General features: G+C 46.2%; 1 protein-coding gene across 1 annotated transcript; it reads right to left on the reverse strand.

Moving 5' to 3' along the window:
- Positions 1-1,170: 1,170 nt before the first annotated feature.
- LOC119386015 (uncharacterized) lies at positions 1,171-49,117 on the reverse strand. Its single transcript, XM_049414198.1, has 15 exons — positions 48,914-49,117; positions 44,042-44,248; positions 43,699-43,814; positions 37,025-37,257; positions 35,011-35,127; positions 30,709-30,843; positions 27,908-27,981; positions 22,159-22,245; positions 21,692-21,826; positions 18,667-18,876; positions 15,773-15,888; positions 11,664-11,896; positions 4,295-4,411; positions 1,602-1,730; positions 1,171-1,268 (listed from the first exon to the last, which is right to left on the reverse strand). The coding sequence occupies exons 1-15, from the start codon at positions 49,037-49,039 to the stop codon at positions 1,174-1,176; spliced, it is 2,130 nt and encodes a 709-aa protein (XP_049270155.1). The 5' UTR covers positions 49,040-49,117; the 3' UTR covers positions 1,171-1,173.
- Positions 49,118-72,089: the final 22,972 nt, after the last annotated feature.

Genomic DNA, 72,089 nt, shown 5'->3' on the forward strand with positions numbered 1-72,089 from the left:
GAGCGCTACGAACACGGCGACCTCTTGCGAGTGTGGCTTAAATTTCCAACGTCCACGGTATAGGCATTGTCGTCCCAGACAGGACGAAGCACATCAATACCTCATACCCTCACTAGAATTGAAATGAGTGCCCGTGGGACTGCGAACCACCACAACCACGACATACGCCAGCAAGATATCTCGTGTCAGAGGACACAGTTTCCCCTTACGCAAGCAAACGCCATAACTATATATGTCACAAGGGGCCACATACGCCCAGGTAGTCTTCGGATACGATGAGCGCCATCCACTCAAGTTGTCCTACGTAGCACTTTCCAGGGCTACCAACCACGACGGTCTATACCTCACCAACGCGAAAGGTGACTTCAGGTTCCGATATGTCGCCGGCTCTATCGATACAGTCCGTCGAAGACATGACCGGGCTAGCAAACAGGCCTGTGGCTATTGTCTTGGACCGGGCTACCACCTTCATTCGGTGCCACAACCACAACAACCACTTCACGCTCGCCGCTCTCAACGTACAGCCTGTTCACGAGCACGTGCACGACTTCGAGAAAGACGCTCTGCTCACAGAAATTGGCGTGTTAGGACTTTCTGAAACCTGGTGGAATGAGCCCACAGCAATCACGGCATTCCGGTGTGTCGTCCAGAGCAAGCGGCTTCACTGCAGGTGCGGCGGCGTGGGCACACATAAGAACATGGCGATGCGAAACTTCAACGCAGGTCGCATCCCGCTTCGCCGGTTGCCAGACGGCGAACACACACAGACAAGCAGCGGAATCGGCAAGGTCTGCGTTGCCACATCAATCACAAAGACATTGCGCTTGCCGCCATCTATGTGAGAACTGTCCAGAACCCCTTCCACACATACACACGGGTTCGTGAAACGTACGTGCGTTCTCCACCATAACAAGTATAAGCACTACATATCGGCTTGCCGCGTCTGGTGTTGGTAATACCTATATTCCTGTTGGCATAGCTGCGTAACTGTAAACAACTGGTTATGTAACACATGTGCGACTTTTGTGCGTCTATTTGCGCCTATTTTTAGCGTCATTTTGTAACATCTTGCTCAATGTAAAAAATTACGCCCCAGTCACCTTTTCGCCGTATGCTTCGCATTACATCGATTCCCACGGTACGTGAAATCTGCCGATTCTTTTTGTTCAACATTTATTTGTCCTTCGATGAGCCTTGCTTGGGGATTCCAGCATTGATGTCGTTCTCTATTCCGCATTCATTGGTTCCACGAAGAATTTTGAAGTACCCTGTGCAAAAAATAAAATATTAGTAGCAAAAAACCATCGTAGATAAGTGACACTCACTCACTCACTCACTCACTCACTCACTCCCTCACTCACTCACTCACTCACTCACTCACTCACTCACTCACTCACTCACTCACTCACTCACTCACTCACTCACTCACTCACTCACTCACTCACTCACTCACTCACACTCACTCACTCACTCACTCACTCACTCACTCACTCACTCACTCACTCACTCACTCACTCACTCACTCACTCACTCACTCACTCACTCACTCACTCACTCACTCACTCATCAATATTCAATCAACTTATTTCTTTTGAGCTTACCTTTGTCGCCCCAGTTGGGATTCCATGAGTTCGCTGCAAGCCAGTAGGGCACGCCATTTTCTGTGCCCCATCCTAGGATCTTGACTGCGTGTCCACTCTGATAGTCACTGCTAAGCCTCTGGTAAACCCCTACACAACGGAGGAGTAATCCTTGTTTACTTTATGTTCAAACTGTTCGCGGACGATTGCATCCTTTATCAGGAAGTAAATACACCTGATGACCAGGCATTATTAAGTAGTGCCCTGGACAAACTACATATTTGGTGTGAAAGATGACAGATGAGCATCAATACTACAAAAACCGTTTCAATGACAATTTCAAGAAAGAAGGCACCCCTTTCTTTCCAGTATTCAATAAATGGTCGCTGTTTTAGTGCTGTAAATCGTTATAAATACTTAGGGTTAATAATCACTTCAGACCTCCGGTGGAATGAACATATCACCTTCATAGAAAAGAAAGCCATGAAAAAGCTTGGATATCTTAGGAGATCGTCACGACAGTCAACGCAAGAAATAAAACTATTAGCGTATAAAACCTACATTCGTCCCCTTTCGGAATATCCCTGCGTGGTCTGAGACCCATACACAAAGAAAAATATTGATAAACTAGAAAACCTACAAAGAAAATCTGCTCGATTTATCTTTCGCTCGTACAATCGCCTTACGTCAGTCAGTGCTTTGCTTCAGACAGCGAACTTGGAAGCCTTACATCTGCGGCGATATCGTGAAAGGTTAAAATATATGTATACCTGCTCTATCACGATAAGCTTGGCATTTATTCAAGTGCGTATATAGAAAAAGTCATACGACGACCAACGCGGGCGGATCATTAAAAAAAATTACAGGAATTTTCTTGTAGAACCAACTCGTACGTGGGCTCCTTTTTCCCACGAACTGTACGCGAGTGGAATCGCCTCCCCGGTGGGGTTGTGGATGCGGCGACAGTGGCGTCATTCTTAGCGGAGCTAAAGAACTTATAGCATGTCTTCCTGCCATATTTGTACTCTCTGTTTTGTGACGTTGGCACGATTTGTTTTTTCTCTTTACTTGCTTTCATGCGTTGTTAGTACAAATGTGATGTCAGTACGCATTTATATAGGTATTATGCTATATGTAATTGCATGCCATGCACTGTATATTTTTCTTCTTTTTCTTTTTTTTTTTACCGCGTTCGAAACTGTGTGTTCGCGGCATTTTCTGTGCGTAATATATTGTGAAAATGTTGAGTGTGCTATATTTATATTACCCACTCCTGCTTATGGCTTCATTTTGAAGCCAGCAGAAATCCTGTAAATAAATAAATAAATAAATAAATAAATAAATAAATAAATAAATAAATAAATAAATAAATAAATAAACATGCCATCACATTCACACGTTTCGGCGCCTTAGTCTCGCGTCGATTCTTACATTGAATTCTCTTAACCTTTTCGTGTTTTAGGATTGAGTTAGCCTCATTTGAATATTCATGACACATTAAGAAGGACAACTATTAGATAGCTCACGATTCGTTACATGGAAAGGGGTTTAGTTCCACTCGCTATTACATGTGAGACCTAGTGCTAGTTCCAAACTACCCCAGCAGTATCTTTTTACATCTGCATGGAATCTATCTTTTGTTTAGGTAGGTTTTGTTGCAGAGTGGCCGTTTCTAATTTATCGTCGTACTTGTATTGTCTTTCCTGTGGATTACGCGCCCCTCCCCTTAGTACCCGCTCTTTCTTTCTTCTTACCAACACCGTTCAATCTACAAGACCGGTTCATCGTAGGTCCATCGCATATTCATAATCGTGTTCCTCTTCTCCCACATCCTCGTTACTGCTTCAGAAGAACCTAGATTTCCTGACCGCCTTTTTGAAATCCTATCTTGGGCTTCCCTATTCTTGCACTGCTTTCCTCTGAAGCCTAGACCTTTGATCACAACCCCAGCAACGTATATTTCGCTCTTTCGTATTGCCGTAACCGTGACTTCGCATAATCATCGAAATACGCGCACCTCCACAGCGCTTTTATATGTACAGGAATAATTTATAGACGCAGATGACTCGATAACGCGCAAATAGACTTATCGCAAATAGACTTATCAGGACTATCCGAGTATGTATTATTTATGAGCGAATACGAACCCAGTGGCAGCCATTAGCGTGAACCCACAAGTCACTCAATATCCATTCTCGGTCTTTTAGGCCCCATCATTTTTCTGTTCCATTCAATTATCAACAATATTACGCAGAGAAACCGAAGCAAGAAACATGACTCCACTCTACGTAACAGGTCGTTTATCCATAGAGCCCCCTCATTCATTCGAACCCCCCCCCCCCTTTTTTTTCCCACAGCATCTCCATTGCATCGTACTAAAATGGCACATAGTCAACGGGATCACCGCCATTAAATTACAAATAGGGTTTACATATCTAACGCGCAAGATTCTACCTACCATAGCGTATAAGATGGAATAGCTTCACTGTAACAATATCAGGAAAGAAGAGGCGTAAGCAATGCACAACTATCACAGCTTGGATTTACAGGTTATGCGGATATGAAAGTTAGCATGTACGAACTTATTTGCAGTGCGTCGTGTACGTTCGTATCATCTGGTTAGATTAGCGCAACTAGAAATGACTTAAAAACCAACGAGTGGAAGAAACAATTCGTTATCTGTACTTTTAACGATCCCTGAAAATTGTGCTTACCGCTCCTGTAAGAGAAAAAGTCGGAGTAGACATCGAAGTCCGCTTCCACGGGACCGTTCTTGAATATCTCGGCCTTTATTTGCGTCTCGTCAGCCTCTATGGAATACACACTTTCCCCTGCGACGAGAGACGATATTTAAAGAATGTAAGTATAAAAGCTCCTGCGAAAAGCAGTCGCAGTTGCTGCAGCATGCTCTCAACCAGTTGACAAATAAAATTACAATAACTCGCCTGGCTCACGAAGTGCCCAGTGGTGACACATATTGCTCTTCGCTCCCAGGAAGAACGCAATGCAATCCTCTAGGCATGCGCTGTCTCCTTTCTATGGTGTCACAAGCGCGGGAATTGTGACCTCAACCAGTTGTGACCTCAACTTCGTAACACTCCGCTGCGGTGCCTGATATTTCACCTCTTAATTCCTTTAAAGAGCTAAATTCAATGAATGAATGAATGAATGAATGAATGAATGAATGAATGAATGAATGAATGAATGAATGAATGAATGAATGAATGAATCCTTATCCTCGACTTAAGTGTCATCTGCGGCCTCTGCTTTCTAGCTCATGCAACCGTTGTGCTTCGAGTGTTAACGTTATTTCTACCACTTTACTTTCTCGTCCTCGTTTCTCGATCACATATATAGATTCAGTCCAACCAGGGCTGGGCAAAGATACTTTGAAATTGTATCGCGATACGATACACGATACTCAGGCAAGAAGTATTGGAGATACAGATACAAGATACTACCGGAATAATTGTATCCGATACGATACTTGGTAATTGTATCTTAAGATACTTCGATACATTCTCAAATTTGCTCTTATAGATCCATATAATGTAGAAACAAACGCTTATACACGAAAATGTCTGCTTGAAAGCTGTGACCTATTTTGTTTCACTTGAATGAAATGTCTGTTAGTATCTCAAAGGTTCTGCCCTTCTTGCTCAAAGTACATTAGTTTCCTTCCAAAACAACTTATTGGGACTTGTTTTAGCTTCTTCACAGGACAACTCTTTATACACTTCGCTGACAGCGGTTCTTGCTTGTCATTTTTGCAACTGATGGGAGTCACTGCTCAGCTTGCCGACCAGCTAGCGGGTTGGCATATAATCACAATAACGTCAATAAGAAGCCATAGCACGACGGCGCAAATACCGGTGTGGACTTTTACCTTGTCCGTAAACGAGAGTTTGCACAATACCGTATATCCGGACAGGTGTACAGCAGCAACAACGCTGGAAGCGACTTTTTTATTATTTTTTTTTTGGGGGGGGGGGGGGCAGGGAACGCATTCTGTATACGGGGTTTGAGACCGTTCGCTAGCGGCCCGGCCGGCACACATGACCGTCTCTGTCCCACTTGTTTTTGTTTTCTAAATAAGTATGTTCGTGAGCTACACAGGCATGACTGGTCTGAAGCATTTCTTTCGTGAAGAACATATATGTGGTCACCATGTGCTGAAACATAACCGTGGAACAAAGCCTCTATATTTCAATCCGCGTCCAGATTTCACTCGTTGTGTACATCGGTATCGATGTTTCTCGAATCCTGACTCCAAATCCCCATCAGAAATGACCTATATATGAGATATGGGAAAGGCTTCCTTTCAAATGGCGACGTCATTTTGTTCAAACTCTCTCCGACCTCACCAACTTCACTGCCCCGGCCCTTGGAGCTAGATTTCGCGATTGCAGCCCGCCGGCTATAAGCTGAGTTTGCGACCCCTGGTGTATACGTAGATGGCGTAAAACTGCAATGAATTTCCATGTTCTACTTAGATGCTGGCGTAAGGAATTCTTTGTTCATATACTCACTAACGTGCAGTCTTTTAGCAATTTTTCTTCAACGAGAGAACATGTGCAACACAGAAACGTCTCAGACGTATTGTATAGTTGCACAAAGCGTCGCAGGACACCGCCGTTATTCGCGCTATTGCCGCTTATAGCTCCCACTACGCGGCGCTTAGTAATACGAAAAATATCTAAGAAGGCCTAGAACAGGAAAACAAATATAAGCAAAATGGAGAGGTGGTTGTGTATCAAACATTCACATTGAATGAGCACAGAAACACAATACAGACGGTGCCTTTAATAGATATGAGCCTGAAGTATCGTCAACATACCCGTTGAGACAATAGAAAATTCAGTGCCTATGGAAAATTGCCTCAAAACGGCTCGTTGGGACGCTCAGGGGTAAAACGGAGCATTCAGTAAAACAACGTTTCTCGAGTCCCCTTTTTAACGTCTTTAAGATGGCTCCTAATGATTTCCATTATTATAATTGAAACTCAATTTCGCTATTTTCCTAAGCGGTAAGCAGAATATTTTGTACTGTATACTCAAGTCACGCCCACATAATAATATATTTGTTTTCAAAATCGCCTAGGCAAATTGTAAATGTGCAAACAGTAGTGGAAATAAAGCAGACAGTTTGAAGAATAAAGCAGAAATCTTATTTTGGGAGCGCGTTACAAAAGACATACGCAGTGACCAGACCGGAAAAACAGCGCAGAGAGCTATAGGTAACGTATGTGACGCAAAATGACAGCTATGAAAGCACTTGTGCTAATAATCAAATTATGATTACATAAATTATTTGAATAAATGTAGAAAGGAAGGGAGAAATACGGTACGCCAGGATATGTTCTGTTAGGTAAACGCTTGCTCTATTAGATCTAGCATCAGTACCAGTGGTGCTAATGTTGTTAGAGTCTTATTTGCATATTAATTAATTCACTGCATGCAAGTGAAACATCCACGAGATCCTTCAAATCGCTGATATGTAAAATCCACGCGACGCAAAGCAACCCCCTTCTTGCACGCATCACAGCGCGTTACGGAGCAGGACGCAAGAAAATCTTCAATAACGTCACTGTAACAGCATCAGAATTTTCGCGATAGACGCCGCACGCAGTGGAGTACTCGGCGCAGGACAGTGGCTAAGAGCAAGTGTCGCGGCATTGGCGCAACTAAAAAGAAAAGAAATAGAGAAAACAAAAGGTACGTGGGCTGGGCGACGTCCGCGTGCTTGTCTTCCTGATCTTCTACCCTCACTGGATGACTCTGGCGTAAAAATGTAATAACGTCACTGCCCTTAGACTTATTCAGATGGCTTAGTGGCACCAGTACCAGCTTGAGAAGCGGAGCTTGGCCAGCAACTGTTGTTTCGCACGTTTGTGTTGCGATAGAAGTATCTTGTATCTTAAGATACACGATACATTATCGAATGTATCGGAAATACAGATACAGATACTCGTCTTTCGAGACGTATCGCGATACAGATACAAGATACCCATAGAGTATCTAAGATAGTATCTAAGATACATGTATCTTCGATACTGCCGAGCACTGAGTCCAACGATATTAGTTATCCTAAATGAGTTTGGGTTATAGCTATACAGGTACGATGTAATTCGTAATAAATGTTTGTTCTTGCCTCATACCAGGCACGTTGTCGTATACCGCAGGTTATTTCAAATCCCTCGTTTCGCTCCTCTTCAATAAACAAGATTATGTGTTCGATAGTGACGTATGAACCAAGATTCCACACATTAATCAATCCGTGACTTACTCATTAGGCCCCAGATATGTATCCACGCTTAACTTCTATCCTGCCAACTACTGCTTTGAAACGATTGGCGCATACGTCACGTCGCGTGGCAACGATTTAGCCCAGAAAAGCTGCGAGAACACGTGTACACTTTCGAGCCGGCCTCCATTAGGCCGCGAACGCACGAATAATCTCGGATTAATAATTGCTGACGGTGCTTCACGTGCGTCACGTCGCGTAGCAACAAGTGGCTTTCGAAAACGAAAATAGTCGACTTACGGGACCAGCTCGATCTGGTCGGGAAAGCGTGTTGTGCCGCTGGGGCTTAAGAGTCCATAAACTAGGCTGTTTATTTCAGGGCATGCTATTTGGATGCTGCCCGAGAGCTGACGTAACCGCAACCACTACTGCCAATCTCTATCCAGTCATCACGCTGATATAGTATATCTGTATGGTGGACTTTCGCATAATATCACCCTTGCCTCAGACTTACACCCAAGGACGTTTCACTAGACTGGGCGTCGCTCTAGCAATCCTACAAAGCTTTTATCTTTATTCTGTTGCGCATACTCACGCACTGACTTTTTTCTGATCAACGGGGCCCCGATATTTTCATTCCATTAAACTAATAAACGATGAACCCGAAAAATAATTCATAAATTCACGGTCCTAGTTTACGGTACGCATTGACATCGCGGCATTGAGTCTGATAAACATATCAGCGGACAGATGTCACGTGCAGTAGAATTTTTTACTCTTTTATATTATTATTTCAAAACGCTGACATTCTACAAAAAGTAATAATAATAAATGGCGAAGCTTGCACTAAGTCACGCAAGGCTTGAAACAGCGAAACTGGACGATTGTGAAGTCTAATCTGGTTGCTTCTAGGTTGTTATTCCTAGGCTTTAGCTCGGTTAATCACGACATGGAGGTCCAAACTCCAGAAACGAGCGTTCGCACTTCTCATAGATCTACGGGCACGTCGTCGTTTGCGTAGGGCTTCCATCGCTTCGGGCTCCTCTCGCAGCCGCCGTTACCTTTCCCGTTCCCTAGTATGGCAGCTTCGCGCGAGTCATGCCAAGCCAGAAGGAAGAGCGCAGTTGGGGTGGCCTTCTTTGTTTCTCATTATTATTTAACAGCGAAGTTGTTTAAGCTAGTCATAATACGTGCGGCCTATCAGTAAACGATCATGATCATGAACCGGTATGTGCCACAGAAATTGGGCAAATCCCACTACTCACCGCTGGTTCACCAAGAGAGAGAGAGAGGGAAAGCTACAGAAAGAAAAAGAGATAAAGAGGGAAATTAAGAAAAATAATGGGACTAAAGACATAAAAAGATAGAAAGACCGTGAAAGATATAGAAAGAGAAAGAAATAGATATACAGAAAGAGAGAAAGAGGCAGAGATAAAGAAAGGGAAGAAAGAGAAATAAAGATAAAAAGAGCGAGAAAGAGAAGGAAAGGAAGTAATAGACCGAAACTGATACAAAATAGAGATACAAGAGTCAACGAGAAACAGAAATAAAGAGAAGAAAGAGCGTGGCAGAGCGCAGCAGAGCGATATCTTATTTACCTAAAAAAGAAAATTCAATTCTTTCTTTTAGTCATTAAAGATATAATAAAAGTTCCTTTTTTTTCTTCTTTTTTTTCGTTGTCCTGTCTACGATAGCGTGATTCTCTATTCGCATGTCCAATCAAGCACGACACGTGCTATCACCGACAATTTGAAATCGAACGCATTTCGAAGTAGGCTTCCCCAAGGTAACAGAATTGTTGCGGAGAAGCCAACATCTGTTTTAATTTTTCTGTCGTTTTATTGATTGAAGCCATCTTACTGCATGCACTTGTGTGTACAAGAATAGAAGCTTCAGCTAGTTGTTAATTTTGGTTCATGAAGGCGTATATCACAGCGCGATCACGCAGGAAGGAAGGACAGAGCAGAAAAAGGGAGATGACTTCAAAGTGATTTATTATTATTATTATTTTTTTGCACAAGAGCAATATATATGTGCAGAAAACGACAAGTCCTACCTAGTCAACACAATGTGCGGTAGTGGCAAGGCACAGGTCGCAGTTAATCCGTGAGATAATAGCAGCGAGAAAGATACACAAGCTAGGCGACCGCTGCGTAAGTATCCCATCCTATGCACTGTCACGGCTAGAGCGTGATTACCTGGCCGGATTGTGGGGCAATCGTGGGCACATGCTCAAAGGGATTTGACTTGACGATGTTCTGATTAGGCTTGCACTTATCGTTTTCTGCTAGTATACATTTTGATCTTCTGCAAAATAAAGATCAGTTCCAAATCAGCGCTCTTTTTCTATTCTGCCATTCTCTTCTATGCTTGCGCGCTGTGTTATATGCCGTCACTTGTATACGGTACCGCGGCAACGACAATCGTTACTATGAAACAAAACCGTACAACGTATTGACAGAGCATTGCCGTTTCGGCGCTATGTCACGGTGACCGTCGCCAGACGCGATGCGCGTATTTGCTGGCATGTATTACCATCTAATGCCGCTTGCGCCTATAGCCGGTGCGATAACGGTAAGGAAAATATGCCATGCCAAAAATAATAAGGTAAATAAATGCACACAACCCGTAATCGAACATAGGACTATTCGATCTTGAAGCTCGCGCTCGACCGATATTTTGGTCCGTATACCTAATGGAGAGAGAGAAAGAGAATTTTATTTGAACTATAAAGACGCTGAATAGTGTTGCTTAACGGATTATGAGCACATTTCATGACACGTATTCAGAAGATTTCTTTATGACGGACGACGTTCACCTTATAGCGTTTTCACTCGCTGTTACAATTTCTTCGCAGCCCTGACTTTCTTCAAAAATGCCTCAATGGTTTCTATGACTCATAACATTTATCGACTTTTCTCCCGTATGAGGCCGAACTGATATAATTATGTAACGCAGTGTAAAACAGGTACTGATTAAAATGTAGGTGCAGTAAAGTAGAACGTCGCAATCATCAAAAACAAGCCAAAAGTTATGCATGGACTGTCAGCGGCAGTCAGAATTGAATAAATCTTATCGCTAAGGAGGGAAGAACAGGAGAGAGAGAAAACGCAAGGATGTTAACCAGTCTAGAGTAATTGATATGCTGCCCTACACTGGGCAGTATTCTATGGTAGCATACCAGTCACAGTCCCCCAGTCACGACGCCACTGTTGGTTGCTATCACTATTCACTGTTATCGTCACTATCATCATCCTATTCATCGCTACAAAAATTTGTTTATAGAGTGCTACAGGGTGGTTTGTGTAATTTCCAAAAGCGTTTGATCATCCGCAATTGATTCTATGGAGCAGTGACATAAGAAAAAAGTACACGAATATCTACCCCTTTTCCTTGTTCTATTTTGCCTTCGCAGTGCCTTTCTGCGCCAAGTTTGCTTGCCGATCGTGTATAGTACGATGCTGCAAAATCGTAGCGTTAATAAGCAATGATGCGCGAGAATTATATGTTTTTTTCATACAAAAATATATATCCAATTCTCTCTCTCTCTCTCTCTCTCTCTCGCTCTCTACTTATTGGACTTCTTCGGTCTTTTACTGGCCTACAACAGCTACGAAGCAGCAAAGCGACATTTTATAGCTGCGGTGTGAAACACTACAGAAACGCAAAGTCGAAAAAACAATACAGGATACAAACAGGCAATTGGCCACGCTCGTCCTATCTGTATCATCTTTCCATTTATCAGCTTCGTCTCTGTATTAATTTATCACACACTTTAAGCGCGTTGGGGTTTCCACACGCAGTCCTCGCGCAAAAGCTAGAGAGCAAAGGGCGCGTTACCCTTGTACTTGTCCTTGCTGTAGTCCGCCTCGTAACCCTTGCGGCAGGTGTGCACGCAGCGGGGTGTCGGCGAGATGTTCTCGCTGCAATTGGGCAGCGGCCCGACGGTGTGATGCTCGCAAGGAGGGAAGACGTATGGTAGGCAACCGTCACCGGTGTCGTGCAGGCCTCCTGTGACAATACCCCGGTCCCTGTAGAACTGCCAAGCAGACGAGGGAAAACCTCCCAGGCAGCTGCGATACAGCGTAAAGAGGCAGTCGATACGCAGATGATACAGCGCAAAGACGCCAACAACCGTTACAACGCGTTGGCGTTCAGAGTAGGTTCTGGCTCAGGGCCCTCGCCGATTCCTCTGTTTGAAACTAATAGTAACCGTAAGTAAACACTCCACTAATTTGAATAAGATTTGTGGAATGAAGAAGAGACGCCTGATATATATAACTGCATAATAATAATAATAATAATAATAATAATAATAATAATAATAATAATAATAATATTAATAATAATAATAATAATAATAATAATAATAATAATTATTATCTCGTGTTGTCTTATTTTACTCCTCCCCTTTTGTGTTCATTTCTCTTTGTCTACGTGTATTTGCTCTTTTTATTTCTGAAGACTGTCTGTATTGCATAGTTTATTTTTATTGTTTTTTTTGCGTGCGCCTGCACAAAGACCTTACGGTTGTTCCTGGGCACGTTAAATAAATGATTGATTGATTATTGATTATTATTATTAATATTATTATTATTTCTCGAGGTTTCATGTTCCAAAATCACGATATGACTATGAGAGATGCCGTTGTGAAGGGATCCGGAAATTTCGACTACCTGGCGTTCTTTAACGTCTAAGCAAACGGGCCTCTAGCATTTTGCTTCTCCCAAAGGCGGCCGCCGCGACCGGGATTCCATCCCGTTACCGTCGGGTGAGCACACTGTGGCATGACAGAATTTCTACTTAGGGCCGCATTGTTTCCGAGGAAATTACCCAAAAATCGGTAACATTGAAATTAAAAGCTGCAACATGGAATAACAGACCGTGTGACCGCCTCTGCCAAACAGGGTTGCCACTGACTTTAGAGTAAATGTCGCCAAACGACGAGCCAAAAGTCGCCAAAAGTCGCCATTTTTTTACATATTTCGCCAAGAAAGTCGCCATTCTAGATATGTGCGGCATAACTAGTAATAAAAATTTCCACTCACGTATAGCACCGTAGAATATAGAGTACCATCCAAGACCCTTAAGTTATATTGACGTTTCTCAATGCCACTCGTATCGCCCGCTTCGCCATCGCAGTCCACGGTGCTGCTTCCCCGACTAGCCGCAAGATGTGCGTGGTGGCGCAAGGGTGAATGAATGAAACGCTCATGATATCCCATTCCTGTCCGCTCGTTTCAAGGGTAAAAGTGTGCTAAACCTTAAGCGAAAACCGTGAAAGCGTTGTTTGTAGACAGCTTTACGTACCCTCATATAAATTAAAATGATTAAAAGGTTTATTGAAGGTAACTCGAGAGAATTCTTACAGGAACCGATCATTAGTGAGTCTTACACCTTTTCAGTGTGAACTAATATGATACCGGACGCCACCGACCTTTTCATATAGTCACTTATAATATCTACACGTGTCAATCCACTGCGTTAATAATGAACAGATAGACAATGTAAAATGTTATATACCAATTGTTCTCATTGCACACGCTCACCGAGAGCAGTGGAAAATGCCTCAATAAATATTTGTTTATTGCACAAATAGCCGCGTATCCGCCTCTCTTCGCTATTCCAAAACAGCCCTTACGAGCAGAATTGGGTGTACTGCAACAGTGAATAAGCCGCCAAGCTATTCAGAACAGTTGGAGCTTTGGCAGAACAAATGGTCGAAGCACGCGGCCAACCCGTCGTCTAGCTCCTTCAGAAGCGGAACTTTAGAGAAGCTTGAAGCACCTATAGCCATAAACTTATAGTCATACACTGCCCCCTCGCGGTTTGCAAGGCAGTCCGCTGACCTAAATTTTGTTGGAATAACGCTGTGGGACGTTCCAGTACCTTCTGCATCTAGATGAATTGAGGAGATACACACGAGTTACGGGACGGACATACCGAATGACGCTTAATGCGCACATTCTACTCAGGGGTCTAAAATCAAGAAAAATACAGAGAATGTTGCCGCTCATTCGTTGGGAAGACACTAGGCTCAAGATGCATAAATCAGTGGAGACCTAAGCCGAAAATCGCCAAAAATTCGCCATGTCGCCACTTATAATTTTAGGTCGCCATGGGCATCTCAAATTCGCCAATTTGGCGAAAAGTAGCCACCATTGACAACCCTGCTGCCAAATATAACGCGCCTGCACCCAGTGAAAACGGCCGAAACTTAAAACACATGGCCGTGTGGCTGCCCTTTAGAGAGAGAGAAACATTTAGAGAGAGAGAAAGAGAGGGAGAGTCTATTCAACAAGCGCACGTCTACGTAACAGGCGCTTATCGGATTGTCACAGACCACGGCCTGTCAAGTCGGCTTTTCGCCCGCAATGCGTGCGCCGCGAAGCAAAATGAAACTGGAAAAAAAAATTGGCCGCGTATCTGCGTGCTTCGCTGCAAATGTCGTGTAAAGACGATAGAAGAGGCGCTGTGTGAGATATGGACGCCATCTGGCAATACGTCGGGAAACATGAGTGCTGTGTTGCGTGCTGGTAGTCCCGGCGCAGCAGCAGGCGAAGACCGGCGGTGACCAACGCGACCGGCGGGGACGCCAGCCAGCCCGAAAACGCGGTTTGGCGCGAAGCGCTGAAGCAGAGAAACGTCCGCACTCAACGAGTACTCTCCACACACTCTTTTATTTACACGTCGCCTGGGTAAAACAGGAACGCCAGAGCGGCGCCCACAACCGGCAGCCTGAAGGCCGCCCACAACGCTGCTTTTTCATTTTTTAAATATTTTTTTTTTTCACCTTCTTGGCCTTCTCAAAACTAAAGTTTTTCAACACCAACCCATGGCATTCGTACAGTGCAATACAGAACCGAAACCGAAACACAACAATGAGCTCGTGCGAAGGGCACGGAGGAAGGCAAATTTCAGCGCCGTCGCATTTTCAGCTTTGTTGAAACAGCGCTCACTAGACGACGACGAAGTAAAAGGCACAGGACAGGCAGCGCCTGTCCTGTGCCTCCTTTTACTTCGTCGTCGTCTAGTGAGCGCTGTTTCAACAAAGCTGAACGCATACCAACTCGCTCAAGCTTCCATTCTTATGCATTTTCAGCGCAGCTTAAGAAACTAGGGTCCTTAAAATTACGTATGTATGCATTTTCTATTAAAGGAACACGCCATCTAATACTTACCTAGTGATGTTGCACCTCAGATATGCATGATATTTACTTTTTGATCGACAACGTTCACAAGTATGAACAGCCGTACCAGTTCAAGACGGCTGGCCCTTGGGCAAGTGGTTCAACTTTGTCCGAGTGGCTAAATCGAGGGACGTGCCGACAAACAGAAAGACAGAAAGACAGACCAAAATTTCTGCGTTTAAGTTCCCCAAGAAAGACTATCGTCTTTAAAAAAGCAAGACCGTGGCGGTGCTCATAACGTGCATATGTATACGCATTCTTGCGGACGCTATAGTCGACGCCAAGGCAGGGCGCGTCTGCATTGGCAGTGAAGCCCACTTACCGAATGCGTGGTAACAATTTCTTCTAGCTTGTTCAGTAATGAAGCGATATCCAAAGCTCTTTCGGTAAAACACTCCATGCACAGCTCTTCGTAATTTCCTATATGCAGTCAAAATTTGCCACGGGGACCTGCTGAGAAGCCCATTAAAGCGTGCCCTTCCATCGCCGACACCGTAGCCCTTCGATACTGCTATCTGATAAGAAAGAAAATACCAGACCAATCTTCTAAGGACAATTGTCGGATAAAGTTAAGTCTAAACTGGCAATTTATCGTCTCTTCCCCATGGTTTTTGCCTTGCAAAACTCTCCTGTTCCTTGCTTTCGGTTCAATTCGCAGCCTTACTCAAACTTCACGTAACTGCTGTAATTCTGCATCATTCGGCAATATCTCGCGAACGACTCGCCAAGCTCGTTTTCACTTCCAATGGTTCAACTCACCCGCGACCGCAACTGGCGCAACACGTGAGGATGTCCTGTGCAGAGATGTTCACTTGCACCTTGCCCCGGCTGTGGATACAGATGCGGTCAGATATGGCTTCGACGGCTCCAAAGGCCTGTGCGAGGCAAGTCGCTGCTCAAGCCCGTTTTCTCTCTTTCCCTCATTCGAAACACTATACAGTTTAGAATCTCAATGCTTCAGTGGCGCAAAATCTCTTTATTATTGGCCATTGTATTGTTGCCGAACACACATGGTGCCACCATAGTGGTCATGGTGGCGATAATAGTCATTACATTGTCCTTAAATATTACTGATGTTGCACCAACGTGCCGTCGTGGAGTCACTCTATTCTCATTATCTCACGTTCGCGTTGTTTGTTCCAACTTTCCGCAAAGTTCTAGTTATTCTTCACTAATAGCCTACGTCTATGCAGAACACATGCACAATTTTCAGGCCATAGTGTATGAAACTATGTTTCCAGCCTTTCATGAACAACATGTTTTTGGCAACTCTTTTCTCGATGTCACGTCAGAGAAAAATAAAAAAAGAAGACCTTCAATTTTTTTTTTCATACAAATTACTACATCGCTTATGCTGAAAGATGGCCTTATTTTTGTAGTAGACTCACTACGATTTCTAATCCTGATTTACGAATTATAACTTTTGTCCTAGTCATTAGAACGCTGATACGTTGCTTGCGAGCTTTCGGAATTACGTTAAGCGCACTTAATGGATCTTAGGACATGACCACAGCCGCGACAAAGCCGTGGCCATAGTCGCGCGTCATGGAAGTTTCGAGAATATGGTCCCTCTTCCCTAATCCGCCCAATCGCCTAAGAGCTAAAATTGGGCGACATGACATGGCCACCATAATCGCGCACATTTTTTCGAAGCTTGCGTTGCATCTTTAGTGCAACATACCGAGAGGAAGAAAAAAATTACCACCAAGAGCACACCCTCTAGGCGAATGAAAGTGGTGTACAGTTAATGACTGGGTCTCGAGTTTTCGTATAAAGCAGTTTCGTCACAAGGATTAGAATGCAGCATTTCTAAATGGACGTTGCGTAACGTGGTTTGATAGAAAGGATTTACAACGGCGTTTTTTTTTTAATCTTGATATCCATGCAGGAGCGCGCGTGCACGGAGTTCGAAACAAATTGCCGGTTTGTCGCAAATCCCACATGTCGGTAATTTTTTCAGCGAAGTTTAGCAAAGTTACTCGCGTGGAAATAAACCGCACGCTTCCTCACAGAATGGCGCAATATAATGTTGCGGTGGCCGCACAGCGGCACGGTTTCAATTTCGCGTTCTGAACGATTTCTGTGAAAGGGGGCACCAATTATCACTTTTTAACCGTTTCTTCCCATTTTTCTTTTCCCAGTGTAATGCAACCTACCAGCGCAACATGGTTAACGTCCACACCTTTCTTTCTTTATTTATTTATTGACATGATATAATGAGATGTTGGCGCACAAATAAGGCGCCGACTATTCCTTAGCTCTTAGAGGGGTCGAACATAGTCCAAAAGCCAGGAAACTGGCTTTTGGAGAAGTCTATAAATTACATACAATGTCCAGAAATTACATAGCAAATAGCGTTCTCCCAGTAACACCAGACTGTAAGAAACACGCAGCGCATATAATATACAATTGGAATAACACCGTGCCACTCCAATATGACGTCTCGAAAATACGAAGAATAATGTTCTCTTACACGAAGTTCTGTAGTTAACAGGTGGCACATACATTATATAGATGAGTGATCACGGACAGACATGACAGAAAAGACAACACAGTGAACAATCGCATATATGTATATACACGGTGAAGTTAAAATAAAACGTAACATACGTAATGTAAAGCGTAACAGACGTAACATAACCTTCAAGATAGCATCGTCAACAATCACATGTGCATGCACTGTGACGTTAAAACAAAACAAAGATCAAATGTGCTAATAACGTCCAAGAACAGTTTCTTGAAGAATCGAATATTTTATGGAAATATTGACCCACTGCACACGATGTCGACTTCCCCTTCATACTGAAGGAATTGTGTTATGTTTGTGATAGCGCGTTTGATTGTATGTGTCATCATTTGTGTCAGTGTGTTTTCCTGTGTATGTCAAGCAATACAGAATATTTGAGTTTTAACGTATACAGGTGAACTGACTTTTCCCATTTGAACTTGTCATACAACACGTGTGTACATATGAACCTATAAGACGTATATGAACTGCCATGTGATGTTCGGCTGTGCGTATTTTCCTATGTGTTCTACTGTATTGCATTTTGTGCCCTTATTAATTTTGTTACTACATATTTTGTCTTCTAAGCGAGAAGGAGTAGCCGGTGCCACTATAATGGCACCAACCTCTCCTATTTCATCATTTCAATAAAAAAAAACACCACTATCTTTAAGCAAAAAAAAAAAACTGAATGCTGTTAATGTACACTTCCCCAAGGCGCTTGTCTGCCACGGGCTCTTTCGCTTTCTCTTTCTTTTAAGCTGCCACTGTACATTCGCGCGCACATCTCTAAAAAAAAACCACATGTTCAGAATTTTTATGCTTAAAAACTCACAAATATAAATCTTTATCGAAGCACATGTTTATAACCGAATGCTTTTTCGTTTTGCACACACCCGTCATCGGCGCACTATCGGTGGCGTTAAATATGATGATGTTTATCATGCGCATGCAGAGTCGCTAAAATACATCGCAAGTATACTCTTAACAATGTCCTGCGTAAAGTGCTGGATATAGTCAGGACACTAGACATTTTTCGCCTACTTTCCTGGCTATAGCCAGCACTTTAAGCGGGATCTCATTAAGAGCGCATAGTGTACTGTTGAGAAGTGGTCACGGTAATCAGAATACGGGGAAGGTAGCTTACCCAGCAAGATCCGCAACTTGACTGATCACGGATGAGTCCGATGCTTGTGCACTGTGGCCATTTTTCGCGAGCATCGAAGGATTCGGGCAGGTCCTCTGGAATCTCAGTGTGGTGAAGGGCAGGCAGCCTGTGAAGCCGGTTGTCAGGGTGAACACCCAGGAGTCCCCGCAGGAACATGGGCGAGACGTTCCTGTTGAAGTTTGGCCCGGCCTGTTGAGCGCACATGACGAACGTCACAGGTGATGCGATGGAGTTTGGAACAAGTTTTTCATTTTCGGCCCTTTGTTATGCCTACTGCCGGATGACCACTGTGAAACATTCTACTGGCGAACAGAGACATGGGCAGGATAGGAAGACGTACAATGCCAGACTTCAACACAACGCCAGACACACAACGCCAGAGATGAAGTGTGGCGTTGTGTGTCTTCCTATCCTGCCCACGTATTTGTTCATCCAGTAGAATGTTTCACAGTGCTCGCCACAACTATCTAGCCCAGCTGTCGAAGCTCACCGGATGATGGCCTGATCCTCACATATGCCTGCAAATTGCCTAATTAACGTCACCTGAATTTCTCGGCCATCCTCGCGCACGCTTCCCTTGAGTACGTATTGTTTAACGCTAATCACGTTGAGCACGTGCCCTCAATGCCCTACAACCGGCCTGGCAATCACGCTCAAGCTGTGACAGTGCAACGAATGGTACGTGTGCTTACGCAGAAGTCGTATAGCTTATGTATCTTTTCCGCTTCTATTATCTCGCGGTTTAACTACAAGCGGTGCCTTGTCCCTACCGAACATTGATGAAAAAGGGAGCCGCAACCACAATCACGGCAATGAATGCCAAGATGTCCCTGCATCACAATATGCAGTCCGCCTCGGTGGTACAGTGGTTACGGTTCTTGGCTGCTGACCCCAACGTCGTGGGTTCGATCCCGGCCGCGGCTGTCGAATTTCGATGTAGGCGAAGTGGTCGAGGCCCATATACTGTGCGATGTCAGTGCATGTTAAAGGACACCATATGGTCAAAATTTTCGGAGCCCTCTATCGTGGTTTTAAGACGTAAAACCCCAGATATTATTATTATTATTATGCACGTTATTTCGGTGCTCACGCAGTTCATGTGAGGCGTATGGCTTACCAGCACTATATACGCGTCATATCAACTACGAAAATTAATTTCTTCTTCCAAATTTCGAGTATACCGGCTGCCCTCTTTCGCTCACTAATCTACTCGGCTTTCTTCTTTTTTAACCTTAGGGCTATCATATTTCGTTACACTTCTCCTCAGCTTATTTGTTTGGCTCCAAGTGTCTGTGCCGTCTGTTAGCACTGGCAGAACGCGATGAATGTAGAATTTTCAACTTCGGGATAGTGGTGAAATGCCTATCCCGACTTCGTAATGCTTGACGCTCTAGCTCCAAAACATTTTTACTCTTAATAAAATGTTTGTGGCGCAACTGAGACAAGCAAGGCAAAAAGGAGAAGAGAGCATAGGGCGCCTTATCCTGTCTTCTCTTTTTTTTCCTTGCTTGTCTCATTTGCGCCACAAACATTTTATTAAGCTATGCGCCAACTCGCCCAACGTCACCCTCTGCTAAAGCATTTTTACTCTGTAGATTTTCTTTCCATGGACCGGGCTCCTTTTTACCTATGTGTCGCAATGTAGAAATTAGGACACAAAACCCCGCTCAACGCATTGTGAAAATGGCCTGAGTCATTAAGGGTAAGCGGTCAGCTGCACTGCTCCTCACGAGTAATTTGGCTTATGATCAATTATGCCAAGGTATCTGAATGTAATAATCAATATAAGAATTCTACAACGCCTAAGAAGGCGGGAGAAAAAAACACGTTCACACATTTTGCAGAGCGCTAACTCCAGCGTGGTGGCCTTCACTCATCATCATCTTGTCTTCAGTGTCATGTCATTTCTGACATCGAACACTATGTATTAGAATGACGTTCTCATTTAGACGCAAAGCATAAGATGTTTATGAGTGAACTCAAACGCAATACGGCCCTGTATTCAAGTGCAAGTAACGTTTTGTCCCCGCGAGGCCAGCGGGTACTTTGGGGAGAGGAGCTTCTGCTACTTCTAAGTTGCTCCTTGATATCAGCTTGAAATTTGAAAGATTAAATGTGCGCGTCGACGCAGTTTGGACAATCCAAAACATGCATACATGTATACTGGATGAAATATTGTGATGATCTTTAGACCATACCGCCTCTGATATGTGGCGTTCGGTCGAAGCAATTGGCGCTTATCTTTGCAAGACTAGATCCTCCTGCAGTAAATGTCATTTTCCTCCTCCCCATCCCCAGAGTGCAAATATCTATTTCAAGATTGTAGCAACCCCTCCACGTTTCAGCAAATAATTTCTTTTTTGCGGTTCTCTTACACTATAGCTCTCTACAGATCTCTCATGAAAGCTAGCCAACCATGGAGACAGTGTTATCAAAGCTGAAGCAATGCTTACTCCCATACACACTGTGTGTAATCGCAAGGGTTGCCGCTGGCTTTTTGTTGGCTGATGCTTGAGAAATTGTAGTAGCTGTAATGTCACGGTACCAACACGTCGCACTAGCCTCAGGCCTCGTAACAATGGCCAGTGGAGGTAAACACGAGTGCCCACCAGTAGCACACCTTAGCAGGTATTCCGGGAAGCTCGCGCTTGACATTTACAATCAGCCTCCAATGATCTCTGTCCGTCTCTATTTCTTCAACGTGAACCGCTCTGAGAGCGTTCTTGAGGTTTCTCCGAGAAACCAAACTGAATGACAAATTGTGACTCTTCACAGACCATGTTGGGGCGTTGTACTTGGATGATGCTATAGTCATGACTTGGCAGTGTCATCGCGGACAATTGTTCTCGTTAATTAATTTAAACCTCTTGTCCCTTCTCAAGTACAGGGTAGCAAACCTGCCTGACCTTCCTTTATCTTTCTCTCTCTCTCTTTATTTATATCCTTTTCCCTGTAATTCTACCTGCATGCCAAACTGCAGTGCTGATGAATCTCCCCGGCTCACCTTCCACGTGGAGTTCAGCTTGTTAATGAAGGACACCATGCCGTCGGACACAGGCCTAAAATTGATTGGATAGAAACGGCGACCGTGGGCGACCGCCACAAGCACTGCGCACGCAAGCACACGCTTCCACATACTCTGAAACGAAAGGCATGTTTTGTTATTGTCGCAACAAATGCTTGGTAGTCAGTATTTGAGCGTGAAAAAAGGTGTGCTAGAGTGAGCGAAAAGATCGTTGGGACAACGAATAGTCAATCGACACTATTTCATTCCCACGAGCCCATCCATTTGATCGGGATTACGCGCCACTGTAACCATTTTAGCGCTTATGTACCATTTTTTCCCCTATAGAGCTCCTAACTACTATGGAATCTGAATACTCGCAAGAGGGTTGTTTCCCTCGCCCGAAGTCGTTCCCACCTAATATTTTTTTTTAAACAGCGCGAGAATATTCCGTCACTGGTACAGACCTGGGGAGGATATGCTAACATTTTCACATTTTTAATATTTAGTGGTTCGGGAGACCTTGACCCTTCAGATATGGCTTTTAAAATGCTCTTCCGTCAATGATTCTTTCAAGAGAGATCTAAACTTTATACTTTTCTAAGTATTTACAAGGCAGAAGAAGCCCGTCAGTTTGCATGCTTACCTGAGATTCTGTCGGCGGTGACCAGTGGAAGATGTTGTGCCCTGCATTCGGCTTCTTATACGCGAGAATGAAGAGAACAGTTATCGTTGTTATCATTTACGTTCATAGTCTCCTTGTGCTCATAGCGCACTAAACAACCTCAATACGCTTATCTCTGGCCAAACATTTGAGACACGGGAACATATGGTCGTTAAAACCTCGTTAGAGGGACAAATATCGTTCTCCGAGCGACTTGTTGTGTTTGTGAAGTAAGAAAAAAAAAAAAAGAAAGACGGGCAAGGAAGGCCGTAGTAAAGGGTACAGGGAGCTCCATCTGTTTCTCCGCGAGTGCTCGATGTGGGACATTCAAGTTGTGCATACGCGGCGAAGAACACTGATGCTCAAGTTTATGATCAGTGTACCTGTTTGCGTGAATTAACACAAGTACAACAAATCAGTTCTATATCGCGAGAATGAAATGACCTAGGGGTCACAACGCCAGAGATATCTCCTGATGTACGGCATGGGCTTTCACATTTCTCCCGAACAAGGACGAACCGTCCAACCAACCTTGGTCACGGCTGGAAGAACGCAATAAGAACATCGCGTGAGTTGGTAAATCTTCAGAAGAGTGGTAAGTTGGGCTAGTTGGTAATGATCCATGCTTATTGTAACTGCGCAAAAAACGGACGGAAACACGAAGGGCGAGAAAAGGACAAACAAGCGCAGACTATCAACTGAAGTTTTATTGCAAGAACGAGGCAATATAAAGGGCAGGAAAAAGCGAGAGAGGGCAAAAAAAGGAGGAGACAAAAGGCACGAGGGACCAAACCAAAAAAACTTTGGCCACATCAGGCATGGCACACCCGTCATACAAAACCAAGATAACTTAACTCTTTATCATGTATGGCGACAGAGGGAACACTGACGCAGGACTCGGAATTCTTTTGAATATGCGCAGCCTCAATTAGTTCTCGCGCTCTTTGGTTCTTATGCCGGAACGACACAGAGGTATCACCAAAGAGCGGAGTGCAGTCGCATTTCTTACAGTGGGCTGCTAGATGAAGACCGGAGTGGCCTTTCAGAGAATTAAAATGTTCTCGAAGTCTAACATTAACGCAGCGACCTGTTTGTCCCACGTAAACACGTTTGCATGACAAGGGTATGGAATAAACAACACCAGTGATACAGGATACATAATTATTTACATGACTAACATTACATGTATCTTGCCGAACATTTTGCTGATTTGCGATTCGTCTGTCTACTTTAGCGCATAAAGTGGACAACTTGTTCCTGGCAGATATAACCACTTGGACGTCATATCTTGACGCAACCTTTTTTAGGCGGTGTGTAAAACCGTGAACATATGGCAGAACAGCAAATTTCTTATGCTGCGCCTTCTCATCCAAGTCACAACCATCACCAGGACCTCTCTTTATTTTCTTAATCAACTTCTCGCAGACCTTTAATAATACGTCCCGTGGAAAGCCTGCCTGTCGCAGTTTTTTCACCTGCGCAGAAAAACTGAAAAACTGCAGGTGAAAAAACTGCGACAGGCAGGCTTTCCACGGGACGTATTATTAAAGGTCTGCGCACGTTAGACCGATGCAATGTATTCACACTGTGGAGACACGGTAGAACTTTTTGTTTTTTTACTAGTTCCATGGTGTCACAATTTTTTGCTCAATACTGCGCATATACATAAAGTATGCAAGTATGCACGCACGGACCTCGCGTAGTGGTACCGTAGCGATAACAGGTCGTGCCATTTCTAAGGTCGCTGGCATAGTAATAACCGCGGATGCATTCCCTTGACATCTTTTGTCGCGCATTGCGTGGCGTCGTAAGAAAGGAAGGTGACCCTCTTGCCGACTTCGGCAGACTGCCGACTCAGTTCGTGACTGCCGGTAGATGCGATGTGTTTTGTTATTGCAACAAAACGACTTGAGTGCCTGCTAGAACATGCACATGCAGCCGCTGTAGGCACACTACGTACCCGCGATAACGTAAGCCTCTATTCTACTTAAAAGATACTGGCGGTATGCGAAACTGCTCGTTGTTACGACAGATTGCCAAGTTCTCCGTTCCACGAGAGTGTGTTTGTGTCACCGAAGCCGACGTGTTATTTCTTTCCCCTTCTGCTGATAGTATAGGAAAACACAACAGATGGGATAATAAAGCGGTGCTGCGCTCGCGTGCTCTTCGTTGTGAAAAAAAAAACAATAAAAGAACATCGTATACGCAGCGGTAGTAAGGTGCTGGGTGAACACTCGACACAGTGTATCAAGGCATATGTTTGCTGATGACTCAACTTTAATGATACGCTACTTTCCCAATTCCTTCCACTCACATTATTTCTCTTCCGGAGTACGTAGATAAAAAGAATGAGGGGTTAGATAGCGCCGAGATGCGCCATTTTGTGACTCCAGGAAGCCTATAGCTGTCTTCCGCTATTATCGCAACAATACGCGCAGAATCTGCTGCCGTTCCTGGCGTCTCCCCAACAAGCACTGGAAAGAACCCTACCGTGCCTAGAAACCTATTCGGTGAGCACTTTGTTTTGCGAGACCCTCTGCTCTGGCCGGCGGCCAACAAAGCGAAACGTTGCGTGTGTTGCTCTGCTTCAGCCACATAGGTTGAGCGGTTGCGGTGGCGCATTTCTGCAGAGCAATTCAGGCCATGGGTACTAGTTCCCGCTAACAACTGCGTTTCCGTTGGCGTGGTTTGCAAAAAAGCATGGCGCATTGGTGCAATGGAAAAGTTAGTCATAAATAAACCGGAGACCACTCCAACAGGCCATTTCACATTTCAAGTGCAGCTATGGCACGAAAAGCCCCATCAAAAGATCAATATTGTTTACTGTTTTTGTTACTAAATTACATTGATTATTTTACAAGTGAGGCCAACTGCGTCATGTAAGCCCGGTAAAGACTTGAGAATTACATTTGCAGAATGAGGTTGCGAGATAAGTCACTAAATCACAATGAATTCACCTCTTGAATCACTGGAAAAATAAAGCTGAGGCAGTCCTTGCATTATCTGAAGACTGACAGAGAACTCCAGCAGAAACCGGGAAGGTCAGATATGGCTTATACGGAGAATCTGACGTCGCAGGAGCCCTGGACCGAAGCGCAAGAGTTTTTTTGACAAGACCCGACTTATAAACAAGTTTATCCTCATTCTACACTTTTTTGCTTTCCAAGAGCTGTCTAATTTCAAACAAATCAGACATCGGCATTGCTTTATAGACGATATGTCCGCTAAATCCTTTCTGGATGTTTTACATAGTGATATCCATAACGTATTAAAGAGATGTTTATGTCAGAATACAAGCTGCGGATAAAAGGTAGATTGGTTCATAATGAAATTAAAAGAAATAAAGAAATATGAAACGCACAACCGAATGTCAGATGAGTCAGTCCATTTCTGGGAAAAACTGAAAATTCTTGGTGATTTACAACTACCAGATGGTATGGACTACAACTCCTTAGAAATGATCGCAGTTAAGCGTAGTCCTTTTGTTGTGAGTGAGTGAATCACTTTAGTGAGTTCCTGCAGGTTTCTAGGCTCGGTTCCCGACAAGGAACCAGCCGAGAGACCGCATCTCTCAGCAGCTTCCTTGGCCTGCTGGATCGCCCAGAGTTGGTCTAGTCTTGAGTTACTTGCAAACTATTTGACCAAACGCTGACAGTATTAATAGCGCCACTGCTGTAAGAGCCACATGGCTAACTCCATTTTAACAATCTTCCTCAATTCCAGAACTATTCCAGCTTTCCATCAGTCAAGACATCGTTATACAGCTGTTATCAATCTCATGCGCTGGTGCCCATGACACCTGCGAGTACTCTCCACGCACTCCACCCTTTCGCGTCGTTTTTTCATTATTTTTCCGAAGCGCACATTCCGTAGTTCAGAACACACGCAATAAATGCTCGCTACAACGCAGTTTCTATGTACATCTGCTTTATTTGAAATAAAGTGAGTGAGAGTCGATATCAACAACGAAAATGTAAGTTGCAGGTCGAAGCACGTAGTTTTGAAAATTTACCCTTCAGTGGAAGCTATAGTGTTTGCAGCTCGGACATGGTTACAATATTGCCTGAATTAAACAAAAGCGTATGATCGAGTGACCTTCGACCTTGTCCGCTGAAATTGCTCCGCGCGATGTTTCGAACCAAGCTGTGCGTTTCAACACAAAGTGAAAAAAAAAGAAAACAAAAAAAGAGAAATAAGGACGGTGTTACTGATATTACACGTCTTTGAAGGGAAATTGCAGTTTCTGGTGTACCTTTGACGGCCGCTTCGTTGAAAAACAACGGCCTGGTTTTCGAGGACGGTCGATGCCAAACTTCGCAAAGTTTGTCTACAACAACAGAAACGGATACAATTTCACTCTTATTAGATAACAATGAAAGCAGAAATCTGAGCGAAATAACTTTACTCCGAGATACGGCGAGTTGCCGGTCCGGGCCAGACCGCTTAGATGGAAGCCCGAAGACCTTGTCGTTACTATCTGGATATACGATGGCAGCCATGTCTACATTAAGAAAAGCAGAAATTTAGGCAGCCGATATACAGAATTTATGAAGTTTGAAGGCCTTCTATGGGCATTTTATTAACTACTTTGCCCTGTCTATCCGAGGTAAGCTAAAGAGATGCAAACAACATCTGATCGAAAGTGAATAGCCTTTCTATGAGCATGTATTCTGACATTTCCGTAATGAAACTTTGTGGCCACATACTATATCTCATCTTGCAGAGATTTTATACCTTTTTTGATGGAATTTCTACGCCCAGCTCGAGCTGTACGAGAATATGTGCGGGCTTTGGTTAATAAGTGTGTATCGTGTGGCATGTTAACAATTTACAGCGGACGTGTGTTATCAAAGCCGCACGTCTAAATTTAATATCATTCATTCATCTTGATTTCTCAACCAAGGCCGTGTACTGCGAACGCTGAAAGTGTATGAGAACAAAGGAGAAGTCAGCAGCAAGCACGATAATAGCGTCACTGAAACCCACAAGAAGTTTAAACTTCCTAAAAGAAGTTAAGAATCCTTAGAACAGACCAGAACATATATAGCAGAATCTCTTAAAGATTCTGCTCTGCGTCGAATGGAAGTACTATAGTGAGCAGGTATTAGTGAATATCAAAGGAAGTTCGCTATTTTGCCTTAAGCCCTAACCACACGTACGCGTTACAACGCGTCAGCGCGTGGTGTGTCGACTCGGCACCGCGCCCTCTCCCTCCATAGGGAAAGGGTGCGCGGCTACACGAAGCTGCGCGCCCTCTCTCCCATAGGGAGAGGACGCGGCGCCGAGTATACACGTCATGCGCTGACGCGTTGTAGCGCGTACGTGTGGTTAGGGCTGTACATTAATGTAATCGTCTTTCAGAAAGCTGCAAAGTGCTAATGCACACAAAATGCAGCCGAATAAATGCCAAACTATAAGGGATCTTGTATCTTTATCGCGATCAATGACATTCCGCCGCGCGTTACGCCTAGTGAAGTACACACAGTAAGAAAGCCCAAAGATTTTTCACATTTTCCTTTTCTTTTTATTTTGTTATGTAAGTACGCTGCCTACGACTTAGGAATTCCGGCGAAGACGATTTCTTCGATGCGGCATTCGTTGCTTCCCCGAAGTATCTTGAAGAACCCTGCGAAGAAATGCACAGCGAAGAGAACAGAACACGCACAGAAGTGAGGGACGCAAGGACATTGTAATATTATATACCTAATGCCTTCTTTCTTAAAGGGCCCCTCACCAGGCCAGATAGCAAATTTTAGTTAGACGCTGGAAGTTGTTTTGTGCCGAATGAAGAGCAGTGTGCCGCAAGAATTTTTCAAATCGGTTCAATACGAGCTGAGAAAAACAATAATTTGTAGCGGCGCGAAACCATGATGCGAGGAGGCGAGTTTCAAACCCTTGCCACTCGCCCCATGTAGCCTTAGCAAGCCATATCCCTTCCCTGCCCTCTTCACTTGGCACATACGCATGAACACGTCATGCGCATGCATGGTTACGTGCGCATGACGTGTCCGAGCCAGCCCGAGCACGCGAGCGGCGTTGCACGGCCGCTACCTTTGTTTTTATGTAGCGGCCGTGGGCGTTTTGTCAGCGTTCTTTGTGGTGTATTGCCTGTTTTTGCGGGACGGGCATGAAAGTTGAGATATTTGTATGGGCACGAGAGTGGCGGTATCATGAGCGAGTGCCGCATTAACGTTTACTTGGACGCGGTAGAATAAATGAGCATAATGACTGCTCGAACGCGCCAGAACATTACTTTCGTTTCCAGGGCTGGCGTCTGCTCGATGCGCTAACCGCGGGGACACGAACGCATGGGAAAGGGAGGCACATTAGCTTCGCATCTCGCTGCAATTCACGAAAAAAAAAATGAAAAAGACGCACACATTCCCTTTGTGTGTCTCATTATTTCTCTCAAGTTTTAATAATCTATTCAAGCAACAAATTACACAAACTACACATGTCTTGTCAAATAATTATCGCAGTGTCACGTGCTAGTGTTGGCGACGTCGGAGCACAGTCGTTTACGTAGAGGAGCGACGTCACAGCACTACCATCTACGTAGGGCCATTTTCTCATGTACGTCATCCCCTCATTCTCTAAAGCGCGCGCCCGCGAAAGGAAGGGCAAGCAGCGTTCACCTTGAAATTTGACCCATTTCCGCGGCGCGTAGCGTTGCAGATTTTGGCAGACGTGATCGTGAACGCCCAGTGTATGCATTGCGCTCGTTAGCTCAAAATTGTTAAACCTGGTGAGGGGCCCTTTAACAAAGCTAGAAGTACTTAGACCACTACGAGTTATTTCATCAATACTTGTGCTATGTCGAATTCAAGGAAGTGCACGTAAATGAACAGACTGGCGGGTCTAGAGCAACAAACATTCTCGCCAGCCATCGCCTTTTCCGTGCAGTAGAACCAATGGTGAATGCCTGTTTCGCTAAAATAGTCGGAAACTGAGGTGAGTGTTCAATAGATTGTCTGACTGCAAACAAAGCCTCTCCGTTTACCATTTGTGTGACCTATATTGCTTGGAGTAGTTACTGTATAGTATTAGCCCCCACACTGTGAATGTACATGCAACTCCGATAAGTATTCTGCACTAATTAAGAATCTGGAACAGAATAAACGTTCACATATGAAGTTATAACAAAGTAAAACAGCCAGACAGATGATCCTGACTATATAATGCGCAGGGTACATAAAGCGAGAGACCTGTTTCATTGCAAAATACTCTTCTTTTGGCAATTTTCTAATTATTCTGACGCTCTGATGCGCAGTGTTTGCTACGGAACGCATACCATGCAAGGATACTAGATAGCAAGTTCATCATATGATGCCACCTGCAAGTTATTTGCTAGCTGAAATTTACAAGTAAAATTGTCAACTTTGTCGCTGGTTACAAGGCACGACCCACCACGGTGATCTATAGGGGTTATGGTGCTGGAGTGCTGAGCCGAAGGTCGCGGGATCGAATCCCGGCCGCTGCGGCCGCATTTTTGATGGAGGCAAAAATGCTTGAGGCCCGTGTACTTAGATTTAGATGCACGTTGAAGAACCCCAGGTGGTCGAAATTTCCGGAGCCCTCCACTACGGCGTCCCCCATAATCATATCGTGGTTTTGGGACATTAAACCCCAACAATTATTCGTATTACAAGACGCAGTATTGTACACAACGGCGTCATCATCGAAATGATTACGTGAACCATGCAATAAGTAGATCCGAATTCTTATCCTTTCCACACTTCGTCAGTGGTACGAGTGGCACTCCGCTTACGCCTATCACCACAATCTGACGTTCGTGAGCGATGGATTTAAAGAAAGGAACAGGATCGAGCAAAAGGAATCACTAGCGTGCGCACCTGCGCGCCGCTGCAACGGTTCGCAGAAAGTAGGGTACCAGAAATGCCTGAAGATCTATCGCTGATGCCTCTAGCGTCGTCACACCTACGTTTTTACGTACTTCACAAAGTTCTATGAAGCTAATCATAGTGCGCGTGGTGCGTGGCCGACTATAGACTATTTTACGGATGGGTTTAGGTGCTGCCATATTGTTTGTTAGCCTTGCCGCTTTGTATCTATAATAACTAAACAAACAGTGCTACGGTAGACCTATACGCATGAAAACGGTTGGGTTGGTGCACTCGACGTTTTCGTGACTTTGTTAACCATTCGTTTAACAGCCCAAGATGGCTACGCCCATGCGTCGTATGTAAATTCGTCTATAGTTATAGGCGGGTTCGCCTTGCGATTTATAATCCGGTAATTTCTCGGCATAGACGTCTGTTGCAGTGACACCGTGCTATTCTGCACGCCCAATCAAATCGGCTAAGAAAGCTCCACGCGTTTCATTTGTACTCACCATTGTCACCCCAGTCGGTGTTCCAAGAGTTGGCTACAAGCCAGTAGGGAACGCCCTGTTCGGAACCCCAGCCCAGAATTTTGACGGCGTGGCTACCACTTTTGCTGCACCCGGGGTCTACGCGCTGGTAAACACCTGCGAAGAGTGATATGTACGAGACAATGTGTAAAGGGGCACTGCAACACTTTTCCAAGTAATCATCGATTGGCATCACTATCGGAATTTATTGCCTCACGAATCGACTGCCGCAAGAGCTTTTAGAATCCGTCAAGTACAAGCGAAGTTACAGGGATTGGCCGCACGCTGCAAGCGCTTTCTCTCTCCTTTCGTCCCAGCGAACGCGCTGAAATCTACACAGGCGAGGATGACAAGGGGCTACGTCCGCGCACGTCAACTCGCGACATGACCTTCAGCCCTTTCTCTTTTTTTTTCCTTCTGAATGCGCGACTCGCTTTCAGCGTGATCACGAGCGCACCGGTGTGGGCACGTCGCGGCACACTGCGGCGGCCGCAGTAACTATGCAGCTCACGATGCTCAAATATGCCACTTGCCGTGTCCGTGTGCTTTTGTGTAAGTGACGCAGTTGATTTTGGGTATACGACATCATTTTTCAAGACGAGAGCGGGTGATTTCTAGTTGACTTTGAAGTTTCGGTGTAAATTGCATGCCGCGTGCTGCGCTATAACGTTTGGCTCACATGCTCGCAGGAGCATCGACTACCAATCGGCAGCATCTTCTGACCATGTTAAAAAGAGTGGGTAATGCTAATAATAGACTTCGCGCCAAAAAGACGACAACAAGTACGTATAGACAGGGGGCGGCGATCGAGGACAGTACGTATTTAAGCGCTGTTATGACTGGCAGTCGGTGGCGAAGCGCTGACTATGACAATCGGCGGACGAGGCGTTCTCACACTGCTAGAACACCTGCATCCTTCCTGGAAACGAAATTCCTGGGACGGCGAGTGACCAACAATGGGCAGAATGTCGGCCTCAAAGTCTGGGACGGCAAGGCCGGAGACAATGGGCCACCTGGACTTGGCTTGGTACGCTGCCGAAGCCACCTGACGGGTATGTTTGGACGGGAGTCTCCGCAAACCTTTTTGCTGCCTTCGTGGAGAGAACTGCAGGGGCAAGCACGAGGAACCTGTTGTCCTGCTTCCCCCACCTGCGTGCCGTCAACCGCCGGACTCTTGCCGCTTCAAGTGTGCCATGACCCCTCCGCGACAGTGAAATGGACTGTGCCATGGTGGGAGGTGTCGTGTGTGTGATTGGTGGTCATCAAGAGGGAGGAGCCAAACTGAGGGGTTAAAACGACGGTGCTGAGTGAGAAATGGGGCTCTGAGCCCTCGGTAACAGGCTCATCCAATTCGCTCGTCGCTGAACTCTTTCCTTGTAACGATGTAAATTGAGTGTACGAAAAGTGCCGGTAAACTGTTATTGTTTTCCCATCTTGCTAGCATCAGTTCCTCAACCCGGAGACTCGACTACGCTACCAAAACGGAGTCCGGGTACGACGCTGCCCTATCGTAGCAACAACCTGGTTGCCGAGGAGGGACGGATCAAAATACACCGGCACGACAGCGCGCATGTGACTTCACGCGGATATAAGCCACGTTTCGCGGAGATACGGATCCTGGGAAGGAGATAAAAACAAAATAGCCCGCGAGATATTGGAAACGTTTTTCGCAAAAAGAAAGAGGCAAAACTTGTACAAGTCGCACGTAAATAAGCGACACATAAAATAAGTTGATTTGGCTCTGGAACGCGTTATCTGAAACGCGTTTGTTAGTATCGTTAAGCGAGGTGAGAGCACGTGCTCGTCGGGCATGCATTTTGAAAAGTTTATGATTGTCTTCTTCAAGAAATTCTTATACGGGCTAGTTATCACTGACGCGTACGAGAACTCTTACTACGGCAGTCAATACGCCGCGACAACTGCATTAAACTCCCCGTGACACTGTCGCTCTGTTTTATTTCGTTTGTCTTTCCATCTACCTTCTTTCGTTGGCTTGGTGAGTCAAACCACTTGAATCATTAATCCCCATTAAAAAAAAAAAAAAAACCTGTATACATTCCGTGTTCTGACACGAAAAAGGAAACACACACTGATTCGTTTCCGTACGCAAACTGCACAGTCAGAATCTCGGTTAGAGCTTAGTTGGTAGTGAGTCGTGTTGGAACAAGTTCAAGCTTAGCGTGGGCGAATCACACAAATAACACACTGTGAACGAATTAACGGAATCACACACATAGAACAGAATTGCGATGCCTGCAGCCGTGTTGTTTGTGCTCTTTGACCTCTGGTTCGTGCCGCAAATATCTGTTCTATTGTGTTCTGCTACTCAGAGGTGGATGTAATGAGCATTTCGGCTACTCCATTCCTGTAAGTTAACTGTGCAGCAAAAAATAAACATATGATGCCGCTAAGCTAAATAAATAGGTACGAAAAGTAAACAAATAAAGAAAAAGCACTTGTCGTTGAGAAGTTCACTAACGAAAGTTCCTCGAGTATGATTAAACGCGGTTAAATCCGAGGAATGTTATGACACGTCTGGCAGCTCAGAATCACGCGCCTGCAACAATAAAATGCGTCGCTCATTAATACACACGAGAACTGCGTAACGATAAACACGAAGTATGGTTTGCCTGGGGCTTACTTGTGACTCGAAGCAGCGAAGTTATAACCGACTCGGCCGAACTAATGATGACGGTAACCAACCTTCCACAAAACTATTTCACGACGTTGTTGACGTTATTTGTAAGCTTATGCTCATAACGCGAAGTTCAGAGGTCGACCGCTGCACTACCACGAGAACTGAAACGCACTAACATGGTGCAAAAACTTGCATGTCGAGCGCGAAAGTAAGAAAAAAAAGATAAGTTGCTTCATATGCTAGTTGGTTCCTCACTCCAAGCGAATTTGTAGCGAGATTTATCATCTGTCGTGTCTGTTTTACCGTATTTACTTGGACAATAATCGCGCTTTCTTGTGGCGGAAAATTTATGCGAATTTGGAGGGGCGCAATATTTCCGCGGATGCAATTTTGCCGTGACATTGATCTAGATGGTGAATAAGAAAAAAAAATGACGCGACTCTAAATGTGCGGTTCTCACGACGGTCGCTGTAAGCTGAGAATATTACCACGTAAGTAAGCGCGCCATAAAGTGACGTGTTTTAATTCGGAGGCGTGCTTTTGGAATACCTTTTTGGTGACTGCTTTTAACTTGAAGAACAGCATGCGTACTTTTGCTTGGGTATTTCTTTCTCTTTTTCTTTTTTGCTTTCTTTCTTACCTTTTTTTGCAGCTTAGGGACACCATTTAGTTTCTGCGAAAAATTAATGATGCCGTCTTTGGGCAACTATTCGTACGTTATGCAAACTATTATAAACCAATTCTAAGCATTATTGCTTGGCTTCAAGTTTTAACCGGAACTTAACGGATCCCGCTGAACCGGTACGAAAACCAATATGAAAAAGATTCGGCTCGACAAACCGCGCATCGGCGCCTTCAAACCAGAGCGCTTCAACAGCAAACTTTTTCCCATTCTATGTCGTTGTAACAAGTATTCTGCTGCAGGTTACAAGCGCATTGACCAAAAACTGTAGAGAGAACCGAAGAAATGGATAACTGACAACAACCCGTTCGTAGCACGAAGCCACAGGGAAATCTATACGGACTTCTCCAACAGGAAAGCTTCTTAGTTGAAGAAAAATTCGTCCTGGTCCGGAGATCGAACCCTGAGGAATTCCGCAGAATTCATTCGTGTGTCCATGTGCTTCGAAATTCGCCGTCGCGCTGCCAAACTCCTAGCATCCTGGTTAGCTCAATTGGTAGAGCAACCAACCCGGAAAGATGTTGGTGCCGGGTTCGATCCCCGGACCAGCTCGGATTTTTCTTCTACTAAGAAGCTTTCCCTTCTGAGAAAGCCCGTATGGATTTCCTTGTGACTTCGTGCTACAAACGGGTGCTTGTCAATTATTCATTTCATATCCCTTCCGTCACCTTGCGAAATCACGCAGAACTCACTTGCGGGGAATCGAAGAGCGCGAAAAATGGGATGTAATGTAGAGGACAGACACAGCGCTAACTGTGTCTGTCAACAGCAACGATGCCATGAATTGTTGGGAGTATTTTATCTCCGCATATTGTCTCTCTTGATACGGAATAAAGACTTATAAGTTAGTCAGCGCTGTGTCTGTTGTCTACATTATGCGTCCCTTCTTTCGAACAGTTTCATTCTCTTCAACGAGCAACAGTCAATCCGCTTTAGCATATTACCAAAGAAACAGCATACTGACCACTCTTGTAGTGGGCGAAATCGGGGTAAACGTCCATGCCCGCCGCCACGGGTCCGTGCTTGAAGATCTCGGCCTTGATGTGCCTTTCGTCGTTGCGGACCTGGTAGACCGTCTCCGCTACAACGGTTGCCATGCGTGGGAGTGCAGTACACTTGAACTCATCACGGCGAGGATACGGACTCGTGAGAAGGCACATATACACGGGCTTGTGAGAAGGCACGTGAATAAGAAGTTGTCGCATTACGTATAACACAATACTTCGGGCGACCAATGTTTCATATAAGTGTGTTTCATGGCGCTAGCTCTTAGCGTTCGGTGAGCTAGTGACACGAGCAACGAGTGACACTCTTCTTCCCATTCCAAGCACTTTCGGTAGAGTACTTTTGGTTTACCCAATATTCAGAAAATGTGTTTTAAAAATAAAACTGGTACGAAATCGATGGTTCTGGCTCAAGATAAGAGTTACATTGGATACATATGATATCGAAGCATAAGTTTACTTAAGATAAGGGCCAATTAACTGTCAGGTTAATTAACGAAAATGAATCGAATGAGTTCATGGAAAGAGCAGATGGTTTTCTTGTGAGCAGCTGGGATCGCTTCTCCACCTGGTGGAGCAGATCTCAACCAAGCGCTTCTTTCTACGTGGCCTCTGAGATCAGCTTTGTCACCACGAAGAAACACAAAGTTAATTCGAGGAATACAGCAGGGCACACGAAAGCCGACGAGCAAGATCCACTGGCAGACATCTAAGTCAAGGATTAGGGTCGCCTCCAGAATTTTTCTTATCGGCAACAAGAATATCGGCTGCTCCTCTCTGTTCTCTGCTCACTCTCTCTTCCTTTGTCTTAATGTTACGCCTATCATTCCTGGTTGCATTGTACGCCGCGCAATCCTCAGCTTCGTCTCAAGATTTTTTCTCTCTTTTTTTTCGCTATCCTCTAAGTTTCTGCCCCGTAAATTGTCACCGGCCGAATGTATTGACTTGTACTATAGGGATGACCTCCTTCTTCCTTTTAGTACAGGCTGTTCTTTTTACACCAAAGCTCTTAATGCAGACGCTGTGCATTCGACGTTGTTGGCGCGGTCACGCTAAACTCACGTTCACACCAAACGCGGAGCACGCAAGCGAGCAGGCGCATTTTTAAAGCGGAGAGACAGCGAAGCCGCGCGGCTGTTCGGACCATCGTTCAGACCGACCGCGTTGCCTCCTGCCCGCTCCCCCGCGGGGGCGGAGCAATCCTCCAATCCACCAATCCACGGCGGACGTGTCGCCATCTTGCGGCACTACGCAATACTGCGCGCGCGCTTCTCAGGCCCTGATTGGCTGCGGTAAAGCGTCCAACTTTACCACGCGGAGAAAATCGGTCCGGGAGCGATCCGGGCAAGCGGCCGCGGGTTTTCCGCTTTTGCGGATAATCCGCATCCGCTTTCCGGATCCACCTCTCCGCTTTCCGGATCCGAGTTCGGTGTGAACGTGCCTTAAAGAAGGTCACCTGACTAGGGTGGAGAGGAGGGGTCTAATGATAGGAGAGGAAAAGGAGATCACGTAATGAAGCTTACTTAGGGCGGGCGATTCAAAAAGTGGACTGAACAGGGGGGGGGGGGGGGGGGGGGGGTCACGTGATGGAGCTTACGTAAGGCATGCGATTCAAAGAATGGACTGAAAGGGGGGTCACGTGGTGAAGCTTACGTAAGGCGGGCGATTCAAACAGTGTATTAAGAGCGGACCTGTTGCCCCTGAAATGACAGAAGGTGGACTTAGGGGTGACAAGAAAATACTTAGCAGAAAGAGAGAAGAGTCTAGGGTAAACACACGCCGACCAGAGCCGTCGACTGGAACCAAAGGCCTGATTTTGATTACATAAAGAAACCACAAAGAAATGGCTTAGAAGTGACTAGGCAAAACGAAAGAAGAGGCTTGAAGGGACCGAATGAAAGGGGCAACAGCTTCGCCGTACAGTGGCTTTTACGGCGTGAAACTGGCTAGACATTTTTTCCCACCATCACTCACCGTAGTACTTGTCGTCTTTGTAGCTGCGTTCGTACCCTTGTCGACAGGAATGCATGCACTCTGGCGTCATCGGCGTGTAGATCGGACACTGGGGCAGTGGTCCCGACACCCCGTGCTCGCAGGGCTGGAAAGGGTACGGCTTGCAGCCGTCGTCCGTTCCGTACAGGCCACCGGTCACGATGCCCTGATCTTGGTAGTACTGCCACGCCTTATTCATGTAACCCCCCTCACATCTGAAGCGCAAAGCAGAAAGCCGGCGGGTGCCGTTCGAAAATGCACCATTATGCGCACGCGTATCTCTCTCTCAACATAGCTTACAGAAGAGGCGAAGCTTTTCCGAAAATTGACTCAAAATGTACGTCAGCGAGAATAATAAGAGAAAGCGGAGTCCTTTCTTTCGTTGTTGTCATTTATTGCCACATGAAGTGAATATACAATGAAGCTATGAAGTCAGAGTGGCGATTAGACCTGTACATACCTAATAAAGTGGGTTGATACCTGATAGAGTACTTTGTGCTCTAATATGGGAGAACTGCACGCAGCCCTCCCTGTAAATTGAAAACTCAACGAATATCGTCTGACGTACCTGTGCGTTTAGAAAAACTCACAGGGTCTCTTATGCAGTCGCCTAAGACGACTCGAAGGCGAAAGCCATCTTCTTCTCAGTCGATGTAATGATCCTCCCCCGCCTTCCTTTCTGCACCTAACGTGGCTTTGCACTGCCTCCAGGATCGGCGGCGTTACAATCTTTCCTGCGCCTTATCTGGTTTTGCACTAGCTCCGTGATCGGCCCACTTTTGACCAAGCGACGAGGTCATGTGATGACATCATCGTGTGATGTCACGTTATTTGACGGGATCGTAACATCACGATGAAGTCATAAATTTTGACGATATGTGACGTCATGGTGGCGTCACATGGTGACTTCATCACGCGATGGTATTTTTTGCATCACTCGTGTACACACGGACCCCAGTGTTAACGGCTCTCCAAAATACCCTTGCAATTACGTATTGCTGCAGCACATGCTGGTTGGACTCTTGTAGCGGACAGTTAGGACAAGTGGAAGATGGGACCGTGCCCCACCTCTCTAGTCTGTCTCATGCTTGGGAGTACTCTTCATCCCAGACGCCACATGAAGTCGCAGAGATGGCCAGGCGGAAAGGATGCCGTTATCGCGCTCTACAAGATACGACTCAACGTGCTAGACAGGCTGGAGGAACCAGAGGGAGCAGCAGGGCCGCCGTTGTAGCTACAACACGCTTTTCTAGAACGTCTACATCAGGACAAACCTGCTGAGTGTGGCGATAAAGTTCTACTGCCGTGGAGTAAAATACAGGCACGTTAAGTACTGGCGGAGCAGAGTTCTCCCGGTAACAAGTAGCCGTGTAACAAGTGAAGCAAGAATCGCAGAGCAGGCAGCCGGCAGCGAACAGACAAGGATGGGAACGCGAATCCACGCCTGTTGCGTGATTGCCCAAGCGCAGCTCGGCAAACCAGCTCAGTTCCACCTGTCCAAAAAAATAAGCCAAGAAGGGATTATTGCAACGACCTAGTTATTCGCAATGGGGGCTGTACAACATGAGAAATGTACCATGCTCGGCTGCAAAATACAGTCTGTACTAAGTACCTTCTTTAGAACAGTGGTAAATCGTACTCTTGCACTTCCCGGACGTGGCGTTTTACATCTTCGAGTACTGAAACGTACACGGTGGCTGATATGCCGTAGTAGGTATAATCAAGCCCTAGAATACAAACAGAGAGTCGCTTTTTTGAAGGTGGAAAAAAGGACTTAGGCAGGTGTCTGGGGAACCAATGAACAAATATCGACATTTCGAAAATTTTAATGCAGCATCTGAAATAGTCCCATACTCAGCAAAAAAATTACACTACCTCCAGCTAAAGGGGATCATGAGGCGATGCGAAGCCGGAGCACTTGCACGATCGCGTTCCGTTGGCGTTCGTTGGGCATGCTACCGACCTCGCGTCGAGGAACGCGGAGAGGAACACTACGCGCGTCGTGTTTTCCCTCTAGCCTGGCCGTTAATTCTCACAGGGCGAGCGGGGAACGCGGTCGACAGGCGCGCGAGAGGGGGGAAGCTTAGGAGTGGAGAGAGAGGGGGAGGGGACGCCCATGCGCTGGCGCTCATCGCGGCGTTGCGCAGGAGAGAATTTCGGCATGTCGAGCCCGCCTTTCAGAGGAGTCAACCGAAGCAAGCGCTGGACTGAACGCGCGCAGCGCTCCACCACTTGAAGAAGAGGAGACTAGAGGAGGAGAGTAGCGCATGCGCTGCGTGAGCAAAAGCGAAAACCGCAGGAGAAGCGCAAGCAGGTGCTGGGAGAGAAGTGAAGAGAGTAGCGCGCAGCTGTTGGAGAGAGGGAAGGAGGAGAGTTGCGCATGCGTAGTGTGAGTGCGGACGCCCAGGCCAACGCCGCGGGACATACACCCGAGCAAAAGATGCTTCGCATCTAGAAGCCGTAGACTACGGGATGTATTGTCCTCGTTCTTCAGATACAACGTGATGTCATCGGCGAAAGCTGTCACCTTCCCGGTACCACTACCAGGTAGTGGAAGGCCTCGAATGTACGGGTCATTAAGTAGCGAGCGCAGGAATGGTTCGAGGCTCAGTACAAAAAGTACTGGGGATAGAGGACAACCTTGGCGAACACCGAGGGTAACAGGAAATGGAGCACTTTCATAACGATCAACAAATAACCTGCTGTATATATTTCTGTATACATTTCTAAGAAGCTCAACGAAGTTTTGCGAGAAGCCAAACGCTGCCATTGCGCTAAATATGTAGCTGTGTTCAAGGCGATCGAATGCCTTTTCTTGATCAAGTGAAACCAAGAGTGCACGTGCTAATCTCGCCAATGTGTACGCAATTATATCACGCGTAATAAAGGAGAGACTACGAATTTCTCTTCCAGGAATCGAGCACGCTTGATGATGTCCTATTATGAAGGCACCAGGCTTCTCAAACGCCGAGTGACAACTGCTGCAAAAGTTTTGTAATTGACGTTGAGAAGCGTAATTGGTCTCCATTCCTCTGGGCGAACTGACGATGGGTCATGTTTAGGTATTAACACAATACGACCATCGTTAAAGCTATTCGGGAAATCAAAGTTCTCGAAGCAGCAGCAAATAACAGAAGTGAAAGTGGCACCAATGTCCTCACAAAAGGTTAAATAGAACTCAACGGGCAACCCGTCCGGCACAGGGGCCGAACCACGCTTCATGGAACACAATGCCTCTTTCACCTCATCAGCTGACGGACTTGCACAATGTTGTGCAGCTACCTTTGGTGGATCCTGAGGCCGCTCACTATAGTGGTACTCAGGGACTGCATTGTGAACGTCTCGGAGGTACTATGATGCGTTGACATAGTCTTACGAGCCATGTTTTCAAAATGAGCCACAAAAACTGATCGATCACGCGCAGGTGGCAACGCAACGGGAAGGACTCTGGCGGCCTGAGTTCCCAGTGGGCTCGACTGTCTGAGAAGCGAGCTTCTCGCAAAGCGCAGAACCTCGGGGTGAGAACATGGATTACGTCTGCAACGTCAAGCAGCCGCCGACAACGACGATGCCGTAATAAGGCGCTGGAAACGTCCCCGTAACTCTCGATGCCATACGCGCATCAGTGTAATTAGTCGATCGGCTCGAAGAGCAATCCGTAGCTTTTTGGCAGCGTCGGCTAGTTCTTCCGACACACGATGTCTAAGGGCAAGCCCTTCGACTGAGCAGTGTAGACGCCACTGTACCTTGAGCGCGTCCCACGACTCTGGACCGGAACCGAACATGATGGCACGCAATACTCTAGATAAACTCGAGCGCCACTGGTCGATGATCGGAGATATGATTGGTGATAATGGTAATGATATCACCTACTGACCCCACCCACCACAATATGAAACTTTACTTCAACATCATCACAATCGCCTTCGTCGCAACTCTCTGTTTGCCGTAATGCATAGCCCTCACAGCAGTTCAAGTTATCCGCGAAGCTTTTTTCTAAATATTTATCTAGGCACAAATAAAAGCGCAGAATTCCCGAAGTTTCACTAAAGCAGCTTTTTGTCGGCGTAGGTCATTTATCCTATTCTAGAGCGAAGCTGCATATGCCTAGGCGAAACCAAAATTCGTCCGTCCTATGTGCGCAAAAACTGCTGGCGCGTGTGTGAGACGAATGCGGCAAGCTACACTGCTCACCACTGGTATGGTGGCTAGCCCTACCACTGGTCCGCTAAAAATGGAGAAGGCAACACGCGGGCGGCGAATACCAATTAAGACTTTTGTACTTCCCGGCCGCGGCGGCTGCATTTTCGATGGAGGCGAAGATTGTTGAGGCCCGTGCGCTTAGATTGAGGTGCAAGTTAAAGAACCCCAGGTGGTCGAAATTTCCGGAGCCCTCCACTACAACGTCCCTCATAATCATATCGTGGTTTTGAACGTTAAACACCAGATATTATTATGGAGATTTCTCTACTGATTTAACCAATAATTGAGAAAGACATTAATGAACCGTCGGGATTAACCCAGTGGTTCGACTTTACACGTTGCCCTACAGAGGGCTCTTACTCCACCATCACGAAATACTTCAACTTAGCGTCCAAACAAGGGCTCTACGTTTCAGCTTCGCTGGCTAATCACCTGTAATCATCTGTACGGACTGCTTGGGGGTGGTTATTTTATTATTCCAAAATATATATACGGGACGTAATGCCCCAACCATTCTTATTACCGAGTTATATCCTCACATTATCTTGCTAGTTAATGTTATGATAAAGACGAAGTCGAGTACAGCAATAATGAAACATAGGACACATCGGAGTTATGATGGTGGTAATGGCGGCAGTGTTCGGTGGCGAACGAGTCAAATACGGCCAAAGAGCGCCATTACACTTTGTCCTCATGACTCGCCGATCCGAAGACATGTATGTTTCAGTGGCGCGTGACATTCAAAGCGGGTGGATGTATAACTTTGTCAGCGGTGGAGGTAAGCAATATACATTTATAATATAGGTGAAAAAAAAAGCAACCGAAAGTCTGATTAAACTTCAGGCGTATAGGCACATTGCCTAAATACAGGCCTATACAAAAGAAAAAAAAGATAAAGTGGCAGCTATTATATTATATAATAAATGTTGGGCTTTAACGTCCCAAAACCACGATATGATTATGAGGGACGCCTTAGTGGAGGGCTCCGGCAATTTCGACCACCTGGGATCCTTTAACGTGCACCTAGATCTAAGTACACGGGCCTCAAACATTTTCGCCTCCATCGAAAATGCGGCCGCCGCGGCCGGCATTCGATCCCACGACCTAGCTATTATATTAGAGCGCAAAAGAATAAACTACATATGATAATAACAAAGGGCCTACTTGACACCACCTGGTTTCAAAAGGATGGCTATAAAGATGGTAACCATCATCATCATCGCCACAAATACGGCAAATTATTAATCGTTAGGGAAAGTCTGCAAGGTAATCTATAAAGGGCAGTGCTTTGCTGCTCGAGGACAAAAACATACAGGAGCAAATATTCGCAGCAAAATGAGCCATGTGCTTCTGTAACGAAAGTCCGGAAGCTACATAGCACGTTGCAATGGAACTGCAATGTAAAATGATTCAATAAATGTAGCAGCATCGACGGGCGAACTTCATGAAACGGACCCCACTCGACCACTGAGAGACTCGCCAGAGGGAGAACCAATGCATTCACACGATCATGGCGCCCTCTACAGACTGTGCCTCACTCACATGTAGTGGCAGCTCGGAAGATTAAATAAGGAACACGTGAAGACAGGCCTCTGGCGGTCTACTGAAGGCATCTTCAAACCAGAACTTACCCAAACTCAATACATCTGAACCGCATGTCTTTTTTGTTTAATTATACCCTGACGGCAAATGTAAATTATGGGACGATAGAGGAGCCACCCTAGAGCATATGCTCTGAGATTGCATAATAGTTTAGAAGAGAATTGCAGTTCCCTCTGGATGCACTAGGGCCGCGGTGTAGAGCCGCAATCTCAGCTCAGATCTCCAGGACCGAATTTGGGCGATCCAGAAAGCCTGGGAAGCTACCAGGAGACTGGGTCTCTCTACTACCCCGGCGCGGCCCAGACCCGGGCCATCAATTTTGCAGGATATTGAACAACGTTGTCTCACACACATGCAGTGAGCGGGACGAACACTGAATCGTTCCCGTTGCAATTGTGCTGAGTGCTAATCTTAAACCTGCCATCCAACTGCACGTCCCCGGAGTGCCAGGAAGCAGAGCGTAAAGCTTAATCCTTCAGGGATGCCCCTGTCAGCTCCCGCCTCCCCCTCTCCTTCCTAAAGTACCATGAACGCAGAAACTTCTAGCGTGTGTGCCAGAGAAATTGGGCAAGCTCCACTACTCGCCACTGGTCCACCAAAAATGAAGGAATAGGTCTGATAGCTTGGCCCCTATTGCTCTTCGGTTAGTGTTTGGGTGTCTACGGTGCTAAGTGTTGGCATGGTCTCTCTGCGACATCACAGTACATGCGCATTATGAGACATTCGGTGCTGTTGGATACGGTGAACTTGGGTATTATTTTGCAATGTTGGCCACATTGTAAAAGGGGGAAAAATCTTGGCGCCGACCAGACTCGGCTCGCATATCACTGCGGCTTACAAGGACTGCTTACCCGTAGCCGCAGCTCTCACAACAAGACAGGAGGTCCACTGCTGATATGTTCACCTTGACTTGGCCCTTGCTGTGGATGCAGATGCGATCGGAGATGGATTCCGCCGCTCCAAACGCCTATACATGCAAAAGAGCAACGAAATAATGGCCGTGATATACTCCTCTGCGTAATCAACACTCTATTTTTTTTTTGCCAATTAGTTATTATTCCTTGATTGCTGCAGCGCAAAATAAATATTAAAAAGTATGCTGTTCACTTGCTATAAATACCGCAGCGGCGATTGGAGCCTGGCTTCGTTATGCACCCACGGTAATGAGAGATAATGAAGGTAAATAGTGCGTACCCAACACGATCCACATCCGCTCTGGTCGCGGATGAGTCCAATCGTTGGACAGTCAGGCCAGTGGTCCCGAGCATCGAAGGACTCCGGAAGCTCCAGAGAAAGGTCGTGTTCCATGATGGGCATCGTGTCGTTCTCCGTCGCATCAAGCAGCCCAAGAAGATTCTCGAAGTGTTGCATTGTAACGTCGTTGGCGAAGTTCCTGCCGGCCTGTGCAATACGGAAAGAGAGAGAGAGAGGGGTAAACTGCTATTCGCAAGCGCAGTGCGCTTCCTAGGTGGGCGGCCTCCTCGGTCTTGGTAGCCACGGGCCATGGCCATCTCTCGTGCCAGTGATATCAGACTGCGTTGATTCTTCAGGTCTAGGGCTGGTAGGTTGGTCTGCCATAACTCTCTAATAGGGGTGCGCAGGGTTCTCTATTAGGGGGAGGGGGGGCAGGACTCACCGTAGTGTCTCCCCGCCCCCCCTGCATTCGGTTGAGTAAGAAAGAAAACGAGCTCCGCAATGGATGCAAAAAATGCAAATCAAGCGATGACATGCTTCTCGCAAAGACGTGCCATTGGTCCCCGACTGTTTCAGGTGGGAAGTAAACACTCCATTGAGATCAACATCAGAAGGTCTTGGTCGCCATTAGCGTCAAAAAACATCCGTTGCCGTAACTAGAGGTGTGCACGGGCTCCGGGTAGCCCCAAAGCCCGAGCCCGACCCGGCCCGCGGGCCGGGCTCGGGCGGGCCGACGTATTTTCACCTCGGGCCCGGGCCGGGCTCGGGCTACTTGGAGTTTTATGGGGCCGGGGTCGGGCACGGCGCAAAGCCCGACTCAAGCCCGAAATATAGAGAATGAGCGGGAATTGTTTTCCAGCACACATACAGCGCCTTTTCCGCGACCGCCCTTTACCGCTTTTCCTTTCCATTCGCTGCTTCAAACAAAAAGGGGAGCAGGTAAAGCACTGCCTCTGTTGCACTGCGACGAACAGAGAAGTAACACCACCTGAGCTAGTGACGGCGCCACCCTACTGTTCGCGATAGATTTAAGGCCAAATCCGATATGAGTGAAAATGCACGCGACAGCGACGAGCGACCTGATGTAGATCGCCTTCGTGCAAGCTGACGCTTGCATAGGAATACCCCATACTCGTGACGGCTTTGGCGAGCGAACTCCATTGTTGCTGGCATGAGGCCGTCTACTTGTATAGCAAAAGTGCCGCGCTGTCGCAGGTATGCAATGCAAATAAAATATTTGTTGCATGTTGGTACGTAAAACGTTTACCGTTGTCTCGCAGTACTTTTTATATGCACGCGGATAATTATTACATTATTTGTTGGTGTACAGCTGGTGTGCTTAGTACATTGCTTAGTACGTCGCTGATGTACATCCGGTTCGGGTGTTTTGTGACTTCCGGGTGATGAGCGATGGTTTCCAAATGTGAAAAAACCGAGCGATCGCGCGATTTCGAGCACGCGATACATCGCGCGAGCGGCCCGTTTCGTTGCTCGTCGCTGTCGCGTGGATTTTGGCGCATATGGGGTTTGGCCTTTACTCGTAACTACTCTACGCGAACTCTGGCAGCACGCAAGAAGAGTGGATGTGACTCGCCGGCTGTCTCGCGTTCCGTTTTTCCTCTGCCAGCCAAGCCCGGTAAAAAGGACAATAAAAAAATTGCCTTCATTCTGTGAAAAAATCGCTCGATATAGAAATGCATATAGGACCTGCTCGTTCAAATGTCGTTCAAAAAGCCGGGCCGGGCCGGGCCGGGCCAGGCCCTGGATTGTGTTTTCATACGTCGGGCCGGGCCGGGCGGGCTCGCCGCCATTTGCCGTCGGGCTCGGGCGGGCCTTCGACAAAGTCAGCGGGCCCGGGCCGGGCTCGGGCTCGGAAATACGGCCCGTGCACAGCTCTAGCAGTAACCCTGCGCATTAAAGAATGACGTGAAAGGTCCGACTGAGAAAATGTGTGGGGCAGAATTTGAGCCCCCCCCCCCCTTTTAGATGAGTGGGGGGAGTGCTACCCCTGCCCCCCTACCGTGTGCAAGCCTATGGCTCTTCGGTTAGTGTTTGGGTGCCTACGGCACCAGCTCTTGGCATGGGGTTTCCGGGACATTCCAGTACATGCAGATTATGAGCACTCAGTGGATGAGATTCGGTGCAGTTGGTATACCGTGGACTTGGGTATTACTTTGTAGTGTTGTGAGGGTTATTGCCTCTTTTCTAGCTTGCTTGGGGTGAGGGGACGGAGAGAATTCGCGAATTTCATGTTATTACCATAAGTTGTCTGGTATATACTTGTGAATAAACATGTGCTTATCATAAAACATGTTTGTCTTCTGCATGTTTGTCGCAGTCCAAACGTATCAAGAAGTGTGTATTATGTATAGGTAGCATTACGTGAGCAACCTCGATAACCATTGGTTAAATTTGTCATCGAAAATGTCAAACTTGTTAATGAAGATGCAAAGCTGCCATCGCCTAATATGGAAGACTAATTGTTACGAAAGGCAAGTTTATCATCACTATATAAACTAGATTGCTGAAAAAAAACAATAGGCGAGCAAAATCTGCTTGCTTTCTATAAAGGTGGAGTCGACAATAATCAACAAACACAAATGCCTTCGCTGTTCTAGGTGCACACAAGTATTAAAAGCGAAAGACCCATAAAAAAGGTGGTTGATCCCTCCTTCATAGGAATCGGAATAACACGAAAGTAAAGCGTGCCCTTACAGAAGTAAATGAATGTTTACAGAATACCTGAATTGATATAAGAGAGTTTGCACAATGTATATTGATGTCAGGCAGCTATAGCACCGTTTACCGTGTACTTAGCTATGGTGCACATTAATGAACCCCAAGTGGTCGAAATTTCCGGAGCCGTCCACTACGGCATCCCTCATAATCACATCGTGAATTTGGGACGTTAAACCCAGATAATATTATTATTTAGCACCGTTTAACGTGGATGCACCCACTTCGATGATTGGTGGTACATCTGCATCCCGACGCCTAACGTCCATGTTAAATGATTAAACAAACCATTTTGGTAGCTGTAGTAGTTAACGGTGAAAGCGTAATCAGAGAACGAGGTGTGATAACCAGAACAGCGTCGCATATTGGACGCAGAACTTGGTCGCTATCCCGCGGCATGTTAAAATGTGATTGAACACCCCGGCCGGACTAGAGGGAAACGCGAAGCGCGTCCTGCCGCCCCGGTAGCCCAGCCGCGATTTTTCTCGGGGCGAGCGCGTCAGCGGTGAACGCGGTGTTACAGCCAGGTGAGGCAGGCGCGCGTCGCAGAGCTATTTTTGGTTTGGATTAGCGTGATGCTATGAGCGAGGCCGACGCTTTTTCGACGCTTGGTTTAAGATCGACACCTCGCGGTGTGTTAAAGCATTGACAAAATTGAACTTCGATTGAAAACGCGCCGAATGGGACGGACGTGTAACGCGTTGCAGGTGCTAATCGCGGAGGCCACAGTAATGAGGAATTACTTTACTTTACCGCTCCCAGAGGGCAACACTACCCCGCCGACCGGGAGAGTGGTAGATATAAAAGGAGCGTTTGTAAAGCCTCGAGAGTCTGTGGCCGTGGAGCAGTGGAAAGCGTGCCCGAGATCTGTTGTTGCGAACCGAGCGGTCGCGGGTTCGATGGCCGTTGACGGAACTTTTTTTCTTTGATATCTGATCGTGTAAAATTTTTCTACGTCATTTCCGTGACGGAAATACGTCACTGAAGTCTTGGTGGACCCCGGCATAAAACACTTTCGTGTTAAAAGACAGTTATTCTACTTCACCTGGTCCAATGTGCTTATTTTTGTACTTCTTAACGCTGCAAACTTTGCAAATGTGTGTGCTGCCTGAAAATTGACATTTAACCAAACTTGCTCATAAATTTATCAGTGTCCTCATGTTGAACAAAGTACCAGCTCCGTTATCTGTGAGCGTTACTACTTTTCCTGGATATTTGGCAGATATCCTCGCCATCTTTATCAGCCTACGTGCAGATAACCCATGAGCAACGAGGCCCGGATGCATGTGCTGTTATCTTTTTTTGGTATTTATCATCTAACCAGAAGGTACGAATGTTCGCGCAGAAAGATCGTATAACATGTACTGATGAAACAACAACAACAACAACAACAAAAAAAAAGAAATTGCCGCAAATGTGTTATCTTAGTGGTCCGGGTTCGAACATCTCAACAATTCTGGAGCTGTCGAGAGTTCTCTTTTCCAAAACTCTCACTAAACAACCCACCTGCAGAGGTTTCTGCAGGCCTATATACATTTCTAAGAGCTGCCAATACGAAGCCTAACAGAATATCTTGATTTTTGCGCTGAGAAAGACGAACACGTGAGAGAAGACAGGACAGGACAGGACAGACATCGCCGGTCCTGTCATCTCTCATGTGTTCGTCTTAGCGCAAAAATCAAGATGTTATGTACACACCACTAGCCAAACAAGTTCATAAGAAGCTTAACAGGCAAACACATGTACAATTCTCTACACCGGTATATATATTTTTTTTAGTATAACGACAGTACAAATACCAAGGCAACCTTTTCGAACTTAATGGGAGCTTTCCCGATCATCCAGTTCTCATCCGCTTTCCTTTCAGCATAAGACGGCCGGAACTCAATCAATCAATCAATCAATCAATCAATCAATCAATCAATCAATCAATCAATCAATCAATCAATCAATCAATCAATCAATCAATCAATCAATCAATCAATCAATCAATCAATCAAAAGGAGAAATAGGCAATATAAAAAGTTCCAGTTAAGTAAAAAAAAGTTCAGGCAGCTGTTAAGTGCGTCAATTCAGAACTTTTTATGCGAGCAGTCAGCCGCGAATGAGTGTTTCTTGCAATGCATAGTCTCTCACCTTCCACGTGGTGTTGAGCGCGTTGATGAAGTTGATAACTTCGTCCGAGAATGGGTCCAGAAAACTCAGCCCTCCGGCACTGCTCCCGGTGATGACCAGCGCGATCGCCAACAACCGTCTAATCATGGCTGCTCACGTGAATCCAGTGGTCTGTACTATAACGATTGTGCAGTCTGTCCCTATGTAACGTACACTATGAAGCTCCGCGGTGCAGTCCGTAAGCTGATAACCATTTTATATGAGCATCTAACAGTCGAATCAGCGATATATGCAAAAGCGCGCCATAAAATACGCTTCATGAGTTTTTTTTTTTTTTTTAAATTCATGCAGCGACTGCTTTGGCTTCCACTAACGACCTTTAATCTTCACACTCCCCACACGATTTCTCGCTGCGCACAATTTAATTTTGTTTCTCTCTGGCAGAAGCCAGTAGTCCGGCAAGTGTTTGACGCAGCTGTCTGCTTGCATATCGATATCCTCATATATCTTATTGTCGTTTACTTCCTGAACAAATAATAAAAAGAACTGCAGGACAGGCATGCATGTACTGAATGTTTTGTTCAAGCCGCTGAAACGATAAGAGCACTGCGTCTGCGTCTAGCCTATTTGCACGCGCCCCTTTCTGTCCGTTAAAGTCAGCACTCAACGAGACTTTCCACTGCACGTTTTTCAAGTCAGCGCGTCTCACGTCAGCCTTGTCAGGATGACTTGAGGACGTCTAATACATCCCCAAGCAGACGAACCAGACGCTTAGATAATCTGTTTCGCAGCAGTGCATAAGAAGAGCGGAAGCTGTCGGTTATCTCGAGTGACGTCACTGTGCCTGCGATGAGCAGAAATTTTATGAAATGCTGACACCAACAGGACCCGTGGGTTCGCGTCTAGCCGCTGAGCATTCCTGCTCTGTAAGGCATGCTAAATCACTACGCTCGTATGGGAGCGAGGTGGGCGCCCGATACGCGTATGGAGATTACGTGAATTTATCTGTTGGGGTTTAACGTCCCAAAACCACGATATCATTATGAGGGACGCCGTATATATATGATGGACGGCTCCGGAAATTTCGACCACCTGGGGTTCTTTAACGTGCACCTGAATCTCAGTACATGGGCCTGCGCCTGCAACGAAATTCCGGCCGCCGCGGCCGGTATTCGATACCACGACCTTCGGGTCAGCAGTCTAGCAGCATAACCACTATAGACCACGGTGGTGGGTTGTAAATTGCGTGAATTTGAGCGACGTAGTAACATTACTGATTGCGCTAGCGGCAGTGGACGTCGCTGAGCGTGAGCGTACCACATCAGACAGTTTTAGAATAGGGTTCGGCGTTAGCCTTCTTTGAGTACGATACGTTATTTTCATAACTTAACGTGGGTACCCAGGAGGATAGCTTATGGCGCATGCGCAGTGATGACCAACGCTAACGCAAAGCTTTAATAATAATAATTGCTGGGGTTCTTTGGCCCAAAACCACGACATCATTATGAGAGACGCCGTAGTGGAGGCCTCTGGAAATTGTGACCACCTGGGGTTATTTAACGTGCACCTAAGTCTAAGTACACGGGACTCCAGCATTTCGCCTGTATCGAAATGCGGAAGATGCGGCTGGGATTCGATCCCGCGACCTTCGGATCATCAATCGAGCCCCATAACCACAAGACCACCGTGGCGGGTAGCGCAAGGCTTTGCGTACACTAGTCCAGAACTGCCTGTTGAAAAGAGTCTTGCGTTAAACACTTCGCTGAGCACTTTCGTGATGAAGATTAACTCAGTCGTGTTAGGCGGATTCGCTTAAGTGCCAACTGAAATGGCGTAAGATAACGTTCGATTCTTAAGTTTTACATGCCAAATCTACAATATGATTACGGAGCTTCTCGTAATTAAGAACACCGCATTAATATTGACCCTGCGAGTTTATTTCACGTGCACTTCAGTTAGATCTAATTACATGAGCGTGTATTTAAACTACGGCATCTTTGAAACTGGGCGCTGTCGGCTTCACTTTTCTCTCTCTGGCGAACACAACAAAACAGCCGGATAGGCAAAGTTTCGTTTCGGGATAGTGTAAGTTAATATTTTTCTAAAAAAAGCATTGCTTGCGAGACATTAATTTGCCTAGAAAACCCACCCTTTTACTCAGGGTAATTTAAGGATTTTTATAACCGTAACCTAACTATTTTTTTATAATTTTTGTGCATAAATTGACTTTCGTAATCATATGAAACTGTGTTGATAAAACAAGAACGCATTTAATAAATTATGTCAAAGACACAAGCGCGGGACGATGCTGATTTATTCATTTCTGTCACCTTTTGTGTGCTTTAAATCTTAAATTTAATGGTTGCACGGTGAATGGCTCGCATCAAACGTAAAATATTCGGCAGGTGTTACGCTCTTGTAACACAAGAAGGCGAAAGTATGGCTGCACTCACGCAAGAGAAATGATCCGCAACGAGCAAGTAAATATGTTTGGCATTAAATCCACCCTTTGAAAGCTTCATGCGAGTACTTTTTTATTTTGTAAGCTTTTTTTGTTTTTTTTTTGTTTTTTCAAAGTTGTGCAGACTTTACCGAAGTACGCACTACGTGTCTGTAAGTGAATACGCGCCAACGTAGTTGCACACTCTGTTCTTGTTGGTGCTGCTGCTGCTGCTGCTGCTGCTCACGACGACGACGATGATGATGATGATTAATGATGGCTGAGCTCTTTGTAATGGGTGGGAAGCTTTACACCGACGCACTCGTTACGCAATTCACGCGGTGTGACGCCTGATGCAAATCTACGCTTCCGCCTCGCAGTATTACGCCTGTGACTCCTTGCATTCCGTACAGATGTTTCACAAGAGAAGCTGAAACGTGCCCACCAGCTCTGCTGTCACCTATTGCGCGATTTAGTGCAAGTTGCGCTAAATTTTTCAAGGCCAGCGCCTGATGAGGCACTTAAGGCTTTCGCCTGAGTACACGACACTAGAGCCACCGCCAACTTTTCTCTCCCGTTTACAGGTGCTGCGCGCTGTTGCCTTGACAACTGCACAACTCCGTATCTTCCTGAACAGAGAGCTTGCACCACAGGTTAAGTGCAACATTGGGTGACAACTTGGCAACATAACTAAGGCGGCGTGCAAACACAATAGGCCTCACTTTAAGTACCGCTATTCGCTGCGTCGGTATACGTTAATTGGAGTGGTAGCCTATGCTTCATGGTTGTGCTGCCTTGTTCCGTGGGCAGTGTTTGAATGTCTTTGCGGAAAAATCTGAAAAATCTATTTGCCGGCCAGTTTACCCTAACATGCTCTCTGCGATAGACAAGAAACGCTTCTGCGCATCTTTTCTCTCGAGTCTTTTTCCACTGATTAATGCTTCTAGGCTATCATGTCTACTGTAAGCGATAAAAACAAAGAAATTCTAAAGTCATTCCTTGACGGCTCTTGAACGGAGGTGAAATGATCAAAAGTCGCAATAAATTTGAATTTGCAAGATTGCAGAACCCCTTATTGAGCCATTCCCTTACTTGTGCATACACATGTTGCCTTCGAAATCTCACCGCCTCCAAACAAACATTCGTATTTAAATAAAAAAAAAAATTACGTCAGCTTCGTACTAGTGGTACCAAGCCTGAATGAAGAGCGCAGCCGGGTGGCTCCTTGTTTCTTCTTCTGTCTTTCATCTCTTTATTTCTCTTTGTTTCTTGTATCTCTTTTTTGTATCTGTTTCCTTCTCTTTCTTCTTTCTTTCTCTCTATGTTCTATCTATTTCTTTCTGTCTCTCTTTTTCACATGTTCGTTTTTGTTTGACACTCGCACCTGCTGTACACGGCAGTGGGGCTTGCCGAATTCCTGCAGCGCATAACCACCTGAGGAGTTTTGCACGCCGGAGCACAAGTTACCGATACCTTAAACAGTTTCGTTGTTAAAAGCACGGAGCCCTTCTAACGTCCATAACAATTTCAACACCCCCCCCCCCCCCCCCAAATCAGTGTGCCTGATTGGTTCGTAGGTTATTGGCTCTCGGCATTTGAGCAGCCGTCGTTGCTAGCCGCAACAGATGGTGGATGCCCGCTGTGTACAGTAGCTAAATCAGAACTCCTTGGACCTTCCGTGGAGTCTTCCGGCGTTGGACCGCGGGCCCAGGTGACGCAAAACTCGAGCGCTCAATTTTAGTAGCTTTTTTCCTTCCGACCCATGTGATCTCGTCCCCCTTCCTCCTTCCCCAGTGCCGGGAAACGAACCGGGCTGAGTCCCGCATGATCACTCTGCCGCCTCTAATGTAACCCATTACGTTGTTTTCCACCGGAGCAAACGTACTTCTTAACAGAACTACCAAAGTACTTACGCAGAGAAGTGAAATTACGCAAAACCTACCACACTCGCGAAATTACACAGTGTCAATTTATTTCCAGATTTCTACCACCGATTTAAATAATGTTGGTCAGCGTAAGCCCGAGCTTGCATTTGGTGCCATAAGAATTCGAAAAAAATGTCTGTTTCGACGAGTTCATTGATAAATCAGGCAGTACGCGCTTGCCAAACATTTCTTTCGGTGTACAAGGAACCTCGACACATTTCCTTTATTTTCGCGTTTTGCGAGTGCGCCTCTATGCACTGCAACTTTTTTTATACACTGGTGGCATTGACAATAGTTAAAATTAAAACGATGTCAGAAGTGCACCAAATTTGCTACGAAAGCGAGTGAAATTCGCTACATTACACGTTAATTCTAACTTCCCTACGTTGTCATTGGTTCGGCAAGTTTGATAGACCATTTTTAAGTAAAGAAAACTAAAAATAGTAAATACAAGGAATGGTAAGACTCCTGCTAGTATTTCCACGCTTTGAAGTTCTACCAAAGACGCACGGCTGCACCAGTAATCCATCAGCGTCATTTAGCACAGCCATCAACATCAAGCATTTTGTAGCGCAGAGTTGCACTTTTGCGTAACCACTATTTCTGGATTCGCGAACATACATAGTATTTTTTTTCGATAACTAAACAGAAATAACTGAGCACCGGCCGACCTGCAGGATGGAAGCTCAACATCTGACTACGCCCTAAATGGTCAATGTCGACATCCATCCTGTCGACAGCCATCTACGTCGACAACGTTCGTTGAATGTACGTCTCGCTCAAATGGTAACGTAATCACAGAAGGTATTCTAAACGTACCTCAACATAACACAAAGGTACGTTGGTTAAACGCTGTCAAAACAACCGACGCGTCATGAATGAAAGCTCACGTCTCGCCCCTTTTAGCGGAGCGTAAAGCGAGCTTTCCGAACCTATGCGATTTTCCGACAAACGCAAGAATGCGGGCGTCAGTGTATAGATATGTATATGGGAACGCAATTGTCCGAGGCGTATAGGTGCGGTAGTTGAACGATCAGTCTATATCGGCGGCTGTAGATTTCGATGGAACGTTCATGTCGGTCAGGTTCGTCTCGCGCAGCCGGGAGAGGAGGAACCGCTTCTTGCGCATGGGCGACAGAGGAATCACAGAGAGCGTGACTTCGGGTTTGCCGGCGCTCAGAAGGTGGTCAACCTGATGGCGCGACATGCCGTCCACCGACGTGCCGTCGATTTCGGACAGCACGTCGCCCGGAAAGAGCATCTTGTTGTTGGAGGTGACCACGTCTGCGTACTGGAAGGCGAGCAAGGAAAACAAACAGGCACGCTTAAAAAATCACAGTTTCGCCGCAAGGGCGAAGCAATGAATGCGATAGCAACAAATTGGAATGTTGTACGAAGTGAGGCTAGCAGCTAACCCCTTAGGATCCGATCTCGCGTAACTCTGCAAAACGATCGTGTAAGAGAATACGGCCGCTCCAGGGAGCGAAGTCGTTTTTCGTGCTCTCTGCCGCCTCAACACAAGGTAAGCGTGAGAGCACATCGCGTATACGAACCGACTAGTGATGTATACATATATTGAGGTAGCACGCGCGACCGCGCCCTTATGTTCAAATTTCGCAGTTGCTGCTCGAGCGATGCATGCTCCACACCAAGTTCCCAAACTTACACATTTCTCGAACGTTACTTCAACAACGCAATGCTACTTGCCCAAGGTGCAGGACCACGTAATAGATGATATTCCATGATCATGTGCCAGCGCGAGAGTCAACAAGAAATGAGATCGGGAGTCGAACCCGCAACCCGAAAAGTTGTCTCCGTCTTACCTCTCCGTCATTTGCTTTCGCGCTCTTCAACATCAGCGTTTCTTCAATGAATACTCAATGTATTCACGCCGTGCAGTGCTCCAGAGTTATTCGATTAACGGAACGCAACTACTGAACCTCACCAGAAGCACGAAGCACTTGGCCGATTGCTTCAGTTTGTCGTCGACCACGTCGACGTCGAGGATACTGATGCCGTACGGCATAGCGCCGATGCAGGTGAGCGCAGTGGCCTTAACGACCGCGGACTCCAAGGGTACGCCGCGCATGATGCTCAGCATGTCCCTACGGCTCGTGAGCAGCCGGTACGGACTGGAGGACATCACCGACAGCACCATCTGGTCGCCGGCGCTGCTGATCATCTTCTTGACACGCGGCAGCGGCACGTCCGTCACCGTGATGCCGTTCACGTACAGAACAAAGTCCAGCGGCAGTACCTTGGACATGTCGGCGGGCGAGCCCTTGGTCACGGCCTGTATATAACCGCCGGTACAGAGATAGTGATAACGGTGTCCTGTCAATCTTCGTGCGGCCAAAGCGTTTCACAGATATGTCATCTAGTGTTTCTTAACGTGTTCGAAGCAAAAAAAAAATGTATAAAAAAGAATAAAGAGAAGGGTAGCCAACTTAATCATTGAACTGAGGTAAACTACAGACGACGTTGCTGCTGCAACAGCGGACAGCCTGTATTAGCCGACGTCAGCCAACGCTAACCAACATTTCTCATCGCTTAGCCAACAATGGAGCGACCTTAGCCAGTGCTCTAACAATGCGAGTAAATGCAGTTGCTGAATTCGGTCAAACCATCGTGATCGTCGTAGCGAAGATACCACCCCGATATACATAGAAAATGAACGAAATTGGCCCAACAACACAAAAAGAAAAAGAAAGCCCAGCATAGTAAAGGTGAGATATCTAATAATGAAGGAGAGATACTTAACTGCAAGAGCACTCGCTTTATATAGCTCAATATTGTTCGACGTGCATTTAGGAAAACTTGGCTACATAAAAATTTCATTAATCAATAAAAGTCACAAGACCTGTCCCGGTGCTACTTGAATTATCTCCAGCCATTCGAAGAGCTCAAAATATCAAACTATGAAAAAAGCTGGCGCAGGAGCATTGACTTCCGGTCCAACTTTTGTTAAAACTTGTCTAGTTACTATTTCGAGTAATTTTATAATACATATTCCTGTGAATAAAGTACCAGTGGGGATATTGCATAGTTGAACTATCTTTTCTTTATTCTTAGAGATTCTCTAGTACGCCTTAAAGATTTCATAATTAATGAGCTGAGAATACTACTCGTATCTAGGCATGCGAAAATTAATCACCTATAAGCCAGTAAGTGAGAAATACTTTTATTGCGATAGCAATTATATGGACAGTCTCGGCTGGATTTTGCCGTCGCCGTCGTCATGCACCGTATATGTATAAGTATGTATATATATATATATAAAGGCCCCAAAGAAAAATAACTCAGAAAAATGTTTCCGAAGCGCGGAATCGAACCAGGGACTTCTTGCACCTCAGCGAGCGGCGCTATCCACTACGCCACGAAACGCAGATCCTCCACGAAGCTAACGGCGAGCGTTATATACACACCATTTAGAGCTGGACGGACTCAGAGACAGAAGGCGATAATAAGCGTTTCTTCATTACCAGCGAGGTGGCGCTAGGAGCTCGACGGGCGCATTTAAAAGTCGTCGGCGAGCTCGCTCGCTTCTTCTTATATTTGCGCATGGGAGAAGCTTGCCCTTCCGCTGTCTGCTCGCGCGGTTTTCTCGTGGCGCGGGGTAGAGGAATGTTTCACGCTTTCACCGTGATGTCCGCGCTCATGTTACGGCGCGTACCAGGGTTGCCGTTGGTGGCTACTTTGCGCCAAATTGGCTACTTTACTAGCCTGTCTGGCGACGAAAATTTCAGGTTGGCTCCATGGCTACTTTCTGGCTACTTTTGAACTTATATTTCGGAGCATGAAGTATCCATCTTCTGTTATTATTTGCACATCAAATACAACGTTTCGAAGTTTTTCTGTATATAGTGTCAAAAAATGCGCGCAGGAGGCCTCCCCTCACCAGCAGGCTACTGCGCATCGAGGCACTACAACGCAAAGCGCGGTGAAGTTGCGTGCATGTTGGTAAACGCGTGGCTAGCGCGCTGCTCACGATGCTCGCCTCTATGCTGATGCTACGCGCTAGGTTGTCATTCTGATGCGCAGATTGTGTACTCGTATGCAATTGACAAAAACAGACATTCATAACAAAATGAGCGAGGCTGTTCATCTTCAGCCAGATTTCACTGTCTGAAGCTGGACTGGTATTATGTAAACTCTACTAATACCATTCGGTCTACGGCGTCAAAGAAAAACTGCTTCAACGTTGAATGTCCCTGCTGAGTTGTTGGTTGGAATGTTTTGAAGACGCTCTGCATTTGGCAAGGACTTTGTCTATTCTACATAAACTATATGCAGGTGCACTGAATTTATTTGTTTATGTATTTTTATTTATTTATTTATTTCCAACTTATCTGTGACTTGAAGACCAAGCAAGAGGGAAAAAGTCGGGCTCTTATTCCTGTGGTCTTGTTTTTATTCAGAAGGGTAGTATTTATTATTCAATAAGGAAAACTCTACTAATAGTACAGCTTTTATTCTATTTGGCTACAAAACTGGCGATAAAATTAATTGGAATGGCTACTTTGGCTACTTTTAGTTTGAGTTCTGGCTCCTTTTCAAATCTACCCAACGGCAACCCTGGCGCGTACGAATGTCACTCGAGCTCAGGGACGCCGCTAAACGAACAAACAGAAGATGAGCGTGAACTATCAAGTGTCACAGCTCGACACTTGAAGCACGCTAGTTTCCTTCGCTCCTTCGGCCGCCTTTGCAACAGAAGCGCTGTTCAAACTGAGAGTATCCATTGGCGAGTGCTTAGCGGGTACCACGGTTCTCCGCAGAATGAAGAAAAATTGCATAGTTGCTGCTTCCCTACATCACAGAAATTATGATTATTTATAGCTTAGCGGGTTCCTCTCAAGTGCACTTTTATTGGTTGCCAAGGAAGCCCATAACGCTCCCATGATCCATTTCCTCAGGGTCTCAAAAAGTTAATTTCCCTCCCTCTCTCTCTTTCTCACGTTAACGTATGTCATAAACCGTGGTGTGGATTTAAAAGAGCACTGACACCAAAATTTTCTATCTTGTTTTTTCTGTTGGGATAAGTAGTTAACGACCTAATTATCACGGCTGGAAAGCTCGTTTGCTCGAGCGCGCGACCGTTAATTATTTGGAGACGGTTTTATAGCTCGCAGTCGCAGTTTCGGTTTCAGAGAGCGCCGAGGGAGGTGGGACCCAGAGTGGTGGCTACATAAACATAGCTGTCTGCGTGAGCATACAAAACCGCGTGCACACGAGCACCGCGTCGACAACTCTTTTCAACGAAGGCTCCCTGGGTGCCGCTACAATGCCCTCTGAGACGTTGTAAATATGCATGACCCCCCCCCCCCCCCCCCCCCCCCAAGATGCACTGCTGAGGCGAGGACACCAGCCCTTGTACTCCCGTGCAAGTCTCCCCTTTTTTCCCATTGAAAAGGTCTGCTAGGAGAGAGTGGGAGAGAGCGCCCGCAACAATCGTGGCAGCCAAAGCAAACTCGTGATGCAGGTGGCGGTTGGTTGTTTACAAGAACACCAAAGGCGCGTTTTGCGTGGAGTGGCGCGACGCGCACTTTAAACGTGATTTTAAATATGTTCTAGGCTATATTATCCGTTGATATTTCGTAGATGATGCGTGTGTGTCCACACAAATCGATCCCACAGGTTATCTCGCCTTCGAAATTTTGTGCCAGTGCTCCTTTAAATAACGACCGGAAGTCACACAATGCGAATTTCGTAACTAGTGGGTCGTTTAAAGATTACAACCCTATACTTTTTTATTCTAGACGCGAAACTGGCTGCTACATATGCAACAAGAATTTCTGCTCTGTCGAATGTAGTGCCGCCCACAACGCACACAAAAATGTCTATGAATTAATTACGCAATAATGACCATCACAAACCAAGCAACTAACTTTTCACACTTACTCATTTTGAAACACGAGTATTTTGGCACTCACATTCTGTCTGAAGCAGTGCAACATAATGTTTTTAATGCGATAGCGTAAAAGAGCTCGTTTCGCAGAAATTTCAGCGTCGGGGTCGGCGGCGGCGTCCTTGGTTGTGAGCGAAATATCAGCGTTGCCGATGAGCGAAAATTCTAGTTAGATGCAAATAAAGAAATAATACAAAATCTTCGGTTCAAGTGGGACAGGTGGTTTGAACCTGCGACCCGTCGCTCCATGCCGCGATGCGTTTAGCCGCTCGGTCACCACGCACATCATCCAGTAGACGAACGGCGAGCTATTTATATACACCATTTAGCGTTCGTGGCAAGCACATCTCGGAGGTTCTTCAGCGGCTTGGCTATCACCCGCGAGACGGCGAAAAGGGCCCACGGGCGCGCTTTTATACGGCATCGACCCGCCGTGTGGCCGTGTTTTGTCGCGCCGCATGCATGGGTATTGGAGCCGGAGGGCGTCCGCACTTTGGCTTTCCTTGCCGAACGGTTTAGGTCTCCACCGAGAAGCGAAGCTAGGCTAGCGTTTGGGAAGGCGATACGAACACGGTGCGATTACGCTATCGCATTCTACTCTTGAAAGCGAAGCTCAAGCGTCCTTCAGGTTTTTTTTTCTTTTCCCATACGTTACCCGCTCAAACCTCCTGCGACTGAATGTTCTCGAGAGAAAAACCTAACCAATCCATATAGCGCATATCATAAACGAAGGCGGTCGACCAGCAGCAAAGAGCGTTTACGAACAAAGAACTTTGTGAATTCGGTGTCACGAGGTGCAAAGCGCCTGAATCCGTGTGCTCGTGGCCACCTCTGTATACGAAGTGGCACGACCGATTAGCATATCTGATCAATAGCTTGGAGGCAACAAACTCCTCCAGCTTACCGTTTTGTGCCTGTATTAAAACGCAGACAGTTATAATCGGATACAACTCAAGAAGTTCGCAGAGGCCCCGCCCAGACGACCGAAGCGCGGCAGCCGATCGCCTCTGCGACTAAAGAAATAGTCCCGCTCATGCACCCGGCAACGTTCTCCGAAGGCGGAGTCACCGGGCGTCCGGCTCATGACGTCAGTCTGGAGTGTGCGCCAATTGGTGCATGCTTGCGTGCATCCGCCTTTGAGGAGCGAATGCCGCAGACTTCTGCAGTTCTATACGACTATAGGCAAATATAGGAGACTCACGTCGACGTAGGTAAAGCTCGCTTCCTCTCCCTGGACCCGTCGCAGCGAGAAACCGAAACCCCAGAACTTGAAGAATTTCTTCCTACGGTAAAGCATGAGATCCACCTTCTCGGCGGTCGCGCTGTCTTTACCTTCCACGCCTGCAAACAAAACAGCGCCAATTAAAGACAACCGCTATAACCAATCACATTTTACGCGTACCGTTATAGTTAAAACGTTAAATCCTTGGCTATTACGCTCCGGCACTGCGATATCATTATGAAGCACAACGCTGCAGGTTTGAACAAAATGTCACCTAAAGCTGCCATATGAAAGAATGCATTTCGTATGTCTCATATATGGAATATCTCTGAAGGGGATTTGGCGTGAGGATTCGAGAAAGATATTGGTACTGATCTTCAGAATGACAAATCTGGTCGTCGATTGTGAAATAGAGATTTTGTTCGACGGTTATATTTCAACGCAGTGACCGCGTGGGGCGCGTCACCAAAAAAAAAAAATGCTTGGTACCAGCCCAGTATCTGCTGCTTACCAGAACAAAGCGTTATTAATCGCAATAGGCGAATAAATAATGCGAGTACCGTTTGGCAAAGTAACAAACGTTTTGTTCCTTGTGAAGATGCGCGCGGGTCGCTAGCGAAACGTCCGCGGGCCGCGTGTTTGAGACCGCTGCTGCAAAGCTTCGCCTGACTGCGTATATACTTGGCTTGAATCGCCTGGACATGGGAGGCTCCATGTCCGGACAGCCCTCACGGACTTTCCAGACGCGGAGGCTTGAGTTAACGGCAAGCAAACTGCCGCGGTAGCTTTTGTGTGTCGCTGCGTTACAATATTAAATTTATAAGGACCGAAAAATCCTGTTCTCGATTTTGCGAATGTCCCGATTTAACGAAATAACTTGAGCGTGCTCACCACTTCGTTAAATAGTGTTTCAACTGTACAGGACTAACACAATAGGGAAATAAAAGGCAAGAACGACCCGGGGACAGGCGCAAGTACGTGTTTCGTTTGCCCCACTTACTGCTGAGAGCTGCGCTTTTGCTCATGGATACCGGAGAGTTCCCCTGATAGTCGACGGCTGAGGAGCTCTGGCCACTGGTCTCCATGAAAGATTCCGATACCTTGAATGGATTCTTAGACGCCTTTAGCTGGGTGGAAAAAGAAAATCACTGTTACGACTCGGTTAGCAGGGAGAGTGATTAGTTCCTTATAGTCGGCAAAAACACAAGAATAAACATAATCACCGCCCCACAAAATTGCGGTTCACCTATCCTTCGCCTCCGTACCAGCTGTGTACCAGCTTCATCTTTGTACAAGAGTCGTACCAGCTGGTTTTCGCTCAAAGCGCCGGTGCTTTCTCTCTGCTAATGTAAATACTAGACACATTGAAAAATAAAAGTTCGTCGTTTCTGACTTAGAAATTACTTTTTGGCTGAGTACTGGTATCAGAATAAATGATAACATTTGTTGGGACGCTCAAGTTCTTGTCTAAACCACCGACACAAACTTGTACCTGTATGAGAAAATACAACTACAAACACGCGGAAGTGCATGACGACACGAAAATGAACGAGCGTAATTGGACAGAAACTCTACACAAATTCTTTCTACGTGGGAGGGCGATGACTCTGGGTGGAGCTCATATTTATTACTATGCTGTAGCCGACTGTATGTAGATATTTTTTACACTGTGTGCATTGTCGTCGATGTTAAAAGCGCCGAGATGACGCCTCCTGACGACTATACGATTTTCATTGACAACCTCCAGCGTGTGTTAAAAAAATGCCGAATAAAGAAGTCTTGCCACGGGCACTCACTACGCTGAGGAGCCCGCCTTCTTAACTACACCATTCGCCTCGTGCGCCACCGATGGTGGCGCTGCTAACGGCGCTCCGGTGACGCGAATGGGGGGATTCGGCTTTTGTCGTATGCTACGCTCTGGCCAGAACAGCAGCGGTTTCGTTATAGTTCCCTCGCATCGCACGGCGCTCCTCGACTATTAGCTGTATTTTCTGCTAGTGGTAGTTCTATAGATTGCTACCAGCATTACAGGAGGTTAAGAAACGTTTACATTTAACGTATCCTCTATACACCCCAGCCATTGCGGTCAGGATCATGCATGAGCGAGCGTAACTCACTGGGCTGGATGGCGTTGAAATATCTTACGTGAAAGCGCGAACGTGTCGCTAAGTGAGTTAACGAGAGTCTACGCTGCATTGGAAGCGAAGCGCGGTGAATTTTGCGGTTTATTCGGAAAAGTTAGCGTTGTGTAAACAGACTTGAGTTGAACGAAACTTTCACATTTCACTCTCAATTGCAGTCATGTGCACCTGTGTACACAAAACGTTTGCCGACAAAATAAAATTGATAAGTTCACCGACCAGCGGGTTATTGCGCAGAACTAGCGTGGATTGGGCGAGTTGCATGCCGATTGAAACTTGTTACACGTACTATCGGCGCCGAATGAAACGCCAGCAGTGGTGCGCGTGGTACAGTTCGCACCCTTATGATCAGAGATAGATACGCTCTTGCGGTTTGGCGCTCGTAAGCCACATTCATGCTTTCGATCGCGCAGTGCTGCCTGATCGGGGATGCGCGCCTGTCAATGGTGATGACAGGATGGCGCGCACTATACAGTTCCTAATGCTTGCGCAACGCGCTCCGCCGTTCGCATTTCATTTGACAACGATAGTAACAGCTTGGTAAACAGTAATGAAAGGGGCCAGGAAGAGGAGAAAGGGTGCTCTTTCCCACCATTCTCTTGGCCCCTTTGGCTGATAATTGCTATTCTTTAGCGCGCTGTAGCAAGATTGAATACTTAAAGGGACACTAAAGAGAAACAATGAATCGGCCTAGATCGATAAATTGTGTTCTGAGAAGTCTAATGACGTTAATTTCGCCATCATAGGTTTATTAACAAAGGAGAAAATCAAGTTCAAAGTTTCATTTTTTAATTTCGCGCCGAAATCTCCCCGCGTGACGTCACTGATTTCAAAGTGTATTTATCATATTTTGGCGCCATTGGCTCAACAAAATTACCCCAAACTTGGTATGCCAAGTCTATGGCCCCCTCAGAGGCAATGTACTTCATTTTTACCGAATAGGAACTACGTAGTCCCTAGTAGGCGCCGTCAAAACATGTGACGTCATGGCGAATGGTACGGAAACTTCAAGCTGGCGTCGCAACCCACATTTTGTTTCTGCGCGTTTTCTCGCTTACTAAGCGTTTCCTCGCAGCAAGCGTGGTGCTTTTGGTATCATAAAAGTGTACTTTACTAATATGAGAAAAATCGTGTTGTTCTTTAGTGGCCCTTTAACGCCAAAGCCTTCGATTCCTCACCGAACGCGAAAATTGACCGTCGGCCTCCCGCGTCGGCGGTGTCAACACAAATGTTGCAAAAAATATTCACCGCGTGATGACGTCACCATATGACGTCACCATAGCGTCACAGATCGCAAAAAATTGTGAGGTCATGACGACGTCACAAGAAGACGTCGTCATATGACATCATCACTTTGCACTGCCTCCGTGATCGGCCCACCAATCACGGAGTCAGTGCAATACCAGTTGAGGTGTAGAATCTTGCAATGCCTCCGATCCTGGAGGCAGTGAAACACCACGTTAGGTACAGAAAGCTTTCGGAGGGACAGGGGCGGGGGAGGAACAATACATCGACTGAAGAAAAAGAAGCAGATGCTTTCGCCTTCGAGTCGACTGAAACAAATGCGTAAGATAACCTGTGAGTTTTTTTAGTACAATGACCACACCACGCCCTATCAGGAGCCGACCGTCGAGAGTGATTTATAATATCTTATTGCAAATACATCGCATCATGACTTTACGATGCGAAAGCTTTGTATTTATCTACTTCGGTACGATTACACTAATTCTGTTCAGCATACTTTCAGACGACCGTGAACGAGTCAGAAAACGTCGATTTATTAACGTCGGGATTAAGATGTGTTGCTTAAAAGAACTCCGCACAACCTATCAATATATCATACCACCGTCGTGCGTCCCCTTTTTCCTCGTGCTCTCAACCATTTTATTTCTCGTTTAAATTTTAAGTACACGCGACGCGCTTACACAGCAGCTGCTGAAGACTTGGCTCTAATCAATGGTTGTTGCCTGTATAACTATCACTTAATTTATTTGAATGACATCACACGTCGTTTGTCTATGCGCTTAGAACTGCGAACTACGGAACTGAACCGAAGGAGCAGGCTTGGCAACCGAACACGCGCAGCACGCTGTATACAGGGTGTTTCAGCTAAAAAGCACCAAGTATTAAAAATTAAGCATAGGCGCTACGCATCTCCAATCTGCGCAATATTGTTCTGAGCCATATAGAGCACGTCAGAATATTTTTTCCAATCCGCGGAGCTCGGCAATTAACAAAGATTGCTTAATGAACTTTTATTGCGATAGCAATTATATGGACAGTCTCGGCTGGATTTTGCCGTCGCCGTCGCCGTCGCCGCCGTCATGCACCGTATATGTATAAGTATGTATATATATACATAAAGGCCCCAAAGAAAAATAACTCAGAAAAATGCTTCCGAAGCGCGGAATCGAACCAGGGACCTCTTGATCCGCAGCGAGCGGCGCTATCCACTACGCCACGAAACGCAGATCCTCCACGTAGCTAACGGCGAGCGTTATATACACACCATTTAGCGCTGGACGGACTCGGATACAGCAGGCGATAATAAGCGTTTCTTCGTTACCAGCGAGGTGGCGCTAGGATCCCGACGGGCGCATTTAAAAGTCGTCGGCGAGCTCGCTCGCTTCTTCTTATATTTGCGCATGGGAGAAGCTTGCCCTTCCGCTGTCTGCTCGCGCGGTTTTCTCGTGGCGAGGGGTAGAGGAATGTTTCACGCTTTCACCGTGATGTCCGCGCTCATGTTACGGCGCGTACGAATGTCACTCGAGCTCAGGGACGCCGCCAAACGAACAAACAGAAGATGAGCGCGAACTATCAAGTGTCACAGCTCGACACTTGAAGCACGCTAGTTTCCTTCGCTGCTTCGGCCGCCTTTGCAACAGAAGCGCTGTTCCAACTGAGACTATTAGTTCCTTGCTATCGCATTCATTGCTTCGCCCTTGCGGCGAAACTGTGACTTTTTTTTAAATAGCAAATCTAGAGAAATGTTTTCAATACAAAAGTTGTAGCGCTTGTTCAGAAACATCGAATTTTTCAATCTGTGTTAAGATAAATCCCATGCCTAAATTTTTTCCGGCCTTTCTTTAAAGCGCGCAAATTTAAAAAAAATACCACGTGACTGCCGCCAAAAAGCGCGGCGCTTTTAGTGCCCTCAAATGTAAGTTGAACGAATTATCAAAGGCTGCTCCGCGCACGAAGGTCGATTGAGCAGGTTGCCGGTGACTGCGATGGACGCTAAATGATGATAGAGGCAACGTTACTAGAACAAACTCAGTTTCAAAGCTCCGTATCTCCGCCAGCGGAGGAGGGTGGTCCGAACGGCGGTCGCGAGAACTAGCGGCGCTGCAGTTCCGTCTTGCTCCACTATATATATCGGCGCGTCGTCTGCTGCGACGGCATAACGCTGCGGTCCGCAGCGCAGTTGCTCGCGCCAACTGCGCGGCAACTTTCTTATTGTACTAGTTAGGTGGTTACTTAGGTGGATATGTATAAGGTCGTCTGTATGCATTGGCCCGTGTGCGTTGTTCATTGATTGGCTAAGAATCGATGTTCGGTCTATATTGCCACGCCCACTTCTTGTTTTATTTTGACGTATTCGGGTTTGACCAGCAAGGACGGTTATCAACGCCCGACGCTGTCCGCGAAGCAGTGTTCGAGAAGCTTCGCGATTGTAGATCGTTTTGGTAAGATTGCGCGCTGCACGCGAATGTTCCAGCTTTGTCGAGAGATAACGCCGCCACCAGCGATATCGCTGGAAAGTTCGATAGCGCGTGTATAAAAGCCGACGCGCTTGACCGCTTGTCAGTTGATCGACCGTCGACGCTGTGTTCGCCGCTGTCAGTGTATTGCTGTAGTTTGACTTTCAGTTTCCCGGCCACAAGTTCGGCCAAATAAAGAGTTTCATCTCGGACCTGCTGACTGCTGCCTTCGTCGACGTCACGAACCTGTGACAATATTTGAGCTGTCTACATTGCGCTTAACTTCCAAGCATAGGAGTTTCTAAGCGAATGAGGGTTTTCAGAGGAATTTTTATAACTACCACCCCAATTTTAGCCGCTGCCGTCTTATCTAGACCAAGAACAACCCAACACGTTTGTAAAAGCCTTTATAGTGCACAAAGAAGCGTACTTACTCGAGATACAAAAACGTTCTAGAAAAACAGTACTCATGTTTCTACAATTTATTGAAAAAAACTTTCTCGAAAAACATCACCAATGCTTTGCAATGTTTACAAGACACGTTTTCGCGACGGTTAAAGGGATACTGACCCAAAATCGGAAAATTTTACGAGAACTCTGTAAATGAAATCTCAGTGTGCGATTACATCGAATAGATATCGTCGCTGAGCAATTTTTTCAATGGATAGTTGTATTTTCGGTGTCTCATCTTTCTACGTCGCATCCTTCTACGGTGCCTTAAACAATTCGAACAGATCGGCTGTGATGTGAGCACCGAGCAGTTATTCGCGCGTACTCTGTCGCTAGAAGAGTCGTCAATATTCAACTTCAGTTTTTCAATTTCACCGAGCAGATGTTCCATGCCCGCAGCACTTTACACTGTACGACAGCCGTTTGCGTTTCGTGCTGTAGCCTTTCACTACGCAGTTAAACTGCTCGTCAACTACAATTATCTTTTGCACAAGTAAGTCTCCGTTCCCGAAGCAAAGTGTGGGATTGGGCTAGTTGGTATTCCATTATTAAACTGCTCAGCGCAAAAATTTGACACGGTACACATAGAAAAGACGAGGACCAGCGCTGGTCCTCGTCTTTTCTATGTGTACCGTGTCAAATGTTTGCGCTGAGCAGCCCGTTCCCGAGCCGGCGAGTGTAAAATATTCCGCACATCTTGTTCAATACCTCGTCGTAAAATCTCTCGAAAATCCACTGCTTTGAAGGCCTAGCGACAGCTGACAAAAACTGATCGAATGTTAGTGTGATGCAACTCTCAGTCTCGGTAGCGTACATAGGTAATCGCCTGCCTTTCGTTTTGCTGTTCTCTTTCTGGCGGCTCCTCCAAATTGGGCACTGGGCTTTCGCGGGACGCCGTGCGTTTTGGGGGGGGGGGGGGGGGGGATTTGCGCCTAAACCCCGAACATTTTGGCTTTGAAATGTGGGGTGGAAGTGCTGGGAACAAGCGCGGCACGGCACCTGGCGCGAGTTCCCACTTTCCACGTGGGATCAAAACGTCTTGTCCCGCAACGACACGACGATAGCGCTTTACAATGTCGTCACTCTCAAAATGAACGTCACAGACCTTGCATTTCGCAGTAAGCTTTCCATCTTTGCGATGCAAAGCCTGAATGGCGTAGGGTCTTTTGCAGGTCCGAAGTGTCGTGAAGCGGAGTCGTCGTTGCGGCGGCCGCTCTTGCAGCCCGGGGCAAAGCAAGTCGGCATACCGCACTGTGAATCTGTTCGCCCTCGTTACGCTTCGTACATCACTTCGTACAAGACGCTAAGCCTGGTCAAGAACAGTCGCAAAAATGACGAGCTAACAAAGCGCAGACGACGCTGTAACCCACGTGCGCTCGTACATCGGTGGCGCCGATCACACCACGCGCCAGCCGCAGCCAGCCGCGGGAGCTAGACGTGACTGCAGCGCCACTAGTTCTCACGACCGCCACGCGGACCGCCTCTCCGGCGGAGCTTTTAAACTGAGTTTGTTGATAGAGGCGTACTATCTAAAAAAAAAAAAACTACGAAAGAGCGACCATCACGTGTGAGTGCATCTTTTATCTCGGTCCTTCATCACGCTGTCACCCTCGCACCTTCCAATGTGTTTCTTCATTGGTGGGAAAAGAAAAAAAAAAATGCCTATGCTGCATCAAATGCTGCCTACGGTCTCATGTAGCATATGCTCCGTGGCTACCGCTTTTTCGTTGAAGAATTTTTGTTGTTGTTGTTGAGACCGTATGCTCATTTTGTCGCTTAACATCCACCGCAGTCACCGATAACCTGTTCCATCGATCTTCGTGCGCGAAGCAGTCTTTGATAATTCGTTCAACTTACATTTGAGGGCACTAAAAGCGCCGCGCGCTTGGCGGTAGTCACGTGGTATTTTTTTAAAATTCGCGCACTTTAAAGAAAGGCCGGAAAAAATTTAGGCAGGGGAGTTATCTCAACACAGATTGAAAAATTCGATGTTTCTGAACAAGCGCTTAAACTTTTGTATTGAAAATTTTTCCCTAGAGTTACTATTTAAAAAGTTCATTAAGCAATCTTTGTTAATTGCCAAGCTTGACGGATTGGAAAAAATATTCTGACGTGCTCTATATGGCTCAGAACAATATTGCGCTAGTTGCAGACGCGTAGCACCTATGCTTATTTTTTTTATATTTGGTGCTTTTTAGCTGAAACACCCCGTATACATACATTGCGCCCGTGTACTGTGCGATGTCAGTGCACGTTCAAGAACACCAGGTGGTCGAAATTTCCGGAGCCCTCCACTACGGCGTGCCTCTTAATCACATCGTGGTTTTGGCACGTAAAACCCCAGATATTACTATTTTACACACATTGCGCTATAACGTAGAAACGGAAGGCGAAGCCTAAACGCTGATGTCAGTGCGTCACGGCCATAGAACAGTCGAGAAAAGACATCCTCGCCATATACATGCAGATGTACACATTGATGGCTAGCAGACGACACCAGGAGCAATCGACACTGAGCGTACTCCTGACGGCAACTCCGCTCGAGTTCGCAGAGCACTTTGCTTTAACATTCAGTGCAGATTGTTTTATGAACTTGCCCGCTAATGTTCCAATAAATTGAGCAGGACAGACGGGCCGGCAGCGTCGTAGCAACCTGCGATGACATCACACGCGAGAGGGCGCCACTCAAAGATCTCAGGGCGAATAGTGACGGCGCAACACTTACCATACCCGCGTGACATCCGAACCGCATGGCGACGCAGCCTGTTTTAGGCTATAGCAGAGTCCTTCAATGCTTCAAAGTCCTTCAAAGCATTGAAGGACTTTGGCTATAGTGTGGTCTGCCCGTGTCGCTTGGGCGCACGTAACATACAGTTTGGCCACTGCACATGACAACTGTTTTTCATTCTTTGATTGATTGATTGATTGATTGATTGATTGATTGATTGATTGATTGATTGATTGATTGATTGATTGATTGATTGATTGATTGATTCATTCATTCATTCATTCATTCATTCAGTCATTCATTCATTCTTTGTTAGGGCCATCAGTGCTTCTTTTGATTAAACATATCCCTTGCTTGGTGAGGAATTCGGAGCAGACATTTAAACTCACCATTCCATGGCATTTTCATGATCTTGCAGTCGTTTGTTTAAAGGATGAAATGAAAATATAATTTCCATTTTTTTCAGTAGTTTTTATTGTGTAGGTTATTAGTAAAGTTATTTGGATAAGCAGTAGAAGTCTACTGTACAACCAAATCGATCACAGAGGCTTTTCAGGATGACGTAAGCCCAGTGTGCTGTTTGTCAGTTGGATTAAATGATAGCTGCAAACGTGTCGACTGCGACTAGGAATCGAACCCGCGTACTTGAGTTTAGCAGACAAACACCTGTTAGCGCCCCGTTTTTGCAGTCTCTGTGTACCTTGTCCTGTTCGCGCTGCACCACCTTAACGCAAAAAAAACCCTCTAAATCCAGCGCTTAATGTAACGCCAATTCTGCTCTAGTGCAGCGCTAGTTCTGCGGTTAATGTAGTGCTTGTGTAGGTCTTGATTTACTCTTAAATTACGCGCTAAATCCTGCGATAATGTCGTTCTTGTGTAGGCCCTGGTGTAGTTCTAAATCCTGCACTTAATGAAACTGCACTACCGTGAAAGCTGAGGAAGTGCGTAGCACGGGCAACCCAGCGATTCTCTTCGCAATCGCGCGTTTACCTAGGCAGTGTCGCCCTTTCTTGGGCGGCGCGGGTATCAGCCGGATCTTTCAGAAGCGTTTTTCGCGATTTTAGGTAATTTATTGTGATTAATTCTTTTTTTATGTCGGTAGTTTACATTATTTTAGAACTTGTTAGCTTATTTTCAACTGGTTTTGAGCAATGCCTTGTTTTAGGCCTGTATTGACCGCTGAGTGACCATTCGACATGAGAATGTGGATGGACGACATGCCGGGCCTCTAAAGTGCTACGCACTTAAAATTTTGACAGCCATTCGGCCGCACGTTCGAAAACATGCCTGGCAAGCAATTTCTCAGCGACGACGAGAATGATATAATTACAGAGCTTGTACAGAAGTACAAGAGAAATCGGATACAGTGTCGCCGACGAAGTGCTGCGGAGGAACACCCTTTCAGTGCGACGGGCGAGGTAAGGAGACACGAAGCCTGCTCTAGCGCTACCTTTACTCTAAAGAGCATCAAGGAAGGCTTCAGTGAGGGAACCTTGGTAAAGGGGCGTTCCAGAAAACGCGATAAGGCCTCCTCAAGCACTTAATGTCCCCTCACTGAGGTAAGGGGCGTTTCAGAATACGGGCCCAAGCTGCCGCGGCGGCTGACTGAACTTGACGAGAACAGCTTAAGTGAATACCGTGTACACACGGGCAAAGAGACTCGAAATTTGGGCATATAGGTAGTATGACGCTGACAATGGGGGTGGCTTAAGAAGACCCGACTTCTAACGTCGCTTACTCGTGAAGGCGATAAGTATGTATGACACACGTACTTTGAGCATGAGTTTCTTGAAACTAGGCGAAGCGTAGCAGAGCAGCGGTTTCTGGCTTTCGGCGCTCACGTCGGTCATCTCCTCGATCTGCTGGTGCTTGCGCTTGTCCTCGGGGTCTCCAGTCTTGCGGTCCTTCTCGGCGTCGCTGTTCATGAGTTCGGCGATGCTCGGTATGTCGCACAATTCAGTCTTGAGGAACAGCATCTTCCAGTTGAACTGGTCGAAAAACGGGTGCGTCTTCAAGTCGCTGTAGTTGCGCGAGGCGAGCCGTTCCACGGGGTTCTTCTTGAGCATCCGGTACGTCATGTCCTTGGCCGGCGTCGTCGCCGAGTGCGGATGTTCGTCGGCGCGCGGCCACTTCAGCGGCGACGTGATGATGCGTTCGCGAAGTAGCTGCTTCGACTTTCCCCGGAACGGCACCCGGCCCGTCATCAGCTTGTAAAAGACGATACCCGCTGACCACCAGTCGGCAGCGCGACCTGCGAACAATGGAGGACCTGTGAATGTTGTTCAACGAAATGTGTGTCCACGTGGAGGCAAATGCGAGGGATGTACGTGCTCGAAGGCATGTTTTAATATTGTGCAATGGTACATTCAACTAGTTTTCGAGCGCGGTACTCTATCTCTGGTACTCTATTCTGGTACTCTATTTCGAAACAGACTCGATTCCCCAGTGACAATTCAAAGCGTATCGAACGTACCGTACGGTCTTCTTTTAAGAATTTCTGGAGCCATGTACGGTATAGTGCCAGCAGACTCGCCGTCGTGGAATTCGAAAGGAGTTCTTCGAAAGTAGCCCCTCAGGAAGCGCTTGGTGACTGCATGATTGCGCATGATGCGTTGGTCATTGCAGAGCAGTCCGTCATGCACAGCTCGCTACATCGCGCGCGTCTCAAGTGAACACATGAAT

This window comes from Rhipicephalus sanguineus, chromosome 3, assembly GCF_013339695.2.
Source record: "Rhipicephalus sanguineus isolate Rsan-2018 chromosome 3, BIME_Rsan_1.4, whole genome shotgun sequence".
Lineage (NCBI taxonomy): Eukaryota > Metazoa > Arthropoda > Arachnida > Ixodida > Ixodidae > Rhipicephalus > Rhipicephalus sanguineus.

Bases quoted from the DNA above. Each gene is read 5' to 3' on its own strand.
- LOC119386015 (XM_049414198.1), bottom strand. From the start codon at position 49,039: ATGATTAGACGGTTGTTGGCGATCGCGCTGGTCATCACCGGGAGCAGT. The intron at 11,897-15,772 runs GTGAGTTGAACC...GCTGTATCGCAG, and splicing joins TGCGCCAGTTGCGGTCGCGG to CTGCCTGGGAGGTTTTCCCT. The intron at 1,269-1,601 runs GTAAGCTCAAAA...TTTTTTGCACAG, and splicing joins TCCCAACTGGGGCGACAAAG to GGTACTTCAAAATTCTTCGT.